Source organism: Camellia sinensis, chromosome 9 (assembly GCF_055761805.1).
Source record: "Camellia sinensis isolate YWXY chromosome 9, ASM5576180v1, whole genome shotgun sequence".
NCBI lineage: Eukaryota > Viridiplantae > Streptophyta > Magnoliopsida > Ericales > Theaceae > Camellia > Camellia sinensis.
The window spans coordinates 119,711,926-119,780,126 of NC_138969.1; the positions used below are offsets into that span (position 1 = coordinate 119,711,926).

Genomic DNA, 68,201 nt, shown 5'->3' on the forward strand with positions numbered 1-68,201 from the left:
CATACACAATGCACGATGGACTTACACCAACATGAGTGGACCTCAACCACACTCACATCAGTGGCCATAAGATGAAAATAAGACGACCGAAATGCGTGCACACATGCACGCATACTGAGGACCGAACCTAAGGCATCAAATGCCACTCTACCAAAGCATGGCAAGGATGAAGCATGGCATTCAAACATGTAATTTTCAGCACTGAAACATAATGCTAAATGGTCCCAAAATATAGAAATATGGCACCCGATGCATGGAATAAGCCCCGAAACTCAAAACTAGTCCAATGCATTGAATCACAAGTATACAAAGCAAGCATTATTTGATCATGAAGTCTAAAGACAGAGCCAAGGAAGTCCCAAAAGATGCTAACATGATGGACTAAAATAGCATGCAACATTGGCTAGTAAGTATGGGTTACATGGCATGTATATGAAGAAAATGAGAACTCATCAAACCAGCCAAAAACAGTGAATAAAATATGCCAAAATATGCCTAAATAATCACTGAAATGCAGCCAATGCATGCAAAAATGAGGGGCTTCTTTGGAAGGCCATTCAAGGGGTTGTTAAGCACATATAAGATAGACACTTAGCATGACCAAACCAACTCTGAAAATGAGTTATGAAAGCCCTAAAACTCACAAAATAGGCCCTGAAATCAGTTTAGGAAACATGCAATGAAAGGCCCCCTCAAAAGGTCTTGAATGAAATTGTTCTACACATGCATTGTAGGCATAAAATATGATCAAAAGGGCCCCGGACAGACCTAAGGCAGACCCTAAAACCCACAAAATTGGTCCCAAAAAGTGACTTCAATGCATGCAAAATAGAGCCACTTTGGAAGGCCCAAAAGACCCCTAAACAAGACAAGGAGAGAGAGGGTCACCCCCCTCTAATTTTGGCCTTCAAAAATACATCTAAGCCACTAAAAAACCACTGGATTTCAGTGGCTAAGAGGCCAAACCCTGGCCAATGCAAGTGCTCTAATGCATAGCCTTAATCATGAAGGGATGAAGCATGCATAGGGGGAAGATGACCCCAAACAGAAAAGTGACCTTAATAAAACTTGAAGAGGAGCTCAAAACAAGAATTTTTCCAGTTTATAACAAATCTCAAAAATTATCACAAGTAAGGCTAAAGTATGATGCAAAAATAGCCCTAAAAGAGAGATTGAACAAACAAGGAAGTAAATGACCTCAAACAGTAAATTGCCCTTAAACAAAGTTGAAGAAGGGTTCAAAATAAGTCACTTTACAGTTTATATCAAATCTCGAAAGTGAACACAAGTAGGACCAAGATATGATGCAAAATAGGCCTACAAAGAGGGGTAAAGCATGCAAGGGTGTAGGAGGCCTCAAAAAAAAAAAGTGCTCTTAAAAAAACATGAAGAGGAGCTCAAAATAAGACTATTTTCAGTTTATACCAAGGCTCTAAAATACCTGCAAATGGAGCTAAGGTATAGGGCAAAATAATACAAAAAAATGAGGAAATGAGGACTTACCCTTGAAGAGCCGACCTCCAGCAGCTTTTGGACCAAGTTGGTGAGCTTTCAACCTCTGCAAATGGCTTCCAAGGTGCTGGAATGGATGATGGAGGTGTGGTGCTAAGGGTTGTAGTGTAAATGGACCAAGAAAGTTAGGATTTTGGAGCTTGGAATAGTGGCAAATGGAGGAGGGAGGTTATGTGCCTTGGCCAAAAATGTCTAACCCTTAGATATGAAAAGGAGGCCAAAGCTTCTCTTGGAAGCTTCAAAGATCCTCCATACACGTGTATGGAGGATGCACCAAATGGTCTCCAGCTGGCACAGCTGGATTACAGTCAAAGAGAGGAGAAGCAATAAGCAGGCCGGCCAGTTCAAGTGGCCGGCCGGCCACTCCCCTTGGTCGGCCGACCAGGGGTCAAAAGGTTCAAGCAAAATTGCTGGTCGGCCTACCCAGAAAGGTGGCCTCCCAAATGAGTAGAACACAGCCCTGTGGAGAAAAACCAGAAAATGTGACCCAGGAGAGAGAAAAGCTAGCTTTTAAGCAAGGTTCAAAAGGGTCAAGGTAAATTTCTGGCCGGCCTACCCATATTGGTGGCCTCCCAGATGAGCACAACACAATGGCGGTATGAAAAGCAAAAAAGTGTGGCTCAAAAGTGAGAAAAACCAGCTTTCTGTCAGAAAAATCGGCTTTTGGAGAGAGAAAATGAGAAAAATGGCTTTTCAGGGGAAGAGGTGGCCGGCCACCATCCTACCACCTCCCTAATAGTCAAAATAGGGTCCCTACCAAAAACGGACCAAAACGGATGCAAAACGAAGGTTCGGGGGCCAAAACGCGCGGTTCGGGGCCCCGAAAACAGGCTATTAGGCACCGGAAGTGGCGTATGACCACGAAGGTGGTCTCCAAGGTCACAGTGTCCCTCTAAAAGGAGGAAATAAGGTGTGTGCCAAAAACCGGAGCAAACGGAGGTAGTTAAGCGGTCCCAAACCGAGGCACACGGCCGACAGCTCTGAAAACCGGAAACCGGGCTCCAAACGGGAAAAAATGGCCTACGACCACGAAACTTAGCCTACGGCCACTGAGAGATGATCTACAGGACCTCTCCCTTCCTTCGGGAAGAGAAAACAGAGAAAACAGGACTTGATTCGCAAACCGAGGCAAAGCACAAAAGAGCTCCGAAGTCCGGAGGCAAGGCTCGCAGCCAAGACTCTGAAACCTCAGAACGAGCACAACATGCAACATCACCGAGCGCTCAACTGGTGACGTCTGAGTCTTAAGGTCGGTCAAAAATGGGGTGTCTACAGGCATTCTTCACTTTAATGCCAAGCCTCTATTTTGTCATTAAAAAAAATAATAATAACATTAGAGAAACAATAGGCATAAAACTCAAACTATGGACAAATAATATAATGAAGAAGACTCTTACCACTTGAATCATACACAATATTTATGATAAATATTCTATTTTATTTTTACTTATTTAATTTGCATATGTATTGCGTTTGTCAACCATTAGTATGTAATATAAGTGCATGTATCTATACATTCAGTGGTGGACACAAAAATTATGCAAAGTAGGAACTGAAGCAAAATTATATAGATTTTAGAGGATTTGAATAAGATTATATAGATTTTGGAAGCCAAAATACTAATTTATTTTGTAAATACTCAAAATTATATGAAAGTAACAAAATTTTCAAAGGTTTGGGGTAGCTAAAATACTTGTTTCTTTTAAAATTTCTTAAAATTACATTAAAATAGTGAAAGTTTTGACAAAGTAAAATTATTTATATTCTAGTGGAGTTGAAGTAAAATTATACAAAATTTGAAGGGACGAAAATTGCAAAGTTCTTTTATAAATATTCAAAATTACATGGTAGAAATGTACTTTCCCAAAAGTTAGGGGGCCATGTACATTAACGAAACTACAGAAGATGTGAATAAAGATGAAGGTTCTACATATTGAGAAAGAGATTGGTCTAAAGTCCCATCTGGACACTGAGGTGGTGAGAGTCAGATCCCTAAAAAGAGGACGATGGTAGGTGAAAGAATTACAAAACGCGTTGATGGTGGCTCTGATTAGGTGACGACGATGGCTTCAACAACTATGGTTGGTGGCCTGATTAGTGTTGTGCATAGTGCAGTTCGATGAGATTTGAGAATAAAATTATTAATCAAAGTGTGAATGGCAAATTAACAAATATGCAAACTACGATTTGGACGATTTGGCCAGTTTCAATTTGTTAGTTGATTAAAGAATAATTTTAAACAATTATCAAATATATTTACATAATATAAAATGCTAATTTGCATAATATTTTGAGTAAATTATACTTGCGTTTTTTTTTTAAAGTCCCTGGTATTAACATTTTATAGCATAAAGGACACTAAATATTTTCATAATGTCTAAGGTCCCTCAAGTTGATCTAGAGAAAATTGGTCCAGAGAAAATTAGTTCAGAGAAAATTCACATCACAGAAAAATTTGGTTCAGAGAAATTTTACAAATTTCTCTGATTTGAGAAAGGAAGGGAAAATTAAAAAATTGATCCAGATAAAATTTCAACTACCTGCACTTACACCCATTGTGGTTCAAGGTAAAGCACAGAGATCAGCAACAACCCTCTCCATTATCATATGTGTTTTCATAATGTGTTTTAATCAAATTTCTCTGACTTCTGAATTTATCTCCAGAGAAATTTTGAATTTCTCTGGAACTGATATTGATGTTTGCAGATCCGTCCACCAAATTTCTCTGGACTTCCGAGTTTCTCTTCAAAGAAATTCGAAATTTCTCTAGATAATCTAAGCACAGTAGGAGCTGTTTGAAGGATGGGAGTAACCACAGCATATACAATTCCTAGAAGGAAGTAAAGTTGAAGGCTTGGAAGAGTCTCTGGAAAATTCACACTCCCAGGGTTCATTGCCCTCTCTCTGTCCCTTACAGTTTTCACCAAGAACGTGTTCTTAAGGTGAAAAATGACCAAAGACTTCAACCAGAGAATTTCTCTAGACTCCACAACCCAGAGAAAATTCCCAAAACAAATATTTCCAGAGAATTTCTCTGATTTGCTATGTATTTTTTTTGGTGAGAAATCGAACCTTGGGGGCAGCCATTGGGTATTCTTCAGGCAAAAACAATTCCAGCTTGAAAACCCCTCCTTCATAAGGAAACTATGTTGGACCAAGAATCATGACATTAAAGTACCGCATGTTATCTTCTGAAGGCAACGCACTTATTCCCGGTGCAGGTTCGTTAAGGAGACGCTGAGTTTCCTTGATGATTCTTCAAGGTAGATTGCTGTTAGCCATTGAAGAAAAAAGTTCGATTGCAGAGTACGCAAGGGTTTCAGACAGAGAGAGAGAAAGAGGGAGAGACTTTCAGAAACTCAAAAAACGCGAAATCGGTCGGAGAGAATGAGGCTGCGGCCAGAGGAGGTCGGATCCAGATACGGCGAGTGAGGTTCTGCCAGGGGAGGTCAGATCGCGACACGGCCCGCCATGTTAAACAAATCTGAAAATGTCACAAGTTTAAAATTTGAGTCAAATTTCTCTGATATATGTTTAGGGACTTTAGACATCAGAAAATAATTTTGTGGATCTCTTCCATTACGAAAAGTGGGGGAGGGACCCTAGGCCAATTTTCCCATTATACTTTGTCCACTTTGGGTGTGTTTGTTTAGAAGGACTAGATAAGGAGGGATTGTAATCCACCGCACTGTAAATCCTGAGATACATTGTCCTCAGACTATTTGATTGGACTGGAATTCTATCCTATGTTTGTTTAGTCATGAGATTTGATATATGAATTGAACTATTATATTGAATCCTATGTTTGTTTAAGATATTATGGAGAATGATAAATGCTCAAAAGACTATTTTACCCTTTTGAATTATTTACTAAATAATAGGAATAGTAAATTAGAATTATGAATTTTATTTTATTTTTTTACTAGAACTTTTAAAAAATTAAATAAATAGAATATTAATAAAAATTAAATAAATTTATTTTTATTTGTAGTTGAGATTTTTAAATTTTATTTTACTTTACTAAGTATAATTAATACCAGATTATTAAAATAAATAATTTAATGAAGTAAAAATAATTTAATAAATAAATTTTATTAAGTATAATAGTATACATAATTTAATAAATAAATTTATAAAGTATAAATAATTTAATAAATAAATTAAGTATGAATAATTTAATAAATAAATTTCATTTTAAAAAAAGATATTAAATAATAGACGGTCAAAAATGTAATTTCACTACCTAATCTCATTGGATGAGTTATCCTATGGATTGTGTCCCACCCCCTCATAGATTTGGGATTCATAGTCTGGTGCAAAATTTTCAATCAAACAATGAACTATTAGTCTGGATGGACTATTACTCCTATCCCATAATTGAATCCTTCCAAACAAACACCACCTTTATGTTTGGTCACTTTCCCACTTTGGCCCTTAAAGTTTTTTTTTTTTTTTCTTCACTTTGACTCTTCATATTCCAAATTTTTTCTTAATTTATTCCTAAAGCTTGTTTCTATTTAGGGGGAAAATGTGATTTACCCTAATATTTTTCATATATATATTATAAATATAGCGAAACGGAATAGTTTTGAAGGCAGATTATAAATTTTAAATCATAGTTTAAACCAGTCCACAGTTAATGAGCGGATCAGTGCAAATTGGACGAATCGATGCAAATTAAATAGTATTTTGCACAATCCTACTTGTGGTATAGGGAAAAAAAAAGAGGGTTTATTGCACCAATAAAGTAAAGAGGTATATGGTACGGTTGTTTGGACGGACTGGATAAGGGGGGATTGTAATCCATTGGACTATTAGTCCCGGGATACATTATCTCGGAACTATTTGATTGGACTAAATTTGTATCCTATGTTTATTTAGTCATGGGATTAGATGTCTGGATTAGACTATTTTTAGTTATTCAATGTTTGTTTGTTTGGGATATAAATGCCCAAATGACTATTTTATCCTTTTCAATTATTTACTAAGTAATAGCAATATTAAACATAGCTTTAATATTTTAATTATTTTTAACTAGATTAAATAAAAATTTATTTTATTTTATTTTTTGCACAATATTTTAATTATTTTAATTTATTATTTTCAATTAAATTAAATTTATAATTTATAATATATATTTTTTATTTAATATATAATTTTAAATTAACGAAAATAAAAACTAATTTTATTTAATATATAAATTAAATTTTCAACAACACAAAAAAATTTAATTTATAAGGCCATAATTTATAATTTATTATTTTTAAATAAATTTAATTTATAATTTATATTTTTTATTTGATATATAATTTTAAATTAACAACACTAAAAAAATAATTTAATTTAATATATAAATTTAATTTTTTAACAAGACTAAAAAAATTTAATTTATAAGGCCATAATTTATAATTTATTATTTTTAATTAAATTTAATTTATAATTTAAATTTTTTATTTAATATATAATTTTAAATTAACAACGCTAAAAGAATAATTTATAAATGTTCAAAAGACTATTTTATCATTTTCTAATTGTTTGCTAAGTAAGAGCATGTAGGGTAAAATGGACATTTCATAAAATAATCCCATGGAATACCAATCACATAGTTTCTATCCCACCTCCCCCCATAGGATAGGATAGTCCCATATTTGTGGGACTAATAGTCCGGAGCAAAAAAAATGAAACAAACAATGGACTATTAGTCCGGTGGGACTAATAGTCCAATCTCACCCCCTAATCCTTCAAAACAAACACACCCATAGGGCATGTTTGATTGGGTAGATTAGAGCATGAGATTGAGATTATTAATCCATGAGCCCAATTATCCTATGTTTGTTTTAACACTTTGGTTTAAGATTATTAATCCAATGGATAATTAATCTAACAAATTTGTAAGATTATTAGTAATGGGGTAGGGGTGAGATTATTAATCCAATGGATATTAATCCAATTGAATAGTGAATACCATACTAATTTAATAGAATTATTAATACTTCACTATTAATCTTGTGAATCAAATATGACCATAGTGTACAATAGAAGTGACATGGGGAGGGAAGAGGAGAATGAGGTTGGTGGTGGCAAGTTGGTAATAGTAGAGGTAGGGCAGCACTGGTTGGTTGTCCAATAAAAATAAAAAATAAAAAACGTTGTTCGTTAGGGTTAAGTTAAGGATGTGATGATGACATAGATAAGGCCAATTATGTAAATTTCATATTGATGTTGACGGTTAAAAAAGAAATTTTATTAGCTCTGTTTATTCCGTTTATGTCGTCGTCATTGGTGAAGTCATTTACTTTACCCTAATAATTATTTTCTGATAATTTCTTTCAAATATAAAATATAATTTTATAAACTCCTAATTGCCATTCATTTACAAGGAGTTTTCTTTTGACCCGTAAAATAACATAAAATATTAACATGCAGGCAATGGCCCATACCTTCGCACCAAACTTGTTACTGTGTTTTATGCAATAATGCAAGAGTTACGTTATACTTAGAGGCAGCGCAACCATTAAACCAACTAGGCATGCAATTATTTTAGGCTCCATATTTAAGAACTCTTCAAAATTTTCAATAATTTTAATTATGTATTCATCTTTTTGGGAATTGGGGTGGCTGCTGTGCGGGGGTGTAATTGGGCCTTTTCAGGGTCTATTTTGATAATCCGAACCGTTCACATTTTAGAATATATCAAGTAGAACATACCTGTAAAAAATCAAGTTAATCGGATATCGTTTACCCATTCATCCACTCACATTTGTATCTACAAAAATAAATAATAATTGTAATTTAAAGTATTAAAATGAATACAAATGTGAGTGGATGAATGGGTAAACGATGTCCGATTAACTTGATTTTTTACAGTTATGTTCTACTTAATGTATTCTAAAATGTGAACGATTCGGATTATCAAAATGAGCCCCGAAAAGGGCCCAATTGACTGCACAGCAGTGGCTGCTGTGCACCCCGCACAGCAGCCACCCCAATTCCTTTTGATAAAGGCTCTATGAAATGGCCATTAGTTAAGCCTCAAATTGACAAAGTTCGAAAGTTTATAATTTCTTCGCGTTCCAAAAATAAAATAAGTCAAATCTCACGTGATTAAGGTCTCGTTTGACAACATCAATTTTTAGTTTAAAAGCCAAAAAGTTACAAAAAAAAAAAAACCAAAAAGCTGACAACCTATACCAAAAAGTCAAGAATTCTCTTTTCTTTCTACTTTTGTACATATTTTCGTAAAAAGTTAAAAAGTCGTCCCAAACATATTAGTATTTTTATCTCATATTTTAGTCAAAAAATTATTAAAATAGCATGTTTCCAAACGAGGTCTAAATAGGGAGGGAATCTTTTTATTTATTTATTTTTTAGACCACCGCTAACAGAAGACTCATGTGTTAAAATTTTTCAAATAAAATAAAATACCTTCTTTTTTGGGCTAAGAAGGGTGGCTGGGATTTTGCCTTGGGTACATATACACTCTCCCTATGTAGCATATATCATATTATAATGGAGCCTAACCTTTGGGTGACCTCAAGGGGAATAAGTAATAGAACTTGAAATTGTTGGTCCACCTCTGGAGGTTCAAACTTATGATTTCACAAATGACAATCATACATCTTAATCAATTTGGACAACTCAATTGATAAAATTAAAATATCTCTTCTTTTAAAAAATATATAGAAAAAAAAATTATATCTTATTGCCATTTCAGAAAATTAAAAACCAAATTTATATTTGTGGGGGGAGAATGTCTAACGCAGAAAAACAAATTGTTGTTGAAAATTCTTTTAAAATTTATTATTTCATACATGTAGTAGGTGTGCTATTTCATCAATTGAAAGTAGGTTAGAACAATTTTAATAGACATGTTTAGTTTTAAAAATTATCGATTATTATAATTGAGGCAGTAAATAAAATTTTATTTCATTTACAATTAAGTCAAATAAAAATAAAATTTTATTTCAAGTCTTTATACGAGAAACTTAATTACAAAATTGAAAAAGTTGTCTTTTTGGCGAGCATTTCCCTTCCCACTACAACCATCATCCCTTCCTCCATGTTTTCCATACTGCTATACACAAAATGGGAAAATAAATAAATAAATAAATAAGTCTTATCTTTTGGAATCTTGATTTTTTTTTTTTTTTTTTTTGTGGCAAATTTGAACACATGAAAAATATTTGAATATACATAAGTGTTTTACACAAGCCTAAAAATAAGATTAAGTTCCTACTGTTCAATTGAAATACAATTTTCGTAAAAAATTAAATGAATTAGCAACACTAAATGCCTTCATATAAGATTTTGCCTAAGTCCTCAAAATGATTTTTCTATTTCTTGCCATAGTCATGTCTTGTGTTTGTAGAACTTTTTTTCTAAATTAAAAATTGGTAATCAGAAAGCAAAAATTAAAAGCACTATTTTTCCAACTTCTAAATAATCAGATTTTTTTTTTCTAAGCATATTTAAGCTATTTTTATCTAATAAATTATAAGCAAAAGTTGCATTAAACAGTCCGACATAGGCTCTCAAATTAAAATAAGCAATAATTATCTCTAAGAAGCTGTAACAAACAGTTCTTAAGTGTCGGTTTGGCAATTTCACTTTTTTAGTAGTTTTTTTTAACTTTTTGATTTTTTTTATGAAGTGAAATAAGTTAATGTGGAATGAGTTTTTAGTTGAATATATAATTGTAAGAGAAAAAATGAGTGATTGATATATATGATGTGGCATTTTGAGTTTTAATTTTTTTTTTTTAAAGTTTGTTTGTGGCTTTATAAAAATTTTTAACTGAAAAATCACAAATCAAATGATGTCAAAATAAAATGTGATATTTTAAAGAGTAATTATATGGTCTTCCGAAAATTCCAATGTGATAGTGCGATCATTCTATAGGTAGAAGTTGTGTACTTACATTATTACATAGCCCCAAAAAAAAAACAACAATATGAGAAAATGATAAAACATGATTAGTTAGGCACACAAATGCATAATATTTCCGAAGCACAGGTAAGTTTGGAAATTAACTAAAATAATCAAAAAGTCAATTCTTCTTTCTATTTTTTTACACATTTTTCATATAAAGCTAAACAATTAATTGAAATAAGGGGTTTTTTTTTACCAGCTGGTCCCAATAATTGAATCTATTACCCACTAGGTCTTAAGTTTTTATCTCATGCACCAGGAAGTCCTATTATATTTTTTTTATCCCAATTTTGCCTCTGCTGCTATACTGCTAGAACCATCGATGAATTAGTGGTGTTTGGTGAATATGAGAATTGCTAGAGCCATTGATGAATTCGTTGGTGTTGGTGAATATGAGAACTGCCTCTGTGGCCCTTGGATTTGAGAGAGATGGCATTAGATCTGACAGAGATCAAGAAAATCGACATGAATGGAGATGGGGTGTGTCGACATTGACGAGTTTCAGAGCCATTGATGAATTCATTGGTGTTGGTGAACATGAGAACTGTCTCTGTAGCCCTTGGATTTGAGAGAGATGATGTTAGATTTGAGAGAGATCAAGAAAATCGACATGAAATGGAGATGGGTGTGTCGATATTGACGAGTTTGGAGCTCTATATTGTTTAAACTAGTGATAAATTTGTTTAAACTATTGATAAATTTGTTAAAAAAATTTACAAATAGTAGACTTGATTTAAGAGAGAGGGGGTGTATCACAACAAATTTTTCACCAAATTAAACAACAAATTTATCATTCATAAATTAAGTAACAAATTTATCAGATCAGTTACACGTCTGTAGAAAATCAACAACACCTTTCAATGCACTGATTAGACACTTTGCATTCCAAACTGGTGATGGAGGAAGATGGTAACACGACGATGTCGAAGATAATAGATTGATGATGGAGGATTATGGTCTTGAAACTAGCAGATGAATGATGGGGGAGGAGCAACGGTGATGGCAACGAAGAAGAATGAGATGATGGTTGGTGATCGAGGAGCAGAAGGAAAAGAAGGAGGAAATGGTGTACCAATGACAGAAATAAGAAAGAAAGAGAGAGAAGAGAGAGAAATAGAGATAAGGATGTGTTTGGGTTTAGGATAAAATCACTCAACTGAATGTAAGGGGTAAAAATGAAAGATGGGCTAAATAATTTTGGGTCAGGACTTCCTAGGAATTAAGTCTGGTCCAAAGGACCAGCCCGTAACTCCCTCGTAAAATAACTAGTTCTCAAGACAAACTTTATTTTTGCTTTTGATGTCTCTTATGAGTTGATAATAAAACACTAATAACTGTACGATATTTTACAAACATACGTCATAAGGTCATTTGTTAATAAATTTCAAATAACCGTATATAACTTATAAAAATGAATAAATAAAGACTAAAAGAATTGATATTTTGTGATCTTTTTTTTTTTTATATATAATTCGTTTATAAAATGCCTTCTCTTTTTCCTTCTTTTTTTGGCCTAGAAGGGTAGTTGGGGTCTCGCCTTAGATACATGTACTCTCTCTGCCTAGCATGTATCATATAATTATGGAGCCTAACCCATTGGGTGGCCTCAAGGGGAAATAAGTAATAGAACTTCAAATTGTTTGTCCACCTCTTGAGGTTCAAACTTAGTTTTCAAATGAGAATCATAGACCTTAGTCAATTTAGACAACTCAATTGATAAAATTAAATATCTCTTCTTTTTTAAAAAGTATAAAAAAAAATTTAAAAAAAAATTACATCTTATTGCAATTGTAGAAAATTAAAAATCAAATTTGTATTCGTGGGGGAGAATGTCTAACTCAGAAAAACAATTTGATGTTGAAATTTCTTTTAAAACTTATTATTTCTTACATGTGTTAGGTGTGCTATTTCATCAATTGAAAGTAGGTTAGAACAATTTTAATAGACATTTCTTATTTAATTTTAAAAATTATCAAATATTATAGTTGAATTTACGATTAAATCAAATAAAAATATAATTTTATTTCTATTCTTTATACGAGGAACTTAATAACAAAATGAACTAAGTTGTCCTTTTGGCTAGCATTTCGCTTCCCACTACAACCATCATCGCTCCTACATGTTTTCCATACCGCTGTCCACAAAATGGATTAAAAAAAAAAAAGTCTTTTCTTTTGGAAACTTGTTTTACTTTTTTATTTTTTCGGAAAATTTGAACACATGAAAAATACTTGAATATACATAAGTGTTTTACACCAGCATGAAAATAAGATTAATTTCTTGTTGTCGAACTAAAATACAATTTTTGCAAAAAATTAAATGAATTAGCAACACTAAATGCCTTCCATACAAGATTTTGCCTATGTCGTCAAAATGATTTTGCCACTTCTTGCTGTGCTGAAGTCCTGTCTGGTAGAACTTTTTTAAAGTTAAAAGATGATAATCTGAAAGTAGAAACTAAACCACCACTTTCCCAACTTCTAAATCATCAACCTTTTTTAGCTTATTTAAGCTATTTTTGTCTAATAAATTATAAATAAAAGCTATACCAAACAATCTGATACAAACTCTCAAATTAAAATAAGTTATAATTACCTCTTAGAAACTATAACAAATAGTGCCTAAGTGTCGGTTTGGCAATATCTCTTTTTAAGTAGTCTTTTTAACTTTTTGACTTTTTTATGAAGTGAAATAAGTTAATATGGATTGAGTTTTTTAGTTGAATAGATAATTGTGAGAGAAAAAAAAAATGATTGATTGATATATATAATATGACATGTTGACTTTTTAGATTTTCTTAGTTTTTTTGTGGCTTTATAAAATTTTTTAACTAAAAAATCACAAACCAAATGAGGGCTAATTATCATATCTAGTCTTCCCAGAATTTCAAAGTGATGTTGTGCCCGTTCAATAACAAGAAGTTGTGTACTTATATTATTACATAGTCCCATAAAATAACAACAATATTACATAGTCCCATAAAATAACAACAATATGAGAAAATGATAAAATATGATTAGTTAGGCCCACAAATACATAATCTTTCCAAAACACAGGTAAGTTTGAGAATTATCTAAAATAACTAAAAGTCAATCATTCTCACCACTTTCTACACATTTTTCATATAAAACTAAAAATTCAATTAAATGACTAATTCTAAAAACAATCTTAATTTCTACTTTTGATGTCTCCTGTAAGTTGATAATGGTTTGGTTTGGTAAGTGATTTTTTTAGCCAAAAAAGTCACCAAAAAAAACTAAAAAGTTAACAACCTATATTCAAAATCAAAGATTCTATTTTCTTTTTATTTTTTGCACATCTTTTCATAAAAAAACTAAAAATTCATCTCAAACATACTAATTTTTTTTACATCATATTTTAGCCAAAAAGGGAAAAAATTACTAAAAAAGCCTATTCCCAAACAAGGCCATGTGATATTTTACACGCACACGTCATAAGGTCATTTGTTAATAAATTTCAAATAACTGTATATAACTTATAAAAATGCATAAATAAAGACAAAGAATTTATATTTTGTGATCTATTTTTGTATATAATTCTTCTATAAAATGATGTGATTTTTTTGTGAGCTTCATTTTTTTCAATCAAAACGCTCATAATTAGGACTCGTTTGAAAATAGGCTATTTTAATTTTTTAATTTTTTAGTTAAAATATGAGGTAAAAAAAATTAGTATGTTTGGGATGATCTTTTAGTTTTTTACGAAAAAATATGTAAAAAATAGAGAGAAAATGGAATTTTTGACTTTTTTTTATATAGTTTGTTGAATTTTTGACAATTTTAATAACTTTTTAACTTTTTTGAATTAAAATATAATTTTGTCAAATGAGGCCTTATTTTCATAGGGAAACTATTTAATAATCCCGGAACACCATGTGGTCATACTCCAAGTCAATCACGAATTACTTAGCCCTCATGCTGTCCCTCCATCCCCAACATAAACCACAGGCCCTATCCCTCTCTATCAATCAAAACCTTATGAAATATCACGTGTCCATACTCCGAAAATACTGAATAATCACCCATTTTCATAACTAAATTGCTTAGGACCCCCAAAGTAAGGGACTCTCATGACCTCCCAAAATGATGTGGACTAATTATGTGTTTTTATTTTTTTGTTTCTTTGTTTTTTTTTTTTTTTCTTTTTCTTTCTGGATCAATCACAAGTAAATGGGAGGTTGTGAGGATTATATTTTTTTGGGGTCTGTATAATCATAATTATCATTGACTTCGACCCATTATTCTAAATGCATTTTATATATGTGAACTTTATACTTACCAATCATTTTCCATTTAATGTTTCTTTATGATGCTCCATTAGTTCTGTCTTTGTGTCCTGGTAGTTGGTTTGTTAAGCCACTTTCATTAGGACCCATTACTTTTGTCTTTTTGGCCATTCAGAATTCCTTAGCCCTTGAACTGCATGTATGTGTTAGGATTTAGAAGTTTAATGTACAAGTTTTATAGGTTATTTTAAAAAAAATTTCTTAAGAGAAAGATGAATTTGGTTTTGCCATGTTACCTACGTAGGGTTGGTTTGGGAAGTTTTTTTTTTGGGGGGGGTGGGTTTTAAAATATGAGATGAAATAAATTGAAATGTTTGAGAATAACTTTTTGATTTTTTGATGAAAAAAATTGCAAAGTGAAGCAAATGGAAATAAATCTTTCACTTTTTATATGATGTTACTTTTGATTTTTTTCTCTCACTTTTCTAATAACTTTTTTTATTATTATTATTATTATTTTTTTTTTCCTGACTAAAACCGTTTCATCCCAAACGGACCCTTAATCACAATAATTTGTCTTCCAGTAAAACTATGGACACCCTCTTTGATTTTAAATATATTATTAGTTCTCAATCAAGTACAAACCAATTTTATGAAAAGTGGTCGAAACATATCAGATAATACAATATTATCAACCACTATTTAAAATCTTAAATAGCGTGCATTAAATCCACTATTGTTGAGTGGGCTATGTTGAGTGGGCTATGTTGCATGGGCTATGTTGAGTGGTTTTTGTTTGGTTATTGGTGGGCCTTTATGCATTCTGCTGTCTACTATATTTGGTTTTTTCGTTATTTGGTTGATGATCCGTACATATTCATGTGATTCGGCTTAGTGTAGTTCTTTGACCTCTTCTGGTGTGGAGTGAGGGGGACACTGCCATGGGGAATTGAGGTGTGGAATTTGCCATTGCTGGAACTGGGAGATGGGTGGTGAGTTAATTGGATTTGATTGGCTCTTTTGTATGGACAACGGTTTGTATGGGCTATGCTTCTTTGTTGATGGTAAATCCAAGTGGGTGAGTGGTTTTTTGGTGGGCTTTTATGCATTATGCTGTCTACTATATTTGACTTCTTCGTTATTTGGTTGATGATCCGTACATATTCATGTGATTCGGCTTAGTGTAGTTCTCTGACCTCTTTTGGTGTGGAGTAAGGGGGACACTGCCATGGGGAATTGAGGTGTGGAATTTGCCATTGCTGGAACTGGAAGATGTGTGGTGAGTTAATTGGATTTTGATTGGCTCTCTTATGTGGACAACATTTTTGCCTGGGCTATGTTGAGTGGTTTTTGTTTGGAAATTGGTGGGCCTTTTTGTATTCTGTTGTCTACTATATTTGGTTTTTTCGTTATTTGGTTGATGATTCGTACATATTCATGTGATTCGGCTTAGTGCAGTTCTCTGACCTCTTCTGGTGTGGAGTGAGGGGGACACTGCCATGGGGAATTGAGGTGTGGAATTAGCCATTGTTGGAACTGGGAGATGTGTGGTGAGTTAATTGGATTTTGATTGGTTCATTGCGTGGACAACATTTTGCATAGGGTAAGCTTCTTTGTTCTTGTTAAATCCAAGTGGGTGAGTGGTAATTTTGTTTTGGAATTGGTGGGCCTTTATGCATTCTGTTGTATACTATATTAGGCTTTTTCGTTGTTTGGTTGATGATCCGTACATATTCATGTGATTCGGCTTAGTGCAGTTCTCTGACCTCTTCTGGTGTGGAGTGAGAGGGACACTGCCTTGGGGAATTGAGGTGTGGAATTTGCCATTGCTGGAACTGGGAGATGTGTGGTGAGTTAATTGGACTTTGATTGGCTCGTTTGTGTGTACATCTTTTTGCATGGGCTATGCTTCTTTGTTGATCTTGTTGGGTGTTTAGTGAGTTACATTGTATTGTGTGTTTGTCTGTTTGTTTCTTGAGTCTGTGGTGTATTTTGTTTATTTGCCCATATATCCACCCCAAGTTCCTATCTATTGTCTCTGATGGTAGGGATTACTTGGGGACAAAAAGGATATATGGGCAAAGTGGGGTCTTGTTTTTCTTTTCGGTTCTGTTGTTCTTTCGCTGTTGCGAGTGTGGTTATATGTTGTAGGAAGTACTGAGGTAGTTTTGTGGTGTTTTCTGTTCTTCTTTTATTTGTTGTAGGGCGTACCTGGGGTATGTCCCTTGTAAACTTGTACATTTTACTGTCTTTATTTTATGACTTACTTACCAAAAAAAAAAAAAAAAATCCACTAGTGTTAGTCACTATCTGTTTAATTATCTCCAAATAAACTATTTTTTGGCTCAATAAAGTTAAAACTAAATAAGTTGCTTAGTTTGGTTGAAAAAGAATTAGTAACGTTTTTAGAATCTTGTTTCATGTTAACAAAGTTTCACAACACTGTAAGGTAATATGATAATTTTTCAATACAAGTAAGAATTTGAAAAGATTCTCAAAATTTTCTCAAATGATAAAAATGAAGAATAAAAAATTAAGAATTACTAAAGCATCAATTTTTTTAGATTCTAAAAAAAAACAAAAAATAGCAAGAAAGTTACAATAAGAGATAGTTTTAGTCTCTAAAGTATGCGTTTTGTTTTTTCGTTTTCAGTCTCTTAAGTTTCAGTTTTTTCATTTTTATTCTCAAAATTGTCAATTTATTAGTCTTAGATTTAACGTCCGTCTAAATTGAAAATAAAAATATGAATAAAAACTAATTTTGGTCTCAAAAGTTTGTGTTTATTGTCATTTTAGTCCCTCAAGTTTTATATTTTGTCATTTTGATCCTCAAAGTTGTCAATTTGAACCAATTTGATCCTAACTCAAATTGACAACTTTGATAACCAAAATTATAAAATTTAGAACTTGGGAGACTAAAATGGTAAGAAATGCATACTTTAATGATCAAAATTGTCTTTTACCTAAGGATAAAATATTTTTCCTACTATTAATGTAAACAAACGTTAGAGATAGGACCCAAATGATAACATTGAAATTTAAGTGACTAAAATAACAAATAACGCATACTTAAAATATTGAAATTGTTTTTTATCAAAAAAAGATATGTTCAAAAAAACTCTAACCAAACATTCCATTAGTTGAAATATGAATGATTGACAATGGATTTATTTAGTACAACTTAATGAAATAAAAATTGATAATTAAAAAATAAAAGTAAAAAACACCCTTCCCCCAGCTTTCTGATAATCATTTTATTTAAGTTATTTCTGTTTAATAAGTATTAAGCAGAAATTATATCAAAAAGTCTGACACAGACTCGCAAAATAAAATAAATTATAGCCAACTCAGATAAGTTATACCAAATAACCCCATTATACTTCAGCCAATGCAGATGATAGCAACAATAATTGGTGTTTCTCCCATTCTATTATGGCCCAATTTCGTTTATGAATGTTTTTTTTGGGTGAATAAACTGTTCTTTTATTATTTATTATTTTTTATTTATGAATGTTGCTCTGTTTCCTTGTAGTATCATGACATTTCTCCTTCAGCTTCTAGCATTAAACATACGAGACAATTAAAAGAAAATTAAAAATGATTCACAAGTTTGCATATTGAGATTATCTAAAATGACAACTGAGAGGATCATCTCTTGCCCAATTTGGCAACAACCTAATGAAATGATTGAATTATAAATACCTCCCCAAATGACATTATATAGACTTATAATACCATATATTATTATTTTTATACGAACTGCAAAACGCACTATGTAAGTCGTCATTTATCTCCTAATTACCTAATAAAGATGGGTTAAAATTGTCCCACCCATAAAGATTTATACACGTGAACAATATTAGATAGTATTCTAGAATCACCACTTTGAACTTACTAGACATCGTTTATATTAAGCATTAAAATCAACAAAAACATCAGGAATTACCCCTAAAAGAAGTCCTATTGTCCCTTTAACTAGATCGCCAGACAAGCAAAACTTAAGATTCCACACAAAAAGGATTTATGATGGTATGTTTTTCAACTTCCATAATTCCATAAAATGAGGCAAATTAAAAATATATACATCCTAGAGAATTAATGCATGTACTATGGACATCTAACAATGTAAAGAAATCTAGAATAAATCATGATTTATCCGATCAGTAAATCACACCTGAGTCTAAACCCTTTAAAAACTATCATTTGCCTTCCCAAAGAGAAAGCATCTCTAAACAATCATGAACACCAAAAATCTTCTATCAACGTATTCGTCGACAAATCTTCTTCTTCTTCGTTTTCATAAATTAGCTTCAATTTAAAATAGGATGCCCTGTGATTACAACCTAGGAGCCGAATTGCTGCTAAACTGCAATACAGAAGTCAAAAAAGTGTCAAGAAACAATTACAAGTACTTGTTTATATAGATTCATATATAAGCAGTTGAAGAGAATCAATCATAAATGTTAGATATTTTAATGGAATAATTTTAAGTTATTACTAGTGTGATTCATGACTGCATCCATGATCTATCTTGCACGCCACAACTAACTGTGGTTTTGGAATCAAATCTTATTTATTGTTAAGTTAACCTAATAATTTTTTCAATCAAGTCCAAATCCAATTGGCTACATGTAAAATGTGATATCTGTTGTTGAAGAAGCTGCAAGCAGTGAAGCAATCCGATGGGTTTAATTTTTCTTTTGTCAAGAAGGTTTGAAGCATCATTAAAAAGGATGCTATGGTCTTTGATTTAGGAATTTTACAAGAATGATAGAACTGTAAAGCGCCTTAATGCTACATTCATTGCCTTAATTCCTAAGGTTGAAAGAGATTCATGCTTTGAGGAGTCCAATCCCATTTAGTATATATGGTAGGATTTTTTTGCAAAATATTACCCAAGATGTTATCAATCAAATTAAAGAAGGTACTTTTAGAAGTTATTAGTGAACCACAAGCTGCCTTTGTGGGATAGTGTTTAAAACTGATTTTAAAAAAGGCATATGATTGTGTTAATTAGCCTTTTTTTTCTTATTGGATATGCTTGACAAGTGTCTTGTGTGTGTCTATTGGTACTAGGGTTGTGTGACTTGAGAAAAGACTGACATACCTAGGCAATCAAAAGTAAAGAACCAATAATCAATCATGGGGAATTTTTTTTTTTTATAAAAAAAATCGCTAAATATGTTTGTCATTCAATGGATTAGGGACATTTCTAATTCCGAAAAAGAGGAATTACAACTGAAAAATGTGTCACCTGTTTTACCATAATGCTAAGGAGGTCATCATCTGGGAAACTGCCCTTTTCGGATTGAGTCAATTGGTTCTTCTTTTACTTTGAGATTAGCTAAATTTCTTCCTTCATGTTGCCATGAAATCGGAAAACAACAGAATCATGAGCCCTATAAAACTCAAAATTGTTCACTCGGTGCATATATATGTAGCTGACTTAATATCCATACCAAGTAAAAGAATAATAAAAACAAAGCAAAAGCAGTGTTTACTAAAACTATCAATAAAAAATTTATTAAAGGAAGAAACCCTTTTGTTTTAAGTGGACATACAGTGAAATCTGCTCTAAAATTGAAGTGTAACAATTGATATAACATTCTTATTTTATGGTCTGAAAGCTTGAAATTCTGTCAATTTATAGAATTATTTCAATTTTGGTTTCATTGATATAGGAGCGGAAAAAGAAAAAATTAGCATAATACTAAAAACCAAACAGAATTCAATGATATTGGGGAACAAAAATAAAAAGAAATATAGCAAACAGAAAGATAAAGGGAGGATAACTAACATGGAAGCAGCATGGCAAGAGAATCAGGTTAAGAAATTGGATTCAATTGATTTGAAGCGGCTCCAAGCATTTGAAAAGGATGAATATGGCCCAAAGCCAACAGGCATACTGCTTGGACCAGATTGCCCTGTGTTAAAGCTAGAAAGCTGAGAAGACATCTTGACATTGTCATCAAACATCTTTGCTTTCGAATTAATAGAGTGAAACCTCATCCCATTCAATTCATGATGGGGAGATGGATTTGCCGCAAAAAATGGAGATGGAGGGACACTTCGAAGTGCGGTTGGGCGCTTTTGATCTGCTACTACTTTGGGAGGCAGTTGGTTTTGTTGGAAGAGTTTTGCATTTGATGTAGAAGCACCAAATGTTTGAAGTCGGCTACCAAATGAGGTGATCCCAGTACTGATGTATTGTTCTGCAAATCTATTGTGATGATTGATGGTGTTTAGGCCTTGATTAACACAAGATGTGGTGATTGTATCAGATAGAAGCCCGTTTTTTCTGTTTGAATTGATATTGTCCTCGCTTTCTCGGTTTATGTTAGCTTTTTTGTTCTCCTTCCTCAAGGCATTTCTGTACCACTGCAATCAAGAAAAAGGAGTATCAAAAAACAAACAGTTAAAGAATCACAGTTTAGTTTCACTTGCATTACATATCTGACTAGTCCATGATGCAGGATATAGAAAACAGAGGACTCAGCCTAGAATGCCATCTTGGAAGCTTGATGGAAAGACCAAACTCACGTAAAGGTGGCTAGCAACACTTCTTAGAGAGATCACTGGTTCATTCATGATTTGGAGTATCTTCTTTGGAACTGCTTCTGCAAAGGTACAAAACCACAGACCCAATAATGTAAGGATACACCCCAATACATACTTTTACCTTTGTCATGTTTGTGCGATTTTAGCAGCTAAGCTATTGCAAAGAGCAAGGTTTTCCATAGTGATATCGAAAGACGATTAAGTATGGATTACAGTGTAACCTTATTGGAAGTATCAAGCCATATGTATTGGGAATCAGTCTGGTGTAAATTTTTTAAGCTTGTAAAATAAAATAAAATGAAGATCCAAGACTTACTATCTACTCCTAGCAGCCGAACAGCATCGACAAACTTGTTATGCAACACTCTAGTCCAAATAAGCCTCTTCTTCTTCTTCTTCTGAGCAGAAGATTCCTCATTAGAATGAGTGTTTGTTTCATCATCATCATCATCTTCTTCTTCTTCTTCTTCCTCATTGCTCTTTTCTCTCTGCCTCTTTGAAGATGGAATTGGGGGGTTTTGATCTGTTCCTGTTTGCATGGTGCCAGATTTCATTGTATTAAATAGATTATTCCGGACCACATGCTGCCAAATATTCTTCACTTCTTCCAACCGAACTGGCTTTATCAGGTAGTCTTGAACTCCATGCATTACCCCATTCATCACCGATTCTTTGTCATCGTTTGCAGACATCACTGCAATTCGAAACTTATGTTTAAGATTTAATCTCATCCAAGTTAATGTATACTGATTAAAAAATGATGAGCTTACTTATTACTGGCATGTCCATTTCAAGGCCTATTATCTTCAGAAGCTCGAAACCGGTCATATCGAGCCTTATAACATCAGTAATCACAATATCATAGCTTTCTTTGTTCTTTCTCAGCATTTGAAGAGCTTCTGTTGCTTTTGTTGTCGCCGTAACTGCATACATATCAAAATGCACAAAATTTTGGAATAAATAGGCCTACCAGTTCAATGACCCTTTCAATAGTCAAGATTTCTGTATCTTTGCTCTCTAGAGTAAGGAATGTAGTTTTAGAAAAAAAACTCTATGAAACAGTGCATTAAATTCAATTTGTTTGGCTTTATATGTTTTGATTGAACTCCCTTTGAAAATTTTGTAAGAGTAACTAAATAAAAATATTAGAATATGAACCTTGATTCATAGGGAAGACATAATCTTTTGCTTAATCCCCAAACCGTAAAATTCAAATTCATTTTGTGTTTTTATATCCGAGAACTAGTCAGACCCACAATAATGGTCAATTTTGAGGGGGCCTCTAGTTTGACCACTGTAATAAAATAAACATTATTTTTTTAATTTTATCATTTTAAATCATAAATTTTTTATTTCTTTTTCAATCTAAACCATCTACTTCCTTATTTCCGATAAGTAAAATCAACGAAAAATATGATATTTTAGTCATTAAAATCAACAAAAAAAAAAGTGTTTTATATATTTTATGTACACATACATTGGGTTTGATGACTAAAATACTATTTTTTCATCCGCTTTACTTAACAAAATAGGTTGATGGTTTAAATTAAAAACAAATTAAATTTTAAAATTTAAATTGACAAAATTAAAAATTCAGATTCTATTGTAATTTTCTTTAAATTTTAATATCCAACAATTTAGTAACATTATACTTCCTTGGCTGTTGGCTTAAAAAATAAAGAGAGAAAATGGAGCATTTGCCCAAAGTTGCCTTTTTTATTTTTTATTTTTTATTTTTTTTTTGAAACAGCAAAAAAGCACTATATTTATAATAAACAAGCAACAATACATTGACATCAAACAACAAAATCAAAGGATGCCGAGAACATCATAGCAAAGATACAACAAAAATGCTATAACTCCATTATGTTCACAAACCCAAAACTAGCAAAATCATTTTAAAAAAAGAAAAGAAAAATCACAAGCAACCTAATAAGATGTTCACAATTAATTTATAAATTCTACAATTCGAAATTATCAATTTATTTAACTATTGTAGTTATGTTATACATACAATGTATACATTTAAAATTTGGAATCACATGTATACATTTAAAATTCAAAGAAAAAAGTCTAAGAATCATATTCTATAAGTACTCTCTACATAAAATTTCATATCTTCAAGAATTATGGACCTTTTCAAATAATAAACCAAACCCTATTTGTGATCTTCAAGCATATATATCTATATATATATTGGGATTGAGAAAAAAAACCTTTATAGCGACACTTGTTGAGAAGAGCAGCAACAATTTTGAGGCAGACAACGTTGTCATCAACCACAAGAACTCTCAAACCCTCCGGAAAGTTGGCATTCACTCTGCTTTGCGGTGGTGCCGCCCGGTTCAGACTCACACGAACATCAATCTTTGACATAATGAAAACACGTTTATTATTATTATTCGAAGAAATAAAATATCTTCAGCAAGATATATGCAATTTGCAAAGTGGGTTGTGCTTTGGTTTTCTCTTAGGATATCACTAGGATTTTCTCGGGAAAATCAAGCAGGAAAATGGCTCCATGAAAAAGTATATGAAGAGGGAAAGGAATATAGGAGAAGCAAATCTAAGAGGGATCACTACGATTGGGGAGAGGATGTCCAAGTAACGGTCCAAGTAACGGACAAAGTAAAAGGGGAAAATATTGAAGTGGAGTTTCCTGGTAATACAAATAATAAGTGTGTGAACTTGAGCTTCACTCATCTACGGATTGGTTCCGAAGCAAACAAAACCGGATCCAATAAACCTTTGAATATTTTGTTTTTTTTTGGGGGGGACAAATTACTCCAGTGTTTCTTCCAAATTTATTTGCATCAATTTTGAACTTAAATTTTTCATATAATGTCAATCTAATTCGATTGGTAATGTTATTTTAGAAATTGAACTAAAATCGATGATCAAAATGGTTATTTTACTATTCCTATAATAATTGAGAGGTTAGTATCTAATTTAAAATAATCGATTTCCTTTTGAATTAAATATTTTCTCATTGATTTTTGTCAAAATTCTTAACAAATATTATCAATTCAATTAAATTAAGACTATAAAAAATTAAAAAGTAAAATTGATACAATTACAACCGTAAAAACTAAATTGACATTAAAAATTGACTGTTTGGGGACTTACTTTTTTAACCAATTAGCCAAAAAGTTACTAAATTAGCCAAAAAGCCAACAACTCATACCAAAAAGTCAAAGATTCTCTTTTCTCTCTACTTTTTGCACATCTTTTCGTAATTAGCCAAAAAGTCATCCCAAACATACAAGTTTTTTTTACCTACCTTTTTAGCCAAATAGCCAAAAAGTTACTAAATTAGCCTGTTCCCAAACGAGGCCTAAAATTTCAATACATGAATTACTTCATTACAAATGTTGACGTGTAAGCCCTGGGGCGCCACATATAACACTGTGGTGTCAATTGAGCTCATTTACATTTAAAATGTTACTAACTCTTTAATATGGTTAATTACAGCCAGCATCTTCAATTATTAAATCAAATCAAATCAAAACTTAAATTTCATTCCCCTTTAAAACATTACTAACTCTTTATAGCCAGTGTCTTCGATCATTAAATCAAATCAAAACTTAAATTTTATTAAATGAGATCAGTTATATGAATCTTTCTTATTTACTTGACTCAATCAACGGTTATTTAGATAGTCAAATTACTGAGATTCAAATATCTATTTATTACATGTCAATCTATCTTTATCCCTTTCCATAACACTTCTATCATTGTCACTGTATCACATCTCTTCACTACTGCCTTTGTTGACCGTTATATAGAACCAAACCATCTCAATATATTTTCTCTTAACTTATCTTCTATCGATGCTACTAAGGCTGGGCACAGGGTTGTCCGATCTGCAAAAACTGCCAAACTCGAACTGCACGCACCTATTTGAGCGGTTTTGCAGAATCGTTAGGGTTGGATGTCGGTTAGGATTTTTCTATTTTGCGAGCTGCAAGTGAGTTGCGAGTTTTACCTGCATCTGCACTTACCCACCCGCATGTTTATACGTTTTTTATTTTATTTTTTTTTATTTTTAAATTTGGACCATCAGATTTTTTTTGTAAGTTTTGTAGAAGGGAAAGATAAAGTTGGTGGCAATATTTTTATTTTTTTATTTTTTTATTTTTTTATCTCAGAATCCTTCTCAGCATTTGAGTTTTCTGTTATCTTTGGACAAAACTTCAAGGTTTGTTTCACAAGTTATTTTCTTTGTTTTCCAAACCACAAAACAGGAGTATAAAACTTTTTTTTTTTTTCTCTTTCTTCTGAAGAAAATTCTTAGAAAGAGCACTGAGATTTTCTATGAAGATTGAAGATTAAATAAATTATATAATTTTCATTTTCTATGGAGTTTGCGAGTTTGCAAATGTTTTTATTTTATTTTATTTAATGGGTTTGGATAAAGTTTGACAACAATTTATTTTGGTTCCTAACTAGTTATTGTTATTGCATTTTGGTTTTTGGATGAATATAGAAATTAATGAAGAATTACTTTTAGGTAAGTTTAGAATTTTGAATAAGTTTACTTTAATTGTGTTTGTCACGCCCCATTTTTTATTACTTGGAATCCATTACCAAATTCATTTAATTAAATAAATTTCAGAGATAGCAAGCAGAACATCCTTACATCACGAGGAGGAATAAATCAAATTCTCTCATCCGAATATAAAATGAATGCAACAGGAGTATATCTAAATAAATTGCCCGAAGACTTACATCTTAAAAAGTAGAAAGAGGGTTTAACCCTTTTACATCAATGGTATTCCGCCCACAGAGAAAAGGCCCTGTGGCCAACAGGTAAAGAAGATCCATGACCTTGAAACACTTTTCGATGTTCACCTGAAAAAGAATTAGCAATGTGGGATGGACATAATGTCCAGTAGGGATCTCAACATGATCCTAAACAATAACAACTTACAGATAGCTATGATCATGAATGCTTTGTCTCATACTGTATAAATAATGTGATGGTTCATACTGAAATATACGCATATAAGTACTTTTCTCAAACCATTCATTTCATTCCATAATGCAAGCAATTCACCTTTCTTTCTTCTTATTACCTTTTCACCAAAATTTATATAACAATAACAAATTTCCGAAAGAAAGAATTTCACCAAAACCTTTTTTTTTTTTTTTACGCTTTCTCCTACTTTCCAGACTTACACCTGATTTGACTTTTCAAAACATGTTCACAAGTATCCGATATCTTTCACATTTCTTACTATCTCAATATAGTACTTACGTCTATTTCCAACACATTCGTATCTATACATGTATACCTTTAGTACAAAAGGAAACAACAAGCAACCAACGACTATTTACTCAACAAATAAGGCAACTCGACCTTCTCGAAACTTAACCATCACAACCCGCAATGAAATGCCAATTTACCAGACACCAGTTGGAAGGTAATGGTACCTCTGCTAATTCTCCAGGCGCTAGCTGGAAGGTAATGGTACCTCTTATTCTCAGCGCAACCAATTCTCCAGGCGCTAGCTAGAAGGTAATGGTACCTCTCATTCTCAAGGCAATACACATTTTCCAACCATCACTTTATACAACAAGTATAATTAACTTGAGTGCACTACATTTACATAATCATTTCAACATCACAATGTCATCATCCACCGATGACCAAGGACAAAACCTCTAAACAAAATGTATTCAATACATTCATGAGGCATTAAGTCCAACAACACAATAATGTTCCAAATTTTTCAACTTTCACCAAGGTTCTTACTTAATTTGCAAAAGAGTTATAATTACCCCTACCTTTCCAAGGTTAATTTCCACAATTCCCAATTTACAATACACCAACTATACCTTCAACAAAACTCAATTTCCTTCATTTAAATAAATTAAAAAAAAATCCAATCATGGATAACAAGGTCATAATTCACTCAATTTCTACTTAACGAAAGTGTAACTCAATAATTCTAATCTCATGGTTAAATACCCTTTTTAACAATTAACAAACTATCAATTCGTTATATTTAACTATAATCAACCCAACACAAAGTTAATGCTAGAATCCTAAGACCCAATTTAATCTTAAATCAATTACCAAATTATTAATCAAATTCTTTAATTCATAACATGATTATTTCACAATTTCAACCCTTTTTATCTATTAGGCATTATATAAAAAGAAAATTTAGGGCTTCACCTCTTTCTCAACATGTACATGTTAGCCACTTCCCAATTTAACCCAAACAACAACCAATTTCACAAAATTTCAATCTCAACTACCAAATCTTAGATCCACCATCATGATTTTTTTATGAAAAGTCCATAACAACATGGTTTTTAGGCAATAAAAACTTACCACATGTCTATCTATAGACGAGGTATTGAAAAGATCAAACAAATCCCTACCTCAAAGAGAGAAGAGGAGAAAAGCCCAAAAATCAACTTTGCCGGAATTCGATCTCCACCGATCAAAATGAAGCTCTCGGTATGCTTGTCATTTTGGTATAAGGAACTGGTACCAAAATCCCAATGGATTCTTGAGATCAATAGAAAATGCAAAGTTTTGAGGGTTTGGGTAGAGAGAGATGAGAGAAAAAGAGTGAAAGATTGTAGAGATATGTATGTATATATATAACCAGTGTGTGAAGCGGCATCCCGCACGTGCAGCTCTCACCCCCGCACTTGCGGTCTCTCATCTCCGCACGTGCAGTCTCTCCCGCACCTGCATATAATGCAGTGTTGCACACAGCCTTCCCCTGTTTCCCGCACGTGCGGCCCAAGGCCCCGCACGTGCGGCCCTGGCCCTCCAGCCCGGAAGATCTTCAACTCAACTCCCGATATTCCAGACCCGACCTCGCATCCACCGAAACAAGAGAAAACTCGAAATTGAAACAAACAAGAGCGAAAATTTTGAGGAGAAGTTTTCAAAAGTAACGAGCCCAACCGTTGACAGAACCACACTTTAAAACCTGACATTTTAATGAAAGTAAATCCAACATAACTCAAGAGAACAAGGAAACTTACGTACCGGTCATTACAACCTCCCCACCTTAGGAAATTTCGTCCCTGAAATTAAACAATGCCGAAATAGAAGCTAACACTTCTTGAAGAAAATGCGGTACCAAAATGACATATCACTCTCTCTCACACTTTCATTATATGACACATCAGCTTAATTTCTCTATAGTTATTGCAATCCTGGACATCTCACTTATTCTTATAGATTGTCACTAAAATACTCTTCCTACACTATAGTGTTTTCCTCGTTAACAAAATCTTGCTAAATAACCTAGTCAACCAAGCAACCCCCCTTTTACCCAAGCATTTCCAAACTTCAATAGGAATATCATTGGGTCCTAAAGCTTTATTCGATTTCATCTTCTTAAGTACAATCTCCACTTCAAAGTTTCTAATCCTGTAATAGAACCTGTAGTCTTGGTTTTCCTTATTACTGGCTAGTTCCTTTCCTTTTGAGCTTCCTCCACGTTCCTCATTTAACAACTTCTCAAAATAGTTCTTCCAACTCTCTTTAATTTCTTCATCATTCACTAACATCATAGAGTCCTTACTCTTGATGCACTTAACCTGATTAAAATCTCTTGTTTTCCTCTCTCTTATCTTAGCAAGTTTGTATATTATATTCTCTATATCCTTACTATCTAGTCTGGTGCATATGCTATCATAGGCATTCAACTGAGCCTTTTTCATTACTTTGTTAACCACCTTATTAACCAATCGGTAGCTCTTAACGTTATTCTCAGTTCTATGCCTTTGCTACTTTTTACAGAACTTTTTTTTTTTAATGTTTACTGTTGCTTAAACCCCATCCCTCCACCACCAAGTTTCCTTAGAGTTGGGTCCCTTTCCTTTCGACTCTCCAAGGACTTCTTTGAGATTCTCCTCATATAATTGGTCATCGAGTTCCACATAGTATTACCATCATCTTTTAAGTTCCAAGTACCTTCTATATCCGTTCTATTCTCAAATATTTCTAGTTTATCCCCTTTTAGGTGCCACTATCTCGTCTTACGACGCCTACTATCCTTCTTAGCTCGGTATTACCCTATAAAGAATAAATCTAGTATCAAGATCCTATGTTGAGACGTTGGGCTCTCTTTAAGAATCACCTTACAGTCGTTGCATTTTAGACGGTCCACTTTTCTTATAAGAAAGTAATCTATTTGGCTCCTAATTGACCCATTCTTAAAGGTTATCAAATGCTCTTATCTCTTCTTATACAATGTATTGGCTACCACCAAGTCATAAACTAACGCAAAATCTAAAATGCACTCTCTCATAACCTAGTTTATCGATTCCTACATGGCCGTTGAAATCTTCACCGATAACTAGATTCTCCTCTACAGTTATGTCTTGTAATACCTCATCAATTTGGTCCAAAAAATCTCTATTAATCTGATCATCTAATCCTACTTAGGACGTATACACTAATAACGATCACTATATTATCTCCAATAACTAGTTTAACTAACATAATTCTATTATCTTTCCTAATTACCGCAACTACATGTTGTGCAAGACCCTTGGAAACTACATTTTGTATAAGACCCTTGGCAACTACTATTCCTACCTCATTCTTGTATGTATCATTGCAACCATAATATTGTTTAAAACTGCTATCCTCTATTTCCCTAGCTTTCTCACCTGTCCACTAAGTTTCTTGTACCCAAGCTATACTAACTCTCCACCCAATCATGATATCTACCAATTTCATAGTCTTACGAATTAAAGTTCGTACATTCCATGTAGCTACTCTAAACCTATAGTTTTGGATTAGCTTCTTTATCTGCACTCGTCCAGAGAAAACGCGACAACCTTTGCTCATTTTTCACCGTATCCAAGCGTCAATGCGGTACCCCTTACTCATTTTTTGAAACACTGAAAGGCAGATGCAACGCATCACTTAAGGGGAATGACCTAACATTTAATCGATTCAAAGTAGGATTCATTTTCATAAGGGATCCGAGGAACTTTTTTATGTGTTGATTGTCGATTACCTTAAACACAACCTCCTTCTTTACCCAAGCGTGGGACTAACAGAGTTGTTAAACAATCCCGACAGAGTTAAGAGTCCTCAATTATTTGTAAATATTAATTGACTCCTTTATCTATAAACCCTTATATTTTAACTCTTTAAATTTTGAAAATACATTACTTTCATTCTCTTTAGACCACATTCAAAAGAGGTATATTTCTATGATTTTTATAATTGAGAGATTTAATTCATACGCATTTATAAATAAAAAATAAAATGATTCTCACTAACAATTGATGGAATTATGGTATGATTGACCTTTCTAATATTTGCTTCTGTTAAAAATAAATTGATCAAAATTTGCAACCATTGTTTAAAATATTGATCCCATTGAATCAATTGAAAAGAAAGTGTGCATTGGTTCAAAAAGGGAAAGGCAATGGAGAATTGCATCACTCAAGTAGTTTTATATTACAAATTTGTATCCATTTCTTTTTTAATTTAAATTAATTCAATTTGAATTCATCGTACATTTTATGAAGGCCAATTGTTGATTTAATTGAATCTTCAATGTATTTTAATACGTACACAACACTACTTTAATTAATTTTTTTTCGTAATAACAGTTGTCCGTTAGATATTTGTTGACTTATTGTTTTAATATAAATAAATAATTACATAATTTTTCTTGGAATTAAAAGTTATGTGTCATATGTGAGTTAAGACATTTATGGAGTTAATTATAATATATGTCAAAAGTAAAAAAAATATTGAGAATTACTGAATAACATATGAGGTATAAATAAATACATTTTGAATCAAAATCAAAATAATTGTCATAACTAATATCATAATGAGTCATAACTAACACCACAATATATATAATTAAGTCATAATAACTAATATCATAATATATCATAATTAAAAATTACTAACATCATAAGTAAAGGCCTATAATATATGCGAGGAGTGTATTACGGAATTTTTATTTCTTGCAAGTATTCATATTTTTTTGTGTGGCTATACAAACAAAATTTGTATACATAAAACTCATACAAAATGATATCTCATTTATAGTTATTCATCAAAATACCCATCATTTTGGTATATAATTACAAAAATATCACTACCATATCATTTTTATCTTAAATTTTATATGAAAATTATGTATATATATATATCATTTTTCTATTTTTTTTCCCAGTTCAACTAACAACATAATTGACAGTGTTGATACAAACACCCGATTTGGATTGGGATCCAAATCCAACTCGTGCTCTTGCTATTCCAATTATTAAGCAACAAAATATGTAACAACGTCGACGATAATTGTAAAACTATATATTTTTCTTTCTTTTTTTTTAATTAGAAAAATGTCAATATATGAAGATTTTTTTTAAGGGAATTTATTGAAAAGTCTTGATTTGGGAATCATTGCACCAGTTGGTCCCATGTTCCAAATGTTTGATTGCCAAGTACTTTGTAGTGGTAAACTGTCACCAAGAAGTCCTTTTTCAAATGTAGCTAGATATTGGTTGGATAGATATGTCCTCATTAGTTTATTTGCAGAGAGTTTCTGTGGTTTTGGAATGTGCTATCACACGTTTCTAGAGAGGGGTATATTTTGTTTCTAATGATTGCAGAGGAGAGGTGGGGAAGAGGGTTTTGCATCACTTTTGTGCGCGAAGTGGACGAGGGTTTTCATAAGCAACGTCAATAGTGTCAGTCGTATTCAGGTATGTCACATTTTCAACAGGGTGAGTACTGGTCGTATACACGTTTACTTCACACCAGAATCAATCTCTTTTGTTAAATGTCAATGGTGAATATTTTGGGAAATCTGACTTCTAGTAGTGTCACACCAACATGTCAATGAGGGTGTTGCCATGTGTGGTCGCTCGGTCACTGTGAGAACACAAACCCATGACGCGATTTGTTCATCGTCCGTACGTTAGCATTCATTACTGTTTATACACCATTGTTTGATTGGGACATGATCTCAATCTGTGTGTCACACATCTAACACAATAAACTAATGCTTCCATCAATTTTATAACGAACGCTATTAAAATATGCTTACTGTTACGGCCGGAACACATACATGGTCGTATTCGTTAACAATTGCATGTTTACTTTCACAGATGGAATACTCTTTCATGTTTCTGTGCTATTACCACTCTATCAATGTTGCATATGAACTGCAATCGCCATACAATTTAATAAACCTTGTCAATTTTGTGTGTACCAAATACAATGTGCTACTACCGAGGAAAGTAGTGTTATTTTACAAGATTCCAGGTTATAACAATTTTGCTCTGCAGAACGACGTGGACATGCGGAGCATGGTGTGTCTAGCCCATTCGTTCCATTTGTAGATAGTTGACGTGGTCATCGAACAACATCATGGGGAAAATAACAATCCTCTTGGTAATGAATAGTTCAACATGAGGGCAGCGCTTCCAGACGAGACAAGGGCACGAACCGATTTGGATTTCGATGACGAGGTTGACTTGCTGCTAGCTTTTTTCCCACGCAATGAGAAGGTGTTCCTTTCAGCTCCATAGGCGACCGACTTCACTCACATAGGGCAGCATTTTGAAGGTGGAGCTTCGGAGTTCCATAACGTATTACTTAAATTTGCTGTCGAATGTGGGTTCCAATTTAAATTCAAGAGAAATGACTCCGTCCATATAATTATTGTTTGCACAATGCACGAAACCAATGGGTGTACATGGTTTGTTGATGGCCGAAAATTAGAGGCGAACAGGTTTTTCTACCTGCACAATTGTAACACAGAACATATTTGTGGTGTCATCGTTTGTACTTTGAAAAACCTGCTTGTTGGGTCGGAATTAGTTGTGGACATTATCGTCGAACGGGTGCGTGACAGGCCACTCACACGCCCCACTGAAGTTATCCTTGATTTACAACAAGATTACGGTTTGGACATTACTTATCGTGTCACGTGGTTAGGAGTCGAAAAAGTTAAGGGTGATCTCTTTGGTGCCCATTCAAGTCCGTTAGATCAGTTACGGTGGTACAGTGACGCTGTCATGGAACACAACCCCGGAAGCTACATTAACATGGAGTATGATGACCACACACACAGGTTCATCCGATACTTCATATCATTCAAAGCTTGCATCGACGGGTTCAAACATTATCGTCCCTTGCTGTTTTTGGATGCCACATTCCTCAAGGGTCGGTTCAAAGGATTCTTGCTCGCCACCACTGTGAAAGACGGTAACCAAGGTCAGTCCATCACGCTGCCAATTACCAATAAACCATTAACCTTGTAACTGAACAAGTTGCCCACAAACTCACGCCATTTCTCCCACATAGACCCCAACATATGTCACTCACACCCCATCCTCAACACTAAATGATCAACACACACGTTGTGTTTGGCAGGTTTATTTCCACTTGCATACGCAATGGTTGACTTCGAAAATACCATGAACTGGGCATGGTTCCTCCAACATCTTGCCCAGGTCGTCAATGTGGCCAGACCACTCACGTTCATTTTAGACTGCAATGTGGGTTTACTTGAAGCGATGCCAACCGTATTCCCTAATGCAGAACATGCTTTTTGCCTCCAACATTTGCAATGGAACTTGAGGGACAGGTTACAGTATTCCAATAGCATGCATTGTGCTAGTCTGATCAGCAAACTACGCCATTGCGCATACGCACCAACTGTCGACGCATTTATTCAGAAGGTTGAACAATTCCACAAATCAGGACATGTGGTTGCAACCCAATTTCTTGAAACTGTGCACCCACAACATTAGGCAAATGCATTCTTCCAGTACGCATCTTCGGCTTTACTAATAAATCTCTTCACACACCCATTACCCCATTACAACACACACCTAACTACTGCTTCACATTGTCATCTACAGTGGAAGACACTATGGCGAAATGTGCTCCAACGCTGCCTAGCCATTCAACTCATGGATACGCAAGGCACGTAATCTCTCAATTACCTGCCTGATTGACAGTATCAGAGCCAAAATAATGCAACAAATGTCAAAACGTTGCGTGGCAGGACAAACATGGACTGGTGCAATCTGTCTGAAAATGGAATCCCATTTTGAAAAAGCTTTCAACAAAGGTAGATCCTCGAAAATTAGTCCGTCAAATGCAGACATCTATGAAGTCCATTCATTCCCTTTGGTCACTGTTGACGTCGGCAGGCGTGCATGTTCGTGCTTCCATTAGTAACTCAACGGGTTCCCCTGCACACATCCTATGGTCGCCGTTCGAAAAAGCGGTAGGGATCTTAATGACTTGGTCGAACCGTTTTTCCATGTGAATGAATACCGTGCGACTTATGCACCAGCCATTTCCCCAAAACCTACTGTGGAACAACCATTGTTCAACCCAAATGAGTACATCATCAAGCCCCCTACTGTGAAACGCCCACCAGGCAGGCCAAAGAAGAAGCGGTTCCTATCAAAGGGAAAACACGTCCAACAAATCCATTGTGGATGTTGTGGCCGCATGGGGAACCATAACAGGAAGACATGCAACGAACCAATGTAGTCCAACGTCAAGTAGTGTAGCACGAGCAGCACAACTTTTTATAAAAAGTCATCATTATGTAATGACAGCAATAAAACGATGAACATCTACTATTACTATGTTCCACTTTCAAAAACTTATTTTTCATTTACTTCCATCAAATAAATTGTTTTACGAACACATCCCGTTGTATGTTTAACACTTTCTCCCACCACCGTCTACATTATATTAGTATATAATTTAATGTTACCAAAACATCATAACCTATCCACACAGTTGGATTTCCTACCTCGAATTCAATCATATACTACATTCCTAAAAAATCCCACAAGTTTAAACTAACACATCAAAATAAGATTACAAAAATTAACCCAAAAGTACACATTATCATACACACACCCGTTCAACCAACGTGCCGCACATGACTCTCGCCAACAAACAAAATGCCACATTGCACGATCACATCATGCCACATCCAACTTGACCTCAACACATCACCATGATGACCCCACCAAACTCGCACATCAAAAAAGGTAATTAAAAAAAAAAAAAAACCTGTGAATAACTAAGCCCCACGCTGGCAGTACAATTGGTACGACAAATTGTTGCCCCTAATCTGACCATGCCATTGGAGTCAACTCATTAACCACTCCGACTTCTCCACATAGCACTTCTACACACATTGAACACAAACATCATCAACTAACGACCCACACATACGTGTTACACATAAAACCCATATAACACTTTAGACAAAAGTCGCGTACGACATGGCAACACACCCTTCTTTGCCACTATTTAACCCAACTAATGTGACATCAGAACTACCAACCAATTCGTCCCGCCACACTAAATTACGCGAATTTACGTGACACCAATCACACCACCAAAATTCAACAGTACCACCCAAACAAAAACATCACAACTCAAACCTCTCACACCGACACTTATATGCAGTCGATTGCATGCCACATTCGCCCAAAACCCTCTAACCATGCTCATATGAATCACAAAATAACCAAACATAGCTCAACCTTTTGCATTTACTAACCCTTCCCACCCGCTCAATGCTGTAACATCAGCAGTAACATGCAACGCCCACCTTATAACCCTCAACAAACAACAACAAAGATTCACACTGACATACACATTGAAACAAAAAATGCAGCAACTCATTACCATTAAAGAAACAAATAGAACATAACTCTGCGGTCGTTACTGAAAGTTAACCAAATAATAGATAACAAAAATGACAAACTATCCCACAAAAAAAAAAAAAAACAAACCCACATCCGGTCATATGACACAAAACAACCTAACTTTGTCCAGAACACTGTGATACTACTGCAAACTACTTACATAAAATATTATTAACTACGCCAAAAAAAAAAAAAAAATTCATCCTAACCAAAACGGTGCGACATCGTTGCCATCTTAACCTATTGCCAATGCTCGGCCACTTGCCAAACCACGTTCCGAGTCATTCACAAACAACTTCAACATGTTAGCTCACAGTATGCTACAGTTGCCGCCTTGCAGTGATCTTCCCACTTCCACTTGATTCATGTGCTGCCTCATTATTGCACACACAATTATTGCACAATCCAAACTATGGTACATTAAACAAAACCAATTAATTAACAAAACAGTTTTATCAAATCGACAATCACACAAACACCCTCACATCATGACATTTGACTTACGATTTCGGACGTTGTTGTGGACAATCAGACATGAACTCAAGCGGTATGTCAAATTCTTTTACGGCCACAAGCCCTTCCATTCCACGTGCTGCCAATGACTCACATTGCACTTCTGTCACAATATTCTTCTACAAAAAAGAAAAAAAAAACACACAAATGAAATCAAGGGACACAGTCACATGTTAGTACCACTCATAAATCGTATTATTCCATCCCAAACTTACCATTTTAAGAGCTTCGGCATAATGCGCACCTCCTGTACCGTTTCTAGCCCTCATGGAATTGAAATGTTTCTAGCTCACAACCTCTGTGTTGTACACAACAAGCGTGTAATAACCCACATTCATGTCATAGTTATGTTCATGTGCATTTGCATGATTTTGTCTTGTTAAGCTTGCATTTGTAGACTTTCACTTGTTTTGCCTAAGTAAAGGTCCCTGTCTTGTTTTGTGCTTATGTGATTTGCTTAAGTGTTGTATGCATGCTTTGTTCCTTCCTTGTTGTCCCAAGCCTAGGTCATGCCAAGCCTAGGTCACACCTTTGAGCCTTTTACACCTAGGACCATCTTGGAACCACTTTGGTTGACCTCCACCTTCACCTTGGCATATTGGCCGAGATGTCATCATCTAGGCCAAGGTGTGCATCACCTAGGTCGAGATGTACATCATCTAGGCCGAGATGTTATCATATTGGCGTCCTAGATCTTTGATCCTTGCACCTAGTGATTTTGTTCCTGGACTGGTATGACCTAGACCGAGGTGTGGCACAGCTAGGTCAAGTGTTATCCTTCCTAGCTGAGATCATTGAAACCTTCTTGCCGAAGCCTATGTCCTAACCCGAGATCATTACCTGCTGGAGTGCCCATGTCACCTTACTTGTTGTACACACTTTGTCATGCTCTTGTCTTGTCATTCAGTCACCTTTTGAGGAAACCCAACCAGTCGTTGCCACATGTCCCAGCAGAGGGTTAAGTCAGCCGACAGAGAGAGAAAACATATCATTTGTCATATCTTTGTCCTAGGAAGAGAGAGAAGCTCTAGGAAGAGGAAGAGAAGTTCTTAGAGAGAGAACTAGATTTCCAAGCTTGATCTTCACACCTTGAACCGTTAGATCCGTGTTTTGAGGTTAGATTCTTGATCTACTCTTGTTATTCTTTATGTTCATCCGATCACATTGCACGATCTAGCATGATTCATAAGCCATGCATTGATTTAAAGTTTGGTTTTAGAAAGAGAAAATGATGTTCTTGTGTTCTTCAAGAAAAACCATGTTTTGATTCGAAAGTTTGTATCAAGATCCATGTTTTTGTGTTTGTCTTCATAAGTTCTTAAAGTATGGGTACCCTGGTCCATGTTTTCGAACTCATCTCATGAAATCTCAGATTTTGAATAAAGAAGTTATGATTTTAGCATTCATGTTCTTCATGTTCTTCAAGGGAGGAAACCCAGATTTCCAAACTTCATTTCCCTAGGTGTGATCACCGAGACCACTCTTGCCTAGATCCCACAACTAGGCCAAGCATCGTATCTCACCTTGGCCTACCTTGCATGATCACTTGCACCATTAGTCTACCTTGCATGCACACCTAGGCTAACCACTGCACACCTAGGCCGACCATGGTACACCCTTGCTGGCACCTTGTAACACCTCGGCAAGCAGCTGCACACCGAAGCCTAGGTAACCACACCTCGGCCAAGACCTCCTGAGTTCACCCAGCTAGGTCATTTTTGCCTAGATCATTTCTGTGCATCCATTCCAAGACCTGGTTGGTACCCAGCATGTTTTCCCTAGATGAGAAACAGTGATTTAACTCCCAGCATGCTTTACTTTGTCTTGACTTGGTTTTGAAAAGAAATGCTGGGATCATTTTCATTCATGTAAAGCTTGTTTTAAGAATGCATTGCACAACCATCTTGAGCATTCCTTCTTGTCTTCTTATGGTGCATTCAGTAGACTTTATCATGTATTTGTAGGTCTTGGATCCTTTCCTTAATCCCTACACCGAAGAGCTATGTGAGTGGTATTTTTAATAAAGCTATGTTATAAAGTTTTGATAAAGCTTTACTTCGTTTTGGAAAAGTATTTGTTTAAGTATGAATGATTATCCCTAGCTTTTGTATCAAGTATTATCTTGTTTTGTTGACATTCTTGGAAAGTCCTTTCATGCTAGGGGACTTTAAGCCCATGTAGCACCATGTTGAGATATCTCTGCCATAGACGGTCTTGTACAGATGGTACCATCGACAGTCTTGTACGGGTGGATTTGTCTAATCAATTTCGGGTCGATTATTCCTTTGTTTTGTCCGGAATGTCATCCCCCATGTATTATGTAGATGTTATTAAACATCCCAAGAAGATTTGAAAGATTTGATTGATGAACCTGATTCATCCCAAGTTTTGTTACAAGCTATGATTATGTATTGTTTTGATAAAGATCTTGGATATCATTCATTTAAACCTTTATTACTAATATCATTCACTGAGTATCCAAGCTCACCCTCTCCTTATATATATATTGTAATAACCCGACCCTCGTGTGTGATTCTGATATATTTTAAGTCTCTTATTCTGTGCTATCAAATGCTTAATGTGAAACTTCATGAGAAATTAAGTTTAAGCACATATATCTTATGAATTGAACCTGTATCTGTTTGGCAAGGAAAGTATCTGCCACAATTGGAATGGTAAATCAGAAATTGAGGGCCTTAGAGGCTTGGTAATCTGAAACTGATCTTATATTTGGAATCGGCATAATTTTTAGGTAATAATAAACAAGTTCGTAGAAATTTGATTTGGGATGATTAAACTGGTTGATTTTTGTTTTACTCACCTTATATATATATAGTTATGCCCAACATTGACTTAGAAGCCTTAATTGAAAAATAGCTCCTGAGAGAATGAGTAGGGGAGAGAAGAATTGAAAAGTAGTCGGAGAAGAGCATCAAAAAGGTTAGGAATTTGAAAATTTAAGCTTAAGGTGTGTAGATGTTTATCTTAATTAACTCCTACAACTCTTCTCTTCCTAATTTGTGTGAGATATCCTCATAATCATGTCACTTGAGGGTTGGGATTGTGGTGCTATGTGTGTGTAAGAAGTGAATTGGCAAACTAACCTTACGTTTGAATGTTTTGACTCCATTTAAAGTAGCTATGAGAAGCTACACTCTATTCCTTCAATTGACTTGCTTGAATTCAATTATGTGGCATGGCTTGTGTATATGTATCTATATGTGTGAGTAAAGTTAGAAAGCTCATGAGATTGAGTGTGTTTATGAACTTAAGATCAATGATCTAACTTATACTCAATGGATGAATGTATTTTGATTCCTATTCACATGAATTTGGGACCCCAGACTAGCAATTTATGGTTAGGCTTTGAGGCTCTAAAAATACCTACAAAAAATGGAATTTTGAAGGAATTTTCAGACTGTTTTGAGCAGAATCGCTGCAAGTGCGGGGGTCACAACCGTACGTGCGTGAACCCCAGCCGCACGTGCGGGAGTCATGGCCGCACGTGCGGGGAATGAGGAATTTTGGGCCTTCGGCTACTGTCTAAAAAGCACGTGCGGGGCATTACTGCCACACATACGGGGCTCACAGCCGCACGTGCGTCCTAAGCTGGAAAACATGGGTTGCTCCGTTTTACGTGCTGGATCCGCTAATGTTGTCAAAATCTACAATTGATGTTGTGTTGATGTTGTTAATTCAGTCGAAATTAAACGAGTCAAGAGATGATTTAACAAGAAAAAGGGAAATTAATTTGTATCTTTGTGTATGTGTAGGACACGTTTCGGGAGGAACTAGTGCCCCGCCGTAAAACAGTGAGTAATAGTACTTTCGATGTACCTTTAATGTCGTTAATAATTGTTGTTATTGACGTTATGTTCTTCGCAAGAAATTATGTTAACATATATGCTACCCTAGAAACAATGTGAAATTATGGAAACATCGAAAGAATTTGTGAAGTTATGAATCTATGAGGCGGAGGGCCAATTTGTGAATGTGTGACCCCATCAGGCCGAGGGCCAATCTGTGAAGTTGTGAACCGGCAAGGCCGTTCGGAAAATTTATACAGAATCAGACTAACCACATGATTTCCGCATTCACTTACGCTTTGAAATGTATTATAATTTAAATTGAGTTTCGACTCGTTTAAGTACTATTATTCACTGAACCTGGCTCACTCTATATTGGTGCTGTTTGGTGTAGCTGTTAAAACAGATTATACATTATAGCTTAACAGATTATAGATTATGACTTTAATCAGAAGCTGTTAATCTGTTTGGTATAGCTGTTGGATTATAGATTTAAGTTGCTGAGTAGTATTTGTTAAATAAGCTGTGAAGTAGTTTTTTCAATTAATTTTTATTTTTTATTATTCATTATTTGTCTACATTTTTCATAAAAAATAATAATAATATTTAATAGTCAATTTGGGTCTTTTTCTATTTTTAAAAAAATAAAAAATAAAAAAATCTAAGAGTACAACCGTGAATTAACATGTCCACAGCAGAAGCTGATAATCAGAAGCAAGGAGTGAGCAGCTTCTCAGAATCAGCTTCTCAGAATCAGCTTTTTTGACTTAAAATAAGTTGTTAGAATCAGAAGCTGTTTGAAATAAGTTTAACCAAATAGTCCAAAATAACTTTTTAAAAGCCAGAAGCCATAAGTTGGCTTAAAAAAGCTCCACCAAACACCCCCATTATGTTTGATTCTGTAGGTAACCAACCTGGAGGTCAGTCCTAATCCTGGCACCGTCTCACTTTTGTCAGCCTATGCGTGTTCAGGCACTTGATCGAAGCCGTACATTTTTGTGGAGTTTTGCTAGACTATGGCTTGTACCCTAGTTGTTGGCTCGAGATGAAATGTATATAATGTTTTTGTTATATGTCCAACCTTGGGGCTGGATCTGTATATGCATATGTACGTAATTAGCTCTCAAATGTGTATCTCCTTATGTCTACTCCTTATGTCTATTCGTCATATGCAATGTCTATGATCCTGGCATGGTAGTGGTAGCTTAATGGATGTCATACTTTCTTATCTATTCCTATGATATCAATGCTTCCATTCAGGCCCCTATGTCACACATCTATATCAGGTTAAGTGTCCATTTCTGCATAGGTCATGCCTAAACTTTTAGGGGCGAGTGGGGGGTGTGACAAGTGGTATCAGAGCACGAGTTGCTATCTCACACACGAATCCATTGAGCCTTAGGATGTCTAGAAAAGACTTAGGCATCATGCATGACATCCTGGAAACAAATGAAAAGAGCGATGGCAACGTTGAATGTATTCTGCTAATGCTAACAATTTGAACTATGTTTATTGGATATAACTGAATGATATGTAGGTTATGGTGAGAATAAGGATAGAAGATCCGGAAGATGCTACCTCGGCGCAGTTGGACTGAATGGAAAGAATGATTATGGAAATGGCGGAGACCTTATGGCAATAATAGCAACAATTGCAACTGCCACCGCCACCGGTAACTCCACCTATAGTACAAGATTTTCATGCTGAGGACCGGACCATTACACTCACAAAGGAGTTTAAAAAGATGAAACCGCCGTCATTCAAGGGAGGAATAGAACCGATGAAAGCTGAAGCATGGGTGTTGGGAATAGAAAAACTGTTTGAAGTATTTCCATGTACCGAAGTCCAAAAAGTGCAATTTGCTGCCTTCACTCTTGAAGACGAGGCGCGAAGATGGTGGATGCTTACGAGAACTGTGCATCAAGGCTTAACGTGGGATAGATTTTTGGAGCTCTTCTATGATAAGTACTTTCCCCAAAGTATGTGAGATAAAGAGGTGACTGAATTTGAAACTCTTAGACAAGGAAGTAAGATTGTTGTAGAATATGAAGCTCAATTTGCAGAACTAGCTCGGTTTGCGCCTCACATGGTGGATACGGATGATAAGAAGGCACAAAAATTTGAAGGGGGCTTATGGGGTGCTATCCTAGACCGAGTCAATATGTTAAAGCTACCTACTTATGTCGATGTGTTAGAAAGGGCGGTTATAGCAGAAAGAAACCTTGCTGCTCAGAATCGGATTTCCGAGTGGAAAGAGAAAAGGCAGAGCAATCAATGGTCAAAGGGATCAATTACTCCACCAAATAAGAAGCATAATTCAGGGAACTCCAGCACCACCACCCCTGCTCAAAACTCCACTCTTGTGTGTTCAGATTGTGGAAGGCAGCATCATGGGACTTGCCATTGGAAGACTGGAGCCTATTTTAAGTGTGGTAAAATGGGTCATCTGGTAAGGGATTGCCCGCAGTGGACTCAACAAAAGAGTAATAGGACTGCTACAAGTTCCGCGGGGTCTACACCAACCCCTAATACCAAACCAGCTGCCAAGCCTGTTAACAATAAAGACACCGCAAGACAAGGCAGGGTATTTGCATTGGTTCTAGGGGATGTGCACAATGTTGCAACTGTGGTGTCAGGTACATTTATTGTTTATGGTCACTCTGCTCATGTCTTATTTGATTCTGGCTCTACCCATTCCTATGTGTCAAAATTATTTACTCAAAATTTAGATGGATTTGCGGAGGTATTACCTTATGTGTTATTTGTATCCTCACCTTTGGGGAATTCTATGATCTGCACTTCGGTATATGTTGCTTGTGAACTCCTAATTGGGGATATCCGGGTATGTGCCAATCTGTTACCTCTTGAAATGAATTACTTTGATATTATTCTAGGAATGGACTGGTTGAGTGAATATGGTGCAACTATAGACTGCTCGACCAAGCAAATCAATTTCCACCCTCCGGGACAATCAGAGTCTATTTTTCAGGGACAAGAAGTGGCTTCTCCACCTTATCTGATTTCCGCAGTCAAGGCCTATAAGTTAATTCAGAAAGGATGTCAGGGATATTTATGCAGTGTTTTGGAAGGGCAAGTGATGAATGGAAATACTGATGTGATTCCAGTTGTTCGTGAATTTTCGGATGTGTTCCCGGAAGAATTACCAGGGCAGTTAATAGATTGTGAAATTGAGTTTACAATTGAAGTGGCGCTTGGAACTCAACCTATTTCTAAGACTCCATATAGGATGTCACCAGTTGAAATGAAAGAATTAAAGATTCAGTTGCAGGATTTCCTTGATAAGGGATTTATCCGTCCAAGTGTGTCTCCTTGGGGTGCACCAGTTCTGTTTGTGAAAAAGAAGGATGGAACACTCCGTTTGTGTATTGATTACAGGGAACTCAATAAGGTGACGATCAAAAATAAGTACCCATTGCCACGGATCGATGATTTATTTGACCATCATCAAGGGGGCACAAGTTTTCTCAAAAATTGATCTACAATCTGGATACCATCAATTGAAAGTCAAAGCTGATGATGTTGAGAAGACAGCTTTTAGAACCTGGTACGATCATTATGAATTCCTGGTTATGCCCTTTGGAGTTACCAACGCACCAGCAGCATTTATGGATTTGATGAACCGTGTTTTCAAGCCCTATTTGGATGAGTTCGTGGTAGTATTTATTAATGACATCCTCATTTACTCGAAGAATGCCGAAGCCCATGAGGATCATCTTCGCTTAATCCTACAAACACTTCGAGAGAAGAAGTTGTATGCTAAATTGAAGAAATGTGAATTCTGGCTACAAGAGGTGGCATTTCTAGGGCATGTAATCACAAAGGATGGAGTCTTTGTAGATCCACATAAAATCGAGGCGATCGTGAATTGGCCAACTCCTACCAATGTAACCGAGGTGCATAGTTTCATGGGATTAGCCGGATATTACTGGAGGTTTGTTCAAGATTTCTCCAAAATCGCTGTGCCGCTTACACAATTGACTCGAAAGGGAGTTGCATTTGAATGGTCAGAAGAGCGGGAATCTGCTTTCCAGGAATTGAAAACAAAGTTAACTACAACTCCAGTTCTGGCCTTACCGTCTGGTACCGAAGGCTTTGTAATCTACAGTGATACGTCCCATAAAGGATTAGGGTGTGTGCTTATGCAAAGTGGAAGGGTTATCGCCTATGCTTCACGTCAGCTTAAACCCCATGAAAAGAATTATCCCACATATGATCTTAAGCTAGCAGCAGTAGTTTTTGCTTTGAAGATATGGTGGCACTATCTGTATGGCACTACTTGGAAAGTTTAGACCGATCACAAAAGTCTCAAGTACCTTTTTACCCAGAAGGAGTTAAATATGTGACAGTGGCAGTGGTTAGAGTTAATTAAAGACTATGATTTGCAAATCCATTACCATCCCGGTAAAGCCAACACAGTTGCAGATGCACTTAGTCGAAAAAACATGGGAGATTTGGCAAACCTATTTACGGAGCAAAAGCAGTTGGTGATCGAGTTGGATAAAATGAATGTGGATCTTGTGGTACGTGGACAGGAGGCCGTAATAGCAGCAGTAATGGCTCAACCGACGATACTTGAAGAGATCAAGTTACATCAAATGGAGGATGACACTCTAAGGAAGATATGTGATGAGTTAGAAACAAAACCAAAACCAGGGTACAGCTTAATGGATTCGGTGCTCAAATTTCAAAACCGAATATGTGTCCCCAATGTGTTGAAACTTAAACGGAAATTGATGGAAGAAGCACATGCCTCGAGATTTTCAATGCATCCGGGAAGTACTAAAATGTACCGGGATTTGAAGCAAAACTTTTGGTGGCCAAGTATGAAAAAGGAGATTGCGGAATTCGTTTCTAAGTGTTTGCAATGTCAGCAAGTAAAAGCGGAACATCAAAGACCAGCAGGATTATTGCAACCCCTTCCAATCCCGGAATGGAAGTGGGAACATCTGGCCATGGATTTTGTTGTGGGGTTACCACGGACACCTCGGGGTATGAATTCTATATGGGTCGTTGTGGATCGATTAACTAAGTCCGCTCAGTTCCTACTAGTGAAGAATCAGTATAATGCTGATAAACTGGCAGTCGTTTATGTGAATGAAATTGTGAGACTTCATGGTATACCGGTCTCAATTGTGTCGGATAGGGATCCAAAATTTGTTTCAAGATTCTGGAAAAGTCTACAGGAATCAATGGGTACAGAATTAAAATTCAGCACAGCTTTTCACCCTCAGACCGACGGGCAATTCGAGAGGACGATCCAGACATTAGAGGATATGCTCCGAATGTGTGTACTAGATTTCCAAGACAGTTGGGAAACCCATTTACCGTTGGTAGAATTTGCGTACAATAATAGTTATCATTTGAGTATTGAAATGGCACCTTATGAGGCTCTATATTGTAGACCGTGTCGTTCCCCGGTGTGTTGGACTGAAATTGGGGATAGATCCTTACTAGGGCCTGAAATTATTCAGTTGACAATTGAAAAGGTTAAGATTATTCGGGATAGACTAAAAACTGCCCAAAGTAGACAGAAGAGTTATGCAGATAACCGATGAAGAGATTTAGAATTTGAAGTGAATAGTCATGTGTTCGTAAAAGTCACTCGAATGAAAGGACATCCGAGACTTGGAAAAAGGGTAAGTTAACACCCTGATATGTTGGTCCCTTTCAGATTCTGGAAAAAGTGGGCCCGGTAGCTTACCGAGTGGCCCTGCCACCCAGTATGAGTCAAGTACACAACGTGTTCCATGTCTCTATGCTTTGGAGATACCTTTCAGATCCATCTCATGTCATAAATTACCACCAAATTGTGTTGGATGATAAGCTAAGCTATGAAGAAAAACCGCTTCGAATTCTAGATCGCCAAGTAAAGCAGTTACGTAATCGAGAAATTCCAATGGTAAAAGTAGAATGGCAAGAACATTACGAAACCGAGGCTACTTGGGAAAAAGAAGAGGAAATGCAACACCAATATCCGCATCTGTTTCTGTTTTGAGGTAAAGCAAGTTTGTGGGACCAAACTTATCTAAGGGGGGGCAGAGTATAATAACCCGACCCTCGTGTGTGATTCTGATATGTTTTAAGTCTCTTATTATGTGCTATCAAATGCTTAATGTGAAACTTCATGAGAAATTAAGTTTAAGCACATATATCTTATGAATTGAACCTGTATCTATTTGGTAACGAAAGTATCTGTCATAATTGGAATGGTAAATCAGAAATTGAGGGCCTTAGAGGCTTGGTAATCCGAAACTGATCTTATATTTGGAATCAGCATAATTTTTAGGTAATAATAAGCAAGTTCGTAGAAATTTGATTTGGGATGATTAAACTGGTTGATTTTTGTTTCACTCACCTTATATACATATAGTTATGCCTAACATTGACTTAGAAGCCTCAATTGAAAAATAGCTCCGGAGAGAATGAGTAGGGGAGAGAAGAATTGAATGGTAGTGGGAGAAGAGCATCAAGAAGGTTGGGAATTTGAAAATTTAAGCTTAAGGTATGTAGATGTTTATCTTAATTAACTCCAACAACTCTTCTTTTCCTAATTTGTGTGAGATATCCTCATAATCATGTCACTTAAGGGTTGGGAATGTGGTGCTATGTGTGTGTAAGAAGTGAATTGGCAAACTAACCTTACGTTTGAATGTTTTGACTCCATTTAAAGTATTTATGAGAAGCTACACTCTATTCCTTCAATTGACTTGCTTGAATTCAATTATGTGGCATGGCTTGTGTATATGTATCTATATGTGTGAGTAAAGTTAGAAAGCTCATGAGATTGAGTGTGTTTATGAACTTAAGATTAATGATCTAACTTATATTCAATGGATGAATGTATTTGATTCCTATTCACATGAATTTGGGACCTTAGACTAGCAATTTATGGTTAGGTTTTGAGGCTCTAAAAATACCTACAAAAAATGGAATTTTGAAGGAATTTTCGGATTGTTTTGAGCAGAATCGCCGCAAGTACGGGGGTCACGGCCGCACGTGCGGGAACCCCAGCCGCATGTGCGGGGAATGAGGAATTTTGGGCCTTCGGCTACTGTCTAAAAAGCACGTGCGGGGCATTACTGCCGCACGTGCGGCCCAAGCTGGAAAACATGGGTTGCTCCGTTTTACATACTGGATCCGCTAATGTTGTCGAAATCTACAATTGATGTTGTGTTGATGTTTGTTAATTCAGTCGAAATTAAACGAGTCAAGAGATGATTTAACAAGAAAAAGGGAAATTAATTTGTATTTTTGTGTATGTGTAGGACACGCTTCGGGAGGAACTAGTGCCCTGCCGCAAAACAGTGAGTAATAGTACTATCGATGTATATAATGTTTTGTTATATGCCCAACCTTGGGGCTGGATCTGTATATGCATATGTACGTAATTAGCTCTCAAATGTGTATCTCCTTATGTCTACTCCTTATGTCTTTTCGTCATATGCAATGTCTGTGATCCTGGCCTGGTAGTGGTAAGTCAATGGATGTCATACTTTTTTATCTATTCCTATGATATCAATGCTTCCGTTCAGGCCCCTATGTCACACATCTATACCAGGTTAAGTGTCCATTTCTGCATAGGTCATGCCCAAACTTTTAGGGACGAGTTGGGGTTGTGACATATATGTAGGTGACGAGCAAGAAGGCAGTGACGCCTAGATGTTTATTTGTAAGTTGTTTGTAATTCATTTTGTGTATGCCGGCTTGAGAAGCTTTTTGATCAAGATGTAATATTTGTACTTTATTTTATTTGTATCCAAGTTGTAAACCATGTTAAGATGTATGTCATTTCATTTGATCTATGCACAGCCCTTATGGACTAATTAGATTTAAATTTATTGCTTCCGCACATGTAGGCCCCATATGTATACTCTGATTGTGTGTAAATCTTTGTAAGTTGGCCTTTAGTAATCTCGGATTATTGGCCATCACGGCACCATTCTACTAGGGGCGGAATGGGGTCGTGACAAAGCGTCTAGTGGGATAGGTGGCAGATGGGGAAATGAATGTAATGTCTACCTCTAGCAGCAGCAAAGTTACTCCTCACGTAATTATCCTGTGCTGACAAGTTGTCATTTTTCAATATATCATGCACAACACAAATCAAATTTCAGACTGGTGCACCACAAACTATGCATTAAATACACACCTGCAACTTCAATACCCTTACTAAACATATGCTGCTAAAAAAAAAAAGTGACTTTTCCAGGAAGTCCTTCCCAGCATTAAACCTTTCTTGCTCCTCCGATAACATCTCCGCATACACATCAATAACCTGCTATAAAATAGTTTAGTAAACACCAACACCAACCCTACATCACATACCCCCATTCACAACAAACCGACATAATCAAATCAAAATACAACTTCGTATGCACACAATACAACTTATATTTCCTCGGATACCAGTTTGGCAGACAATATCTCTCACATCCGAGAAATACACGGCATTAATGTCAACCCGTCCAACCCACATGACCACCCTTCAAACGTCAAAAAAAATTCAGATAACATAAACAACACTGCCAGCACAACGTAAATGAAATTGAAAAACGGCAACACAAACAGTAAAACTCACATGTCCCAATAACAATCATACGCAACGCTGATCATGTCCTTCTCTCGCTCCATCATCATCTTCCAAACCATATGCCGATTGTTAATACCAAACCAGTGAATTTTATATCCCCACTGCCAACAATATCCACGTCAACAACCTTATCTCGCACCCTACGAACCCTACTACATCCCTCCCCATCGGCCAGCATCCTATTCCCATCACTGACCACGTTACGTTGCCTCACTTGCAAATTCCTATACTCAAACTCCGGCAGTTGTAAATTGTTTCTCACCTTTCCTTTGATGTTATGTACGAAGGAATTAGGCCCATCATGCGCTTGTCCACCTTCTGCCATAAAAGGACTGACAACAATCACTTTACGTACACCAATATCAATAACATCAGCGACAACACTATGCTGACCATGGTCACCTACTGCACAGACACATGATACGGGAGACGCATTCAACATATTTATCACACAATCTAACCTAACTGGATTGTCCACTCCACCTACGTTGCGCACATTACCAATTCTAACACCACCCAAGGCCCCATCGCCTCCATCAACACCGCCAAACCTCTGCGTCACATTATGCACTACCTGTTCCGCCAACTACTCCTCAAACATGGTAACAGTTCTCTGTAATTTAGAATTCTCCGCTGCTAGTCTTTTGTTCTCTTCTTCTTTCACCCTCAACACACTTTCAAAACCACCTACTAAATACATAGCTTGCATCTCATTCTTGCTCTTCAAATTATCAACTTCTTCATCCAACTTGGCTATAAGTTTGTCTTTCTCAATGTTTTTCACTCCAAACTCCTTACCATCCATTGCACCCCTGTCATAATTTGCCTTCCGGTCACTCTTCGCAACAATCGGCTCATACATTCCACTTTTTGCTCCCAAAAGTTCACCATCACTAGGTTCATTGGGTCCAACCATGCTGTTTTATCCACACATGATCGGTGTGGAAGGCAACTCATCACCACTTTCACTGCTAACCTTACTTTTACCATGTTCACTTACACCAACAACACGACCCACCCCACATCCCCCCGTCGTATCTACCTCGACCAGAACATTAGGAATTCCGTTTCCCTTCACATCGTCATTCTCTCCCTCGACCGTGCCTACACCCCTCAATATATCAACCTCATGCTGATTAGCAACCAGTTGTCCTGGGCTCACCTACAACCAACACACAAACAAATTAGCACCTTCTATTACTGTATGAACTTCATTGAATTTAATAATTCATAAAAAACATATATCTGAAATCCAACTGCCCCAGTTAATTTCTCATCCCATGTATTGGCTAGCAACTCTCCAACATTTCACTTCAGGAACCTCGGGAACATGTGCGCCGATGTTGCTTCAACAATTGATGTGTGTTCATATAACCAGTACTACAACACAAGCCACATAACCAGCAAAACGCTCATCAGTTAAAAAATATTGTTCAACATACACAACAACATAGACATGCTAAAAACCCCAGAACTACCAATCCCAAATTTATGCAGAACACTTACTGGCAAAGCAATCACACATCCTGTCACTTTATGTGGTGTCCAATGAAAATCCCTAACAGAACACATTAACGTACTACGTACCCAACCAACCCAATCATATAACTTCATTGCATCCAGATTGTCCATGTACCGAACAAAAGTCCAACTCACACTTTCTCCAGAAGTCGAAAAAAACAACTTCACACAAGCGTACAAGCAAAGTAACTTCGCGGTGTCCTCAAATTCAATCGGTGTAGAACCTACCGCTGCATCTACTGGCAAGTCCCTCACAAATTTCATCGTAATGCGACTGACACCCCGGCATCTTTGCTGCACAAAATCCACAATAGGCCTAGGTCGTGCCGTCAGGTCTAGGAATGCATTCCCACATTGCAACCTAAACAAGAGCCTCACATCTTCATCCGTAAATTCCACGGGCCGACCACCAATCACGAACTTCCCCTTTTGTACGCTGTAAGTTTGTATAATCTTCACCACCATCTCGTTACACTTTCTGAACTCTGTGTGGTCAAGGTCACTAATCAATACGGCTTTGAACCGTAACCAAAATGGTGTTTTCCTTAGATGAACAAGGTGCTGATCTGTCAAATTCACCTCGTACACTATTTTTATGAGGTCTGCGATGTTGGAAAGAAAATTCAGCCTCTGCTTCAAACGTTTCGTACCAACAACAACACAAGTCACAATATTCGATTTCTTGAACAGGGTTTGTCCTTGCATGCTACTTTCACATTTGACGCGTGTCACATCACCATCTGCTGCCTTCCGTTTACGCTCACAAGACCGCGTTCAAGGACTACATATCCGCCCATGTTCTGCACCAAGAGACATCATAGATTTAAACAACAACACACAAATGACCCAATGAAGCAAAAACAACAACAAACAGCTCTCAAGGCTATCTGTCTGGCTACTCGTCATACATACATGAAAACATCAAAAACATTGGACTCAAAAACACGTCACACAAGACACGCATACACCCAATACAACACAGAAAACAATTCCACCAACTTGACTTACCCTGGACACACATGCAATATTAACAACGATGTGACACTGGCTCACAACATCTTATTTTCCAACCACATCTCAACCCACCCGATGTTGACTGCAGAACAAGGCTGACAATGTGACCACCGTGCTTCACACTAAATTATGATCAACCATAATTTACCACAAATACACAGAAACGTATGCCACGACACACGAAAACAAAACCATATGTGACAACAATCCACACAATATCACCCTTTCAGCCCACAAACACAAAATGTCCACCCACCTCCAAGACCCCATATACCCCATGCACCAGCACCAAACCATCCTAACCAGCATATCAAAGCAAACCCTACCCTCAACACCCACCGACACCAAAAATATCGAAAAACATCAATTTCATGGTTCATACATGTATGCCATCGAATGTAGAAAAATAACCCCACACCCAACCTACAACAACCCACAAACAACATATCAAATACAATAACCTCTCATTTAGTCAACGAACATGATTTCAAATATATATATATATATATATATCACCAAATAAACCAATCTCAAGAAACCCATATGACATCCCCCAAAACCACAACTACGAAGCAAACGATAACTAAACAATTAAATAAAATGGCCGAATAGAAGATACTTACATTTTCTAGACATTTGGCAATCATATTTCGTGGACTGATTGACTAGAATAGACCAACTTGTCATGGTTCACATCAACAACAATAGTCCCACTAATGCTAGGGTTTCACACAACACTAATCTCACTATAATGCTTCAGCCTAGGAGCCGACGATCCTCTAACTCCTTTGCAAAATATCTCTCGAATCTCCAATATGGGAATCAACAACATCCCTTGTTGAAATTTGAATCATCAAAACTGCGTTCACATACACTTAGGGTTCCATCACATTCGGCATCGTTTTCTGTTTCCAATTTGGGGGTTCACCCACAATTACAAAATGTGAACCGAATCGGGTTAGCCCACTAAAATTTGAACGGGTCAAAACAATATGTGTCATGTGGGGTTCGACTACTTCATGTCAAACAAGTCAAAATTTAGTAACCCAAATATGTGGGCCCTGTTCACATCCTAACATTTACACCGAAAATATTCCAAACAAGAACACACTACTAGTACGCTTTTCTAGGCGACGTGAAACACACACATCCTTACTCCACTAACCAAACCCAACGATCGTTGAGTGTGGACAAATTTGTAAACAACCAGTCAATGGAAGTAAACGATTAACAAAACAAAAACATAGGACCTTATGGAACATAAGGTCAAAAAAGGGAATTTATTGGTCAATTCTTTTCTTTTCTTTTTTTTTTCTTTTTTTTTTTCATTTATGATGTGAGAATTAGTATCTAAAATTTGAGAAAATGTTGAAAAGTATAATCTAACAATTGCGTAAGGTGTTAGATCCAATGAATATTTTTTTTTTTTACGGTGAGAAGTTCACACTTTGTGAAATAGTTTATTGGTAGTACATTTTGCTATTTTGGAGAACATTTTGTCATCTGATTTTACCCCTTAACCTGTTTGTTTAACTTTTTTATCTGTTTAATTTTTTTGAACTTATTTGTTTAAATTTATATCTATCTGTTCAAATTTTATCTGTACAAATTTTATTTATAAAATTTTTATTAGTTAATTTTTTTTATCTGTTAAAATAGCAATGCAATTTTTGTTAAACAAATCAAGTACTCGAATTTCAAGAGAGGATTTGAAGATCTGATCTGTTGAAACATTTTCACCAGCCCTAATCCCATCATTCCTCATCGAAACATTTCAAGATATGATATGATCTTCTTCTTCTTCTTTACAATTTGATAGTCATATCTGCGACTATCAGGCATACATACACACACACACACACACACTCTCTCTCTCTCTCTCTCTCAGATTCCTTTCTTTTAAATGGTGTAACTATATTACAAGTATCAGATTTGAAGTGTCTATTAGCCAGGTAAAGGAAGACAAAATGGAGGATGTCGAATATAGAAATTAGAGTACATAGAATCTTTTTATTTTTAGTATTATGTATATAATCCGTGACTGTGTCAATCATTGATTTAGTATTGTTTCCTTATTTATATTGTTTCTTGATTTATATAGTTTCCCAAATTGTATCATGAATCTATTATATATACATGGCCTCTACGTCATTCATAGATAAGCCAAATAATTCTTTTCATTCTTTTTGATATTAGAGCTAGGTTAAGTACCTAGTAATTTTGCTTTACTGGCGGGCAACAACCTTGCCTTGGCTTCTCGCCAGACCTCAACCCATTCCACTGCCATATTTTCTTTCAGTATCACTTTGTGGTGATCTCTTTCGCTATCCACTAGTTTATTCCTACACCAAATACGAATAAAGCCTCAGGCTCATACAAAATAAATACAACAATAACAAAAAAAAAAAAAAAAAACACTTTGCTCCAAGTTCTCCTAAGCTACTGCCTTGGCGGATGCATATCATTAGCACCTGAAATGGTTTTCTACATAGGGTGAGCCAAAGCCCAGTAAAGATCCACTAACATAGTGTATGAATCTTAATAGAGTTATAAGGTGAATGCATGTGCAATGCTCATACCAAAAACAAATATATCTCCTTCAAAAAATAAAGAAAAACATGTAATGTCAAGTTATATCATAATTCATGAAATCACTTTCTTTACAATAGAAAATAGGGCTGTGGATACAACACTGGGAATCTCTAGGGTGTGTCTGCAAGTAGGCTACAAGCACTACCAATTGCCATTTTTACCAATACTAACCAAAAGGCTCGGCACCTATCCGCTAGGGTTTCTGGACTTTCACCAACGACACACATGCCAACTTAATACCACAATTACACTCCCTACCCAGATTCACCAAGGTATTCACCATTTGTTCTCAAAACAATAAACATTTTCAACGTGTTAAATATATTACAATGCTCAATGCAAATGGATGAGAAACTAGTTTCAATTCACATAATTCTCATGCAATTTCTACAACAATCATAGCTATCCTCCACCGATAGCCCAAAAAAAATATCTCTAAATAGATAAATAATTTCCAATAAAGATATACTTTCAAACATTTCAAAATAGGAGTAGTAATTCATATCCAACTCCACCACTATCATCATCGTCGTTCCAATTTCATAAAACCAACATCAATACCATTTTTTCTTTACAAAATAAAATGTTCACAATTCAAGGTAAAATCCCATTTCTTTAAAAATAAACTCCAAGGATAAAAATCCACCATCTCATCACAATTCAACCACAATTACAAACCCATATACATATTCACAAACCCATTTTGAAATCCCCTCTTTTGATTTCCACCCCAAACCCTAGATTTTTATCAAAAATCCCAAAATCACAATATCCTTTTTAAAAGACAAATAACTAAGTTAAGAATTGTAAAAAAAGTCAAAGCAATCCCTACCTCAAAGAAGAAGACACAAAGGAAAGATGGGTAGGACTTGACGGAGCCAAAAGCACGAACTTCTCCGATTAGAATGATCCTTCGACATGCTCTCTCTTTTTGTTAAAGGGACTAGGGTGTAGAGATTGATGGATTAAGGTGTATTTGAAGTTTAGAGATGATTTCTAGAGAGAGAGAGAGAGAGAGAGAGAGAGAGAGAGAGAGAGAGAAGTGACAAAGTGATCCAAAAAGTGACTTCTTCTGACTGATACATGCATAGATCGCTCGAGAGCAGGAATGGTCGCTCGAGCGACCAGACACAACAAAGACACCGCTTGAGCGCACAATGCACCCCTCCTAGTAGTTTAGACCTATAAAAGTTCGCTCAAGCGCAAGAATGACCGCTCGAGCGAAGAACTTAAATTCCCAATAGTTTTCTAGACTACAAAAGACTGCTCGAGCGCAAGTATGGTTGCTTGAGAAAACAAGCAAATTTCTAGGCAACAACACTTAGAAAAACTAACCTCTAAACTTGTTTCAAACTTAACCAAAACTCCTAACAACCAAAACCAACTACCAATAAGATGAAAATGAGGTGAACCGTGACAACCACCTCCCTAATTAATTAAATTAATTATGTGCTTTGCATTGATCATGTGATTATGTGTTCAATATGAATTATGTGCCATGTGTTATATGTATTGTATTGGTATGGTGAACATATATGAATAGGTGGTAATTGAACCCGTCTGATTCAGTAATTTAAACAAGTTAAAAGTAAATAATTGGATAGGTAATTAGATCCTAATCCACATTGGTATAATTAAGTTTAGGTTGATTTAGATTAATCTAGCTTATGGTGAGAATTTGAATTTAATTGAAACTTATAATTAAAGCTAATCTAATTTATATTGTCCTAAGCTAGTCGTCAATGAGTGTAACTAAGAGGAGTATAGTGGACCTTGTTGAGCTTTGAGGCATACATGTAGAGAGAGGGAGAGAAGACTTCTAGAGAGAGAACTCAACAAAGAGAAAAAAAGAGACAGAAGAAGAATTAGGGAGATTAGGCCAAAGCTTCACAAATCAATTAATTAAAGTAAGAATTCCCCTCTCATTCCATGAAATTGAGATGTCATCTTCATAATCTTTTAGAATATGAGATGAATTATGATGAATTTATGATTAAGTTGAAGATTTGTTGTTGAAATTGACAAGCTAGAGCATGCAAGCTAATATAGGGAAGAATTGAAGGAATTTGTTCTCAAATTCAACATGCATGGCTTGAGTTCATGACATTCTTCTTCATACACATCATTTCTTGCATGAGTTTTAAAAATTGAAGAGGGAACTTCTAACATTTTGGATTGGAACTCATGAATATATATTTTGGTGATTTAAACTTTGAACGCAAAGAACTTGATCACTGCATGGAAATTGAGCTTTGATTTAAACTTATGATTTTTGTTTGAAGTTAGAAATTGTGAATTCAACATGTTTTCATGAATTTTGAGCTTTGAAATATATGGATATGAAGTTATATTTTGAAGAAAAGAAGGTCCAAAAATAAGAGCAACTTTCGGACATCATTTCATCCCAAACCGCTCGAGCGACCTCGTCCACCGCTCGAGTAGCCAATCCTCCTATGCATCATGCATTTTGCTCGTTCGAGCAGCTTGGGCCACCGCATGAGCGGCCAGTCCTCCTTTGTAACATGCATTTTGCTCGCTTGAGCGGCCGAGGCCACTGCACGTGTGACCAACAGGCCGGTTTTTGTTTTTGCTCCATTTTTCCAACTTCTAGGACTCTATTTACATGGTTTTCACATGTTTTTGCATTCATGTGCATATCATAGGCACGAAATAAAATAAAGAATAAATAGTTATAACCGAACAGACAAGCAACGAATAGAAATCAAATAAGTATAAGTACCGAATTGAATAGAACCAACTGAATGAATTGAATGCAATTGAGTTGTGCTTGAATTTGTTTGTTTAGGTCGGACGCTGCATCTTAAGCATGTAATTCAGGGAGCCCACTGTGAGTACAATGCACTGTTTTCTGAAATGTAGTTACTGAATGAATGATTGTCCTACTTTGTAAACTGTACTCGTGGCATCCATAGAAACTATTACTGCTACTGTTATAGAGATCTCTGTCAGTTCCAACTCTTGGAACTACTGTTTACTGTATTGATGGCCATCAAAAGACCGTTTGGTCTTTAAGACCTACTATACTATTTTACTATTGGATGTACCACGTATGACTGATTTAATTTCATATGACTCTGAAATGTATGAAAGACTACTTTGTGAACTGATTCACTATTGAAACTGAATGTTTTGAATTGCTAGAAGGACATCATTCAAAAACCCCTTTACACAATTGTTATTTATTAGGCTGTAGCTCACTATTTAATATATGTATGTAGGTGAGCAAGCACCGAAACAGACATAACGGTGTCATCCTGAACCCTTCTGTCAAGCCAACTACTATGACTCATCGTGAGGTTCTGAACTGTCAAGTGTTAAGGCTTTTTCGGTGGTTTTAAGTTCACCCTTTTGAACTTGTGTATGCGTGACATGAATGTTGTATGATTTTTGTTACTACTGTTTTGGTAATGGGATTTAATTCCCTAACTTATGTTTTCATTTTGTACATAAGTGCATTATGGACTTAAGTTTTTATGTATGTATCAAGGTTGTTTGTTTATTTAAGTCCTCACAGCTCATTGGACATAATATTTTATTATTTACAAGTTTTCGCTGGCCCTGTAGACACCCCATTTTTGACCGTCCTCAAGGCTTGGACGTCATCGTTTGAACACGTGATGATTATCCATGCTTGTGTTTGTTTTGAGTTTCGAAAAGTCTTGGCTGCGCGCCTTGCCTTAGAATCTCTTAACTTCTCTGTTTTGTGCTTGGTTACACCAAGAGCTTGTGGATGTGTTCCTGAGGGAAGGGGGTAGCCTGTCAACCAAGTCTCCTGCCCACCGGCCGCCTTGATTTTCAATTGGCCAAATGTGATGGCCGGCCGGCCAATTTGACTGCCGGTCGGCCACTTTGATAGCCGGCCGGCCAAGTGTGATTTTCAACAGATATTTCTGTAGACAGCTGGCAGCTGTCATTCTAGGCCATACCCCAGCCCATGCCTGGACGTGGGTATTCTGAGGAGCTGCAGATTGATACATATTTATATCAATCAAGCTCTCTCACATAGAAGAGGAGGAGAAGGAAGAGAGATACAACTTGGAGCAAAAAAATCTCTCTCTCTCTCTCTACATTTTCTGCCTCTCTCTCTAAGGTTTAGGGCTTGTTTGTGCTCAAAAGTGCATTTTCTTTGCACTTTTGCATACAAACACCTAGTTCTCTACTCCCCTTATTGAGTTGAGATCCTTGGAGGTGATTCTTGGGGTGATTTGAAGCCCTTTTTTGGTCCAAAAGTTGTTGATTTGCTGTTGTGCTACAAGGGTAAGACTTTTGTCCCTTTTTATCCCTTTTTTGCAAAGCTTTTTAGCCTATCTTGCATCTATTTTTGAGCTTATCATACAACATAGAAAAGTCTTTTTTTTGAGTGCTCTAAATAGTTTGTTAAGGGTGTTTTAAGCTTTGGGGATTTTTGACCCCTCTTAAGGCTTGTTTGGCCTTTGTTTTGTGCCATTTCGGTTGAGCTCTGGGACCATTGTGTTTGGGCCTCCTCACCACTAAAATCTTAAGGGATTTTATAGGTAAGGATGGTGCCTTGAGGTCCTAAGAAGGAGAGGGCCACCCCCTCTCCTTGTTGTCCTTGAAAAGGGCTATTTTTGCCTCTTTAGGGAGCATCTTGTTTAAGTGTATGTTGGCCATGCTTCAACTGATTTTTGTGCTTACTATGTCATAATATGGCTCTGTTTTTAGTTGGTTTGGACACACCTTGCATGCCTTGCATACATGTCTTGTAATGCCACATTTTTGCCTTAACATGCTTTAGGTGTAGACCCTTGTTCTAGCATGATTTAGGCTTAGCCTTGTGAAGCTTACATGCATATTTTGATGTGCTAAGGGATTGTTTTAGGTCATTTGAGTCATTCATGTCTTGCTTTGTATAGCTACCATGCAATCCCTCTTGAATGCCTTAAGCTTTGGCCTCTCTAGCATGCATTACTTGCATTGTTTCAGTGGTTTGGAATCACTTACCATGTTATTTCAGTCCTTATAACATGCTTATATCCTTGCCTTTGATGCCTCTTTGATGCCTTATGAGGTTGTGCCTTGTGCTCCATGTTTGGTCATTGTGCATGCCCTTGAATTTAAGTCATTTAGATGCCATCTAAGTGGTCTCTAGGCTTTGTTTTAATATGTTAAAACTTTGTTTTGATCATTTAATTCATGCCATGCTTGGTTTTGCTAAGGGTAGTTCAATACCTCCTTAGCTTGCCTCAAGTACTTGGACCATTATTGCATGCTTTGCTTGTTTTGATTACTTGGTTTGGCACCACTCTTTCATGCAATTTCAGAGCTTATGATGCATGCCATATGCCCATGTTTGTCCTCCTTTAAGTGTGCTTAAAGGTTGTTTATTTGATGCTTAAGTGTTGGCCCATCAACATGTACATGTGTGTGCGTGTTGGCTCTCATTTCCATAGCATTAGCCACTGTTTTAGGCTTGTTTAAGGGCTGCCTAATTTAGTTTAAGTCCACCATTTGGCATGTTGTTGCATGCCTAGCTTATGACATGTTGTTGCATGTTGAAATGATGTTGCATTTGGCACGTATTCTCCTCTTTGTTTTGGTTGCTTAACATGCCATATGTTTTGCATGCTTGTGTGTTGACAGTGTGCCTTGTATGCTCATTCAACTTGCATGCTTGTTATATGCCTTGCATGCTTCCCATATGCCCATATAGCATACTAGTTTGCATGCCTAGGTTGCATTCCATCTAGCTTGCATGCCTTGTCCCCTGATCTAGTGATAGGGATTGGGCCTTGGTTTGTGTGTGTGCATTGCATTTGAAATCAAAATGCATACTTGGTCCCTTGGGCCATCATGCATGGAAATACGTGATTGGTGGCCCGAGAATCGAGGCCCATCCTCCTTTGAGTCATAAACATGATAAGGAGTGTGGTTGGTACATACATTTGCTTGAAATACATTGCCATGCCTTGCCTGCCCTCTGCTGCTGTCAAACAGGTTTCAGTAGGAAGAATTGGCCGGTCGGCAGTGTTGGGTGCCGATCGACAAAACAGGTTTGGCCGAGAGCATAAGTTTGTGGCCGGTGACCATTCTCCATGGCCGGTGGAGTTCTCACTCAGCCGGTCGTGTCCCACAACGCTCAGAGAAGCAACCTTGGGAGTTGTGCAATTTTCAGAGAAGCAGAACAGTCAAAGTAGAGGCAAACTTGTGCATGGCGTTGGATTTTCGAGCAAACCCGAGCATGCGCGCATTGGATCCTCTTCCCGAGGCCTTTACTGCTTTCTTAAGCTTAGTTAATTTGCTTAATTAATTAGGTGGTCTGTAATAATTAATTAGCTTGTAGGTTAATTAATTTGTATTATTCTTTTGGTCCCTCCGAGCGAGGTGAATTTGTAATAAGTGTGGGTGCGTGTGTGCATGTCTTCCAACCCCCACTTCTTTCTCCCTTTTACTTACCTGCTTTGATGGTTAGTATTAGGACATATTTACTTTAGCATACCTTATGCTATGCATGCGTGCATCATTCATTAGTCTTGCATGCACCAGGCTCGGCGCATCATACTAACTGCATAAGTATTTCAAATCTAACTTGAATACGTGCTACTTGTGCATTTTCACATGTCATTTATAGACTAGCCGAGCCTATTCTAGTGACATTTCGTATGTGTTGCATTAGGCATTTAAACATGGACTAGGATCATGCATATGATTACTAACTAGTTTCTGTTTTGGCTTGGAGTACTCTGTAAGTTCTTTTGCTTTAGCATCCTTGCATGCGTGTGAGTGTTGTCATGACAGCATGATTACCATGAGGCTAGTTGCTTATGTGATATAAATTGCTTGAATGCCTGTGGGTGAAGATCGGATTGTTTGAGTTGGAACAACTCGTTGAAGTCCGTGCTTTAGCCTACTTGCGAGTAGCAAATTTCAAACTGTTTTTCAAACAAGCGGATATGCAATGCTTCGTTCTAATTCAGGCGATTTGGTCTATACTTGTTTGCTGAGCGCATAACGTAGTAATTCTAGGCTAATAACTGGAATAAGAACACATAACGTTTTCAAAATTGGATATCACGGTTAGTAGAGGCCGATCTTCGAATCGGGCGAGAGGGGGTGCTCATAGCTGACCTTCCCCAATCGTACCCAAGCTCCCGAGCCGAGGTAACTTTGGTGATGACGGACACGTGGCCTTTGGCACCGAGTCAGGGTTTCCTAAATTCCCCCATAAAAAATATTTAGGTGGCGACTCTGTATCTGGCAAAGCAGTCCATGTTTGGCATTTCTTTCAAAAATATGTTTCTCAAAACGATTTTCCGGATTTGGACTCTTTGGTTCAGATTAAGAACCGTGACAATTTGTGAGTCCTAAACTGTAGGAGACCCGCAAAATGAATAGAACGGGACTTATCCTCTCGGGGCGTTCGGGGACGTCTACAGTTTCTGGCGACTCTGCTGGGGATTTAGAGAGCTTGACTCGAACTCGTGATATCCTGTTTTGATTTCATTTATGTGTCTCTTTGCATTGCATGTGCATTGGTGTGCCTAGGACACCGTGTTTTCCATCTGCCATTCCTGAACGGTTTGTCGGAGGCTTGACTTTGTCAAAGCATGCCATAAGGCTGACCGGTTGTGGGCTCTGACAGTATGGGAACACAAACCTCGGTTTTACCGGGGCACCCTTTTCGACCATTCGGCCTAGTGCATATCGAAATCCATAGTGACCATTCCGAACTAGGACAGGTTGCTTACCCGATGTTAGGTTGTTTGAAAACTGCTGCGTGCATAGTGAAACCCTAGCTCCTGACAAAATAGGACAGGGAGACCCTACCCCTCCATAGGGGTGTTTTGGCTCTCTTTACTTGCTATGTGCTTTTAGAATGCATCTCTACAGGGAACGTACATATCAATTTGCAAATTTGAGTATCAGACCTGAGGGCACCAATATCAGTTTATGAGAATCAGTTATATCTGTGGGTATCCGATTCAGTATTTTGGGGGCAGTGATTTCGGGCAACAATGGTCAGCAGTAGAGTACAGTTGTTCGGCTACATCTGTGTTTGATCCATTTGGGCTGAAACGCTGCTTGTTTTTCTTTTCAAGGTTCAGAGAGTTGATACAGAATAGCCAGTGTTCCCCCTTGCTGAGACAAGACAGATATTTGATCCGTCAGTCACCGTTCAGTACAGCAGACTTATCATGACGCAGAATTCGGAGGAGATTGTGGTTATGACGGCTGCATCAGATCAAGGAATCACTATGCAAAGCGAGACCAATGTCGATGTACCGCATCCACCCAGGTCACCTGTCGCGCACCCGGTCTGGACCCCCCAGTTGTATCAGGCTCATGAGCCCACCGCATTCAAATTGATGGGAATGATAGGTGACCTCCAGAGATCCGTGGCCGATCTGGCCTATGGAATGTCGGCTTCGCCACCAGCTGCACCATATGTCGGGAATTTCATACCATAGGAGCCCCTGCTACTGGGGCGGATTGTGATCGAGCTCAGCTAACCAGAGGTTGCCTCCAGCTACAGCAACGACGTGCCAGCAACAATCGAGCTTCGCTCTGATGTAGTAACCCAAACCCCCGATCAGGCTGAGGCTAGAGACAAGAACAAAATGAAGACAGATGCCGATCCCATTGAACAACTGCTGTGGGCAGCCGAGGCTTTGAAAGCCAGGGGGATGAATAAGCAATAAGTATTCGTAGTCATGACTAAAGCTGTGGATGATGCTTTCCTCGATTCAACCGAAGGCGGTTCAAGCCGGGCGAAAAATCGGGATGGTCCCCGTCATGCCAAGACAGTCCCTGTCATCCCTAACCCTGTACCAGGAAAAGATCAGAAAGCCAAGGCAGTGCCTGCCGACCCTTTCGCTAGTGCGTCTAGCAAGAACCCTCAGACTTCAAAGTACCTGCCTCGAGGGCGCAGAGCCTTTCATGCCCTCTACATGCCTCTGTCTAGGGCATTTCAAATATTGGCTAAAAAGGGGCATCTTAAACCCCTCGAGCCTCGGCCCCTTCCGAAGAATCTCCCTCTCTCGCATGATGCTACCTTGTACTGCACGTACCACCAACAGTCCGGTCACAGTACCGATGGTTGTTTCCGCCTTCGTCATGAAGTGCAAGATTTGATCGACAATGAGGTCATCCTCCCGCCTACCTCAGCAAAGTCTGTTACCACTGAGCTATTGGACTTCGAGGATACTGCAAATTTGTGATCAGGGGTTGGACCACCTGCGGGCGGCGCTCGGTGTATTTTGGATGTGGCGTCTGGCACGCATTTTTGGAGCATCTGCGAATGGTACTTTTGTAAATCCTGGCTTGCGTGTCGAGTCAGTCTTTTGTTTTGTTTTGAGTCTGTCTCATTGTCTTGAGTCAGTCTTTTTGTTTATGGGTCTATCTTGTTGTAGCGAGTCAGTCTCCTTTGTATAGAATGTCGGGTGATTCCGGAACTGTTGCCTCGAACACCGTTTTGTTTTGTAATTATCCTTTTGCTTTTCTTTTGAGTCTGTCTCTATCGTGGAGCCAGTTGCAACCAGGGAATCTGAATGAAACAGCTGCGGTTATCATGTTTCCATGCGTACTACTATTCTAAATTGGTTGTGCCAGGGGACTTGAATGGAACAGCAGTACATTCCACCTGTTCTCTTGTGCCCTGAAAATCATTGCATTGACCTAAGTTTTTTCAAAATTTTTTGAACACTGCGGTGAAAACAAAGAGGAAGGAATTCCTCGGGTTTTGTGAACTTTGATCAAATTGAGGGAAAGAGAGGCGCGCTAAGCCCTTAACGATTGAAATCGTGCTTGTCAGCGTGAGTACTGAGAAGGACCTTGGCTTGATCCAAACTGGTTCCACACTATCTTCAGCGCGAGCGATTTGTCGCTTCTTTAAAAACTTTCAAAAACAAAATGTTTTGCGCGGTCCTGTGAAGACTTGTGTGGGATCACTCTTGAGATTGTGCAGCTTAGGATCGCTCTCAGCCTCAAGACTCGAGCCCTTGTTTTAAAGCCTTGAACCACAATTCGGAGTGTTCAACGATCGACCATCAAGAGAGGCCTGTGTCGCCAGATTGGAATCAGCCCTCGAACAAGAGGCACCAAAATCAGATCAAGAAGATCAGATCTCATCAGAAGAAGCCTGTAAAGCTATAACAGAAGCACCCCTCCAAACTAGGGGCAAAAATGTCCGATTTGCTCGAAGAGCCGAAGACGGGTCCTTCAGTAAGTCAATGGAACAACCACTCTCCTGGATACAAATGGCTTAAAAACCCTAAAACCATTGGGCATGGACTTGTTACACTTTTACCCTTTGAGCGGCTCGTTGGGCCGAAAACCCGAAAGGGCGACCCAGGCAAAAGTTAGAGCAAAAGAAAAAATATACAAAAGAGACAAAAAAGAGAAAAATATACAAAAGAGAGAAAAATACAAAAAAAAGAAAAAAAAAATAAAATATACAAAAGAGAAAAAAAGAAAGGGAAGAAAGAAAAAGGAAAGAAAAGCTCGCAAGGTCGAAAACCCGCATCGGGCGCCTTGGCAAAAGTTAGAGCCTAAAAGGTGAAGGTTAAAATACCCGAGTGTACCTTAGCCGGAACTACGTAAGGCTTCATTCCCATGTTTGGGATACGTAGGCAACTTCATCCTGAAGTCCAGCCCCCAACGCTTTCATAGTGCCTCAGTCCATGTAATGGTTTTGATTATTCTTGCCCTCCCCGAATCCGATAGTTCGGTTGTGACAACCGGATACGTAGGCAACTTCATCCTGAAGTCCACCCCCCAACACCTTCAAAGTGACTGTGTCCATATATTGGTTTTCACCATCTTCGTCTTCTCTGTATCCGAGAGAGTTCAGTCGCGATCATCATTAGTAAGGACAGTTTACAATATGCTGCGGCATCATCCAGACAAGGGGCAACTTTCCGTTGCCATGAGTCGCCGTTCAAACCAGGGGCAACTTTCCGTTGCCGTGCAACGTCCTTCAAACAAGGGGCAATTTTCCGTTGCCTCCGAGCCGAGGTTGCGCATCTCAAAAGTAAGCTCCGAGCTCGTTGAGCGGTGGCCGTTTGCGAAAATAGTTTTTGAAAATTTTTACTGAGGTTGACTATTTTCTCGAAAACTATTTCATCTCTCCAAAACTTAGACCGTTTTGGACCCAAAAAAGGAAAATTTTCAGTGCTCATGGCCTGACTTGCATAATTTTCAAATAAAAAATCGAACAAGTGTGTTAATCTGACTCTCATCTTGGTCAAAATTGTTTTAGTAGAAAGCCAAAACAAAAAATGGTCATAATGATGAACTAGGGGCACAGTTGAGTCAGGCTTCCTGTTTTTCCCCCACCGCCAACATACTTGCCAAGATGGGCACAACTGAAGCTGTCATTAAAGGGCTGAAAGCTCTCTCAACCTCCGAGCAACAAGGTATCAAAACAAGTGCGAAGCACAAATCTGAAGGGATCAAGGTACTCCGTTCCCTTACCTAGGGCATCGACCATGCGCCACCGGAAGAAACAGCCGTGAGCTAACCATGTTGGGCATGAACCCACAACTTCCTATTCATCCATTAAATACCCCGGGGAGGGATAAAAAAATGAGAGAATAAAGATAGAGAGGTGTAAGTTGAGAGAAAAAGCGAGTCGAAGGGTTTTGAGAGAAAAACCGAGCTTGAGTGCCAGAGGGATGTGAGAATCACAAATAAGAAAGGGTGGGAAACAATACCCAGAGAAACTGGCTCCTCGTGATCTGAGGTCCCCCGTTTTCGTTAACACGTCTGTATGTCGTGTCTTTTGTCTTGTTTACTTCAACATTTGTTTTGAGTCTTTTCCGAGCGCGTCTCGTTGTGCTTAGGTTGTTTACCTTTTTTTTGTCTCCGCTGTTGAGTCTTTCTCGCTGAGTTCAGTTGTAGGCACAATACCCCGGTTTGAAAAACCTTCTTCAATTTCAAAAATTAATCGTTTTGTACTCAGAATGCTGTATCATTCTCCACATTTGTGCAAAAACATGATTTGGTTCTTTCATACAACTGCAGGGTCCACCCCCGATAAGTGTGAATAGGAAAAACCTGGGCCTCTTTGAAGTTTCTGGGTTTTAGATCGCATCTGAGTATGCTTCAACTTCAGTAGATTCAACCTTCATGGCCCGTCTTGTCAGATTTGGGCTGTTTGTTCAGGATCCGCTGTGTGCAAAATGAGCCAAGCGCTCTGTTATGAGCTGTGTGCAGATTAATCCCCAGTAGAGTATGAGCCGAGTGTTCAGAATGTGCAGTGGTTGGTATGGGTTGTTTTGCTATTGGCTGGTTCGTTATCTGATTATTACAATGCAAGCGTTCAATTTTCAGACAACAGATCAATTTCATTTACATTGAGGTGCAACATGATGCAATGCGATGCAATATATGAAATGTACAAATACAACACTTTTTCAGACAAAAAGTTTGTTTCATTTCATCATCTTTTTCAAGTACATGGTTTTGGAAACAAAAATCTGCCTGCGGCAGTACAAGGTACTCTAACTACCAGCGAAAGGTACAAAAGAAAAAGAAAAAGAAAGACAGAAAAATCTGGATCAATGACAAAGGATCTCAGGCCTGGGAGTCCGTCCTAGTCCTCTTCCTGGACGAAGGTCCAGGAGCATCATCAGCGCTGTCATTTGAGCCCGAGTCCAAGCCATCTTTGGTCTCCTCCTCCGACGACTCTGCCTCCACCTCCGCCTCCGACTCCTCGTCATCGTTATCAGGGACTAGAGCCCGCGAACTACTCCCGATGTGAGTGCGCCCCACCTTGGTGCGGGGGAATACTCTACCCTCTCCATCTCCTCCGGCAAGGACAGAAGGCCTGGCTGGAACACCTCCCACAGTGGGAATCTGGAAAGGAGGCTGAAAAAACACAAAAGGCAAACGCATCAGAATACTGTGAGCAGTGTATCAGTGCAGAATGCAATGTATGAGTACAGCGTGCGAGTGCCGTGAGCAGTTTATCAGTGCAGAATGCAGTGCAGCGTGCGAGTGCCGTGAGCAGTTTATTAGTGCAGAATGCAGTGTATGAGTACAGTGTGTGAATACTGTGAGCAGTTTATCAGTACAGAATGCAGTGTATGAGTACAGTGTGTGAATATTGTGAGCAGTTTATCAGTGCAAAATGCAGTGCATGAGTGCGAATGCCGTAAGCAGTTTATCAGTGTAGAATACAGTGTATGAGTACAGCGTATGAATGCCGTAAGCAGTTTATCAAGTGTTGTGTTGTGCACCAGATTATGTGAAGCAGCTTATGAGTATGGTTTGAGACCGTGATTAGAAGAACATACCGGAATGCTGTAGAGGGCCAGGAGGTCGAAATTCCGCTACAACATCCCCATCATGGAGGCATTCAGCTCCAAGGACTGCCGGGTATACTCGGAAGAAGCCTGCAAAAGTATCAAATGCATCAGTATTCTGCGGAATATCAAATAAACTGAAATGAAATGCCAATACAAGATGCATAAAATGTAGTAATACATACCGGAGGCAAGTCATGGAAACCGACCAACTCATGGTCAGCCGGAGGAGGAGCAAAGGGGATTTGGTAGGTCGCCCCACCCTGCCCTCGGCATGTCATCATCGTGGGTAGCGCTAGCCAGCTAACCCCCCGACCCCTCCAAGCTCTGCTCCTGCCACGGACACGAGCTGTCCTCGACGTCCCTGCCCTAGCTCCAGCTCCAGCTCTAGCCGTTGGCGCCACAGGTCCCCCTTTCTCAGCTCGGCGGCCACTACTCAGAGGCCGCATAATGTACGTCTGAACATACTCTGAGTAGTCGCCCTCACCCCTAAAGTCCTCCGCGTCCCAGCCGATCGTGTAATCGGCCATCTCCTCGGCAGTGAACCTCTCGGTATCCCTCTGTAGACACCCCATTTTTGATTGTCCTCAAGACTTGGACGTCACCATTGGAACACTTGGTGATTACCCTTGTTTGTGTTCGTCTTGAGTTCCCGGAGGTCTCGGTTGCGCGCCTTGCCTCAGGATCTCTCGACTCGACCGTGTTGTGTCTGGTTTTGCACCAAACACTTGTGTTTTGCCTTGGAGGGGCAGGGAATGCCTTGTGAGGCATCCCCATATATCACCGGCCATGGCTTGAGGCCACCGACCAGTGATTTTATGCCATCGGCAATGTATATTACCGGTCGACACTCTTTATTGCCGGTCAGCCATTTATTTTTCCAAATTGGCAATTTTGAATGGCCGATCATTGTTCAT

The 68,201-nt window shown here is 37.1% G+C and overlaps 3 protein-coding genes across 3 annotated transcripts; 2 read left to right on the forward strand and 1 right to left on the reverse strand.

Annotated features, from left to right (window-relative positions):
• Positions 1 to 18,718: 18,718 nt before the first annotated feature.
• Positions 18,719 to 23,874, reverse strand: LOC114310270 (two-component response regulator ORR22). The gene is made up of 6 exons (XM_082888709.1): positions 23,461 to 23,874; positions 22,015 to 22,167; positions 21,561 to 21,938; positions 21,227 to 21,303; positions 20,484 to 21,064; positions 18,719 to 19,052 (listed from the first exon to the last, which is right to left on the reverse strand). Exons 1-5 carry the CDS (start codon positions 23,618 to 23,620, stop codon positions 20,507 to 20,509), a joined length of 1,326 nt encoding a protein of 441 aa, XP_082744835.1. The 5' UTR covers positions 23,621 to 23,874; the 3' UTR covers positions 18,719 to 19,052; positions 20,484 to 20,506.
• A 9,055-nt stretch (positions 23,875 to 32,929) lies between these two features.
• On the forward strand, positions 32,930 to 34,012 carry LOC114310299 (uncharacterized). The gene is made up of 2 exons (XM_028256244.2): positions 32,930 to 33,473; positions 33,633 to 34,012. Exons 1-2 carry the CDS (start codon positions 32,930 to 32,932, stop codon positions 34,010 to 34,012), a joined length of 924 nt encoding a protein of 307 aa, XP_028112045.2.
• Positions 34,013 to 41,152: 7,140 nt separating this feature from the next.
• On the forward strand, positions 41,153 to 45,839 carry LOC145799708 (uncharacterized). The gene is made up of 6 exons (XM_082889337.1): positions 41,153 to 41,183; positions 41,801 to 41,935; positions 42,252 to 43,583; positions 43,789 to 44,177; positions 44,631 to 44,957; positions 45,315 to 45,839. The coding sequence occupies exons 1-6, from the start codon at positions 41,153 to 41,155 to the stop codon at positions 45,837 to 45,839; spliced, it is 2,739 nt and encodes a 912-aa protein (XP_082745463.1).
• Positions 45,840 to 68,201: the final 22,362 nt, after the last annotated feature.

Bases quoted from the DNA above. Each gene is read 5' to 3' on its own strand.
- LOC114310270 (XM_082888709.1), bottom strand. From the start codon at position 23,620: ATGTCAAAGATTGATGTTCGTGTGAGTCTGAACCGGGCGGCACCACCG. The intron at 21,939-22,014 runs GTAAGCTCATCA...TTCGAATTGCAG, and splicing joins AATGGACATGCCAGTAATAA to TGATGTCTGCAAACGATGAC. The intron at 21,065-21,226 runs GTGAGTTTGGTC...TCTTGATTGCAG, and splicing joins GTGTTGCTAGCCACCTTTAC to TGGTACAGAAATGCCTTGAG.
- LOC114310299 (XM_028256244.2), top strand. From the start codon at position 32,930: ATGCACGAAACCAATGGGTGTACATGGTTTGTTGATGGCCGAAAATTA. The intron at 33,474-33,632 runs GTCAGTCCATCA...TGTGTTTGGCAG, and splicing joins TGTGAAAGACGGTAACCAAG to GTTTATTTCCACTTGCATAC.
- LOC145799708 (XM_082889337.1), top strand. From the start codon at position 41,153: ATGTTTGATTCTGTAGGTAACCAACCTGGAG. The intron at 43,584-43,788 runs GTGTGTCTCCTT...ATCAATTGAAAG, and splicing joins TAAGGGATTTATCCGTCCAA to TCAAAGCTGATGATGTTGAG. The intron at 44,958-45,314 runs GTGCTCAAATTT...CGATTAACTAAG, and splicing joins GGTACAGCTTAATGGATTCG to TCCGCTCAGTTCCTACTAGT.